The sequence below is a fragment of the Oryctolagus cuniculus genome, chromosome 11 (genome assembly GCF_051225735.1).
Source record: "Oryctolagus cuniculus isolate XC-2025 breed Fujian yellow rabbit chromosome 11, ASM5122573v1, whole genome shotgun sequence".
In the NCBI taxonomy this organism is placed as follows: domain Eukaryota; kingdom Metazoa; phylum Chordata; class Mammalia; order Lagomorpha; family Leporidae; genus Oryctolagus; species Oryctolagus cuniculus.
In genome coordinates, this window is record NC_142877.1 from 26,254,806 (window position 1) to 26,313,443 (window position 58,638).

Genomic DNA, 58,638 nt, shown 5'->3' on the forward strand with positions numbered 1-58,638 from the left:
GCGGCCATGAAGCCCTATTTAGTGGTCATCACCACCCTTCTGATCCTTGTTCAAAATGCTCCAGGTAACTCAGGCCTGTCTCAAAGGTTCTGGGGACTTGCATGGGGTCGTGGAATCTTGGTGTTCTCCGAGGAGAATCTTACACACAGTAGGCAACACCTTAAACCATTTCTTACCTCAAGTAAGTTGAGGATGTAACTGTCACGGTTCAGCTCATGTTAAAATATTCCCTGATCATACTTAAGAGTCCGCCGTTCCTGGCCCAGTGCAGATTCAACAAAGCATGAAACTGCTTGATTCATGGGTCAGGTATGAGAGGTCAGATGCAAATTAGGGAGCTGTGAGAGAAATAAAAGACAACTTGATGTGAATCGTGCGTTGTAGTAGGGAAGCTATAAGAGCTTAGAGAGAGAGAAATGCTGTAAAAATGAGCGGGTCGGCACAGGACGGTGAGTCTGTTTACAGAGTGGACTTGCCTGGCGTTTGCTGTCTCCGGAGAGGGAAGGAGCCTTTTCATCGGATGCAGCTGGGGATGGAGTGGGTCGAGCTGAAAGGTGGGGTAGAGGGAAGTCTTTATTTGGACTGTGTTTTTGTATTCATGCTGTGAATCGGGGTTGTGCGTCTTGGTTAGTATTGCGTTTGTATTGTGCTTTATTACTGGGCCTGAGTGGTCATCAGCAGATACAGGGCTGAGCCGGAGTCAGGTGTTAGACACCGTGAGTGTCTTATTCCAGTAGAGCGGATGCGGGATTCATCTGGGCGGGGGTTCGCGTAGCCCACGTTGGGGGTCGTCAAGCCTGAATAAGACAGTTGAGTTCATTACAGCAGGGCTGTGGCTGTTGGGGGGGGGGAGCATTTACTGTATCCGGCATGTGATTTGCAGATATGAGCTCCCCTTCTGTGGGTTGCTTTCTCATTTTGTTTGTTCTTGCCTTTGCTGTACAGTAGCTTTTTAGTTGGATGGAATCCTACGTATCTGCCTTCATTTCTGTTGCTTGTGCTTTGTTGTCATAGCCAAGAAATCCTTTCAAGTTCAACATGAAGAAACTTTGCCCCTCTGCTTCTCCTGAGAGCTTTCGTGTGTGTCCGTTGGGAGGTGGGCGATGCACGCACGCCTCCAGTTTTCCCTGCATTGCTGTGGAGGGGCCTTCCCTCTCCTGCGGAAGCTCCAAACACCTGCCGTTCAGCCCAGCCTCTAGCACTAACAGTGCTGTCCTGAGCATTTCACTTATTGAGAACCGCCTCTCCTAAGGGGAGGTTTTAAACATGAGGAACAGTCGGCAAGGGCGTGGCAGAAAGCTTTTGGAAGCGACAGATGCGTTGATGGCATAGATCGTGTGACAGCTTACCTCCAGGCTCATCGAGACGCATACGTTAAATGTATCATCTCAGGAAATGGGGATAAACACTGGATGAGCAATATCCAGTGTTGTTTTCAAATTTTGCAAGAAAAGTCTCTCCAGTCTGATTTTCACTGAAGAGCAGTAGGTGATGAGGGAAAATAAAATCGGGATGGGGGAATGATCCTCAGGGTCTCCCAGGAGACCTCGGTGGGGCAGAGGCTGTGGGGGACAGCCCCCAGCCGCCCTCCTTCCCTGAGAGTCACTCACTCTCCTCCTCCCTCCTCCTCTTCCCTCCCCTCTTCCTTCCAGCCTGGGCTTCCTTCGACTTCTCATTCACTCACCTCTTTGTGTCTCACCTCCTTGACTTGTGGAAAATCTGTTGCTTTGCTCCGTCAAGCTCCCAGGTAGGAACAGTGAGGGGAGCCCAGGTCGGGGTTAGAAAAAGCATGAGAACACAGTGACGGTTCACCGTGGTCAGACCTGGCACAGTGCTGGGTGACGGCTCACCGTGGTCAGAGCTGGCCCAGGGTGCTGGGTGACGGCTCGCCGTGGTCAGAGCTGGCCCAGGGTGCTGGGTGACGGCTCGCCGTGGTCAGAGCTGGCCCAGGGTGCTGGGTGACGGCTCACCGTGGTCAGAGCTGGCCCAGGGTGCTGGGTGACGGCTCACCGTGGTCAGAGCTGGCCCAGGGTGCTGGGTGACGGCTCACCGTGGTCAGAGCTGGCCCAGGGTGCTGGGTGACGGCTCACCGTGGTCAGAGCTGGCCCAGGGTGCTGGGTGACGGCTCACCGTGGTCAGAGCTGGCCCAGGGTGCTGGGTGATGGCTCACCGTGGTCAGAGCTGGCCCAGGGTGCTGGGTGACGGCTCACCGTGGTCAGAGCTGGCCCAGGGTGCTGGGTGATGGCTCACCGTGGTCAGAGCTGGCCCAGGGTGCTGGGTGATGGTTCACCATGGTCAGACCTGGCACAGTGCTGGGTGACGGCTCACCATGGTCAGACCTGGCACAGTGCTGGGTGACGGTTCACCATGGTCGGACCTGGCACAGAGTGCTGGGTGACGGCTCACCATGGTCAGACCTGGCACAGTGCTGGGTGACGGCTCACCATGGTCAGACCTGGCACAGTGCTGGGTGACAGTTCACCATGGTCGGACCTGGCACAGTGCTGGGTGACGGCTCACCATGGTCAGACCTGGCCCAGGGTGCTGGGTGACAGCTCACCTTGGTCAGAGCTGGCCCAGGGTACTGGGTGATGGCTCACTGTGGTCAGACCTGGCACAGTGCTGGGTGACAGCTCACCTTGGTCAGAGCTGGCCCAGGGTACTGGGTGATGGCTCACTGTGGTCAGACCTGGCACAGAGTGCTGGGTGACGGCTCACTGTGGTCAGACCTGGCACAGAGTGCTGGGTGACGGCTCACTGTGGTCAGACCTGGCACAGAGTGCTGGGTGACGGCTCACTGTGGTCAGACCTGGCACAGAGTGCTGGGTGACGGCTCACCGTGGTCAGACCTGGCACAGAGTGCTGGGTGACGGTTCACCATGGTCGGACCTGGCACAGTGCTGGGTGACGGCTCACTATGGTCAGAGCTGGCCCTGGGTGCTGGGTGACGGCTCACTGTGGTCAGAGCTGGCCCAGGGTGCTGGGTGACGGCTCACCGTGGTCAGAGCTGGCACAGTGCTGGGTGACGGCTCACCATGGTCAGAGCTGGCCCAGGGTGCTGGGTGACGGCTCACTGTGGTCAGAGCTGGCCCAGGGTGCTGGGTGATGGCTCACCGTGGTCGGACCTGGCACAGTGCTGGGTGACGGCTCACCATGGTCAGAGCTGGCCCAGGGTGCTGGGTGACAGCTCACTGTGGTCAGAGCTGGCCCAGGGTGCTGGGTGACGGCTCACCGTGGTCAGACCTGGCACAGTGCTGCTGCCCCAACAACCATTGCACACTTTGCCATGGCAGGCGCTGTTCCCAATGCCCTTTTCTACTCGGGCAATCAAAGTGTTTTGCCCTTTCATCACCTCAAACATATGAGTATTTTCTGCGATCACATTTTTGAGCAGTTTGAGATTCTGTCTTTAAGTCTATGTATTCCTAGGGTTGAGCTGCATACTTGTCTAGAGCAGGTTTTAGCAAATGTCTGTGGAATGAATGACTATGTAAATTGCTTATAGTTAATACATGTATAAGGGTAAAGAAGCACCTTAGAAGTTGGATGGGGGGTGGAGTGGCTGGCGCTGTGGCATGGCAGGTAAAGCCTCCACCTGCCGTGCTGGCATCCCATATGGGCACAGGTTCGAGTCCCGGCTGTTCCACTTCTGATCCAGCTCCCTGCTGATGGCCTGAGAGCAGTGGAGGATAATGGCCCAAGTCCTCAGGCCCCTGCACCCATGTGGGAGACCCGGAAGAAGCTCCTGGCTCCTGGCTTTCGATGGGCCCAGCTCTGGTTGTTGCAGCCATTTGGGGAGTGAAGCAGCAGATGGAAGACTTCTCTCCCTGTGTGTCTCTCCCTCTCTGTGTCTGTAATTCTGCTTGGTAAATAAATCTTTAAAAAAAAAAGTTGGATGGGGGAGATGACGTTTGGATGCACAAGGAAATAATATGTCGCATTGCTTTTGGTTCCACATGAAGTTGTTATAAGGGATCCAGAGCGTATCTTTGGTCTTGAAATTTCCGATCTTTGAATTTTCCCTTGGAGCACTGCTGATGTGGGGTATGAGGCGGGCAGAGTCCACAGCTGAGTGTGAGAAGGCCAGGCAGAGCAGTGGCTCTCACTTCAAGAAGGCGCCCTGCGTATCTTCCAGGGGACCCCTGTACAGCGCACGTGCTCTGGCTTCTTCCAGGCTTCCTGAATCAGGATTCTAGAGGCCGGGTAGAGTCTGCTTAAACAGGGGAGAGGATGCTTGCAAGGCGCACCGTCTTCTTAACCTCCTCCTTCACAAACGCTGATCTGATGTCGGCTCCACCATCACCATGTCTCACGTGAGGAGACTGAGTCCAGAGAGAGAAAACAGAACACTGTCCAGAGGCTCAGCAACGCTGGGACCCAAGGCAGGCGTCCTCTGACTTCAGTTGGAAGGTGGAGGGATCATCAAAGGTCATATTAATATGATGTGGTGATCCAGGGCCATGCGGGGTTAGAAGACTGTGGAAGTGAGAAGCCTTCAGTATCTCTGATGAAACATTCGATTAAAAAAAATGGTGTAAGTGTGCACTGAGCCACGACAGGCCGAGTCCTCCCGAGGCTGTGGACAGAGCCGGGAAAAGCCTCCTCGCCAGATCTCCTGCCTCGGTACTGGTGTTCCCAGCAACCCCCGGTGACTACAGAGAGGAGACCTTGGCTGCCCCCGCTCCCACCCACTGTGTTCGGGAGAAAGGGAAAGTCCTGCAGGTCAGGTATTGGCAGGAGACTGTGGCTCTGAGCAAGGCCCCTGAGGATCCTCCTTCTCTAAGTGGGAAAAAGGAGACGGGGGAGGGGGTGGGGGGAAGGGGAGGAGGGGAGGAGAGAGAGAGAGAAGGGGAGAGAGAGAGAAGGAGAGAGAGAGATGGGTCATCTTCAGGCAGAGTTTATATACACATGCATGCACCTGGATGACTAATACAAGGCTCTCATGATGGGCTTTGGCCACAGGTGGAAAGAGTGAGCGTGTGTGTGTATTCAGACTGTGTGAGTGTCGATCTGGGAGTTAATGAGCTGCACGTACGTGCCCATGTGCGTTCGGGACCTGTTTCTGTGGCGCCGGTTTGCAGAGTGAGCCACGTGCAGCACATGTCACAGCCCACAGTGTGCGTGCTCGGGGGCTCAGATACGTGTGTCCTGGACGTCTCTGGGGGGCCCGTGAAGGAGGGTGAGGGGCACACGTCACTGTGTGCACCTGCGGGTGTGTCCTGAGCGCTCACAGATGCGGCTCTTGTAGCCCGGGGCCCTGAGGAATGGGCATTTATAGCAACAACACCATCTAAAACCCAGTTACCTCCCTCTGAGGCCCAGGCGCTGTGTGAGCACACGGATTTAGCCACCACAAAGCCTTGAGGACGACCATGGTGGAGATGATGAGTGGAGGGCCCAGGCTGGGTAGAGGGGTAGAGGGGCAGCGTGTCACAGAGCCCAGCCTGGGATCCAGGGAGCTTGGACTCCAGGCCTACGCTCTTATATTTTCAGGGCTTTGCTCTCTGTAACTCAAGCTTCCTTACTCCTCGGTGCCACACAGAAACTAAACGTGGCTGTGTCTTTCCCAGGTGGCCTCTTCAGATCCCACAGTGACAAGAGCGAGGAGCCTTGGATTCCGTGTGAGCTTTACCAAGGCAGGTGCAGGAATGCCTGCAGGGAAGATGAACTTCAGCACTTTACCTGCCCCCATGCTTACAAGTGCTGCCTGAAGTTCACCACGAAGAGGGAGCACCACGCCACCGCCCGTGGGTCAGTCACACCCGCTCCCAGCTTCCCCCAGAGCTGAACGTAGCCGCCATCGCCCCTTCTCGCAGGCCTCTCCCCCCCGCCCCATTCTGGAGTTCTCTCCCCATAAAGATGCATTTCTTCTCCTGCGTGTGTCTTTCATCTGGGAGCAGCCATCACTGGCCAGGAGAGCTGACGCTGGGAGCTGGGAGCTGGGAGCTGGGAGCTGGGAGCTGGGAAGCCGTGGCGTGTGGGGCAGGATGCTGCGGAAGTCGGAAGAAGGGCGGGGCGCTGAGGAGGGAGGAGACTGCCTGTTGCTCTGCTTGGGGCCGGCTCTGGAGCCTGCAGAGGGAACGTGACCCCTGGCTGAGTGTCTGGGTGACCCTGCGGAATGCAGGGGCGATCAGTAAGTCCTTGACGGTAGAGGCAGGACAGGGACAACTGGGCTCTGTTTGATAACCAGGAGACTAACCTACCTGGTATGGTGGGATTCCACAGGAAGAACCGACACCAGATGGACAGATGGAATTGAGTACCGGGATTTACTGGGCGAAGTCGGGTAGACCCTCGCGAGGGCGGAGCTGCAGGGAAGCGGGCTGAGCAGCGTTGTCCCTGCGTGCTCCTCTAGTCTGGGCTGAAGCTCCGTTTCTGGGGGCAGTGGTGGTTATGGTGCTAGGGCACGGTCCTCCACGGAAGCCGGACACCACCTGATGCCTTGGAGTCCAGGGCTCTTTTGGGGCGAATCTTATTTGCCAGACTCAGACTTAGTTCACAACTAACATTTGATCCACTATGAAATTTTCATTGTGTTATGTACATTTTTTTTTTCCTAAGGCAAACAGCCCATTTCCCTCTCCTCTTGGGATCCAGATATCTAATTTGTGTTTCCAGGGAAGTTCTCTGAGTTCCAGGTTCTCAGTTTCATCTCAGCTAAGAGTGATCTGGCTTTTGTGTTTATCATTCCACTGATACGGCTTTGGAATTTGCCATCCATGCCTTCCTCATTGAAAAACATAAGCTTTCTTTACATTTACCATTCAGTCTGCTTCAGGTTAGCATTTCACAGCTTTTTAAAAAAATATGTATTTACTTATTTGGAATTCAGAGTTATATAGAGAAGGAGAGGCAGAGAGAGAGAGAGAGAGAGAGAGAGAGAGAGAGAGGTCTTCCATCTGCTAGTTCACTCCCCAGTTGGCCACAATGGCCGGAGCTGTGCTGATCCAAAGCCAGGAGCCAAGAGCTTCTTCCAGGTCTCCCACACAGGTGCAGGGGCCCAAGGACTTGGGCCATCTTCTACTGCTTTCCCAGGCCATAGCAGAGAGCTGGATAGGAAGTGGAGCAGCCGGGACTCGAATCAGCGCCCATATGGGATGCTGGCACTGCAGGTGACGGCTTTACCTGCTAGACCACAGCACCGGCCCCATTTCACAGCTTTTATCAGTCCTTCCCTGAAACCCTTCCGTGCCTTGGTTCGTGGTTTCTGAGTGTTCTTTCTTCAGTTTGGGAGTCTCGGCTTCCACCATCTGCCATGACAGTTGTTGGCCAGTTTCTCTCTCTCTTTCCTCTCCCCCGCCCCCGCTTTCTCAGTCCACCTCCCTGTCTGCCTCCCTTCCTCCCTCATTAACAGACAGATGATAATCCCAGTCCAAAGCAGCGGACGGACGGAAGGCCATGCACTAAAAGATCGATTTATACAGTCGGTGTTCAGTGGGCTTAGAAAGCCCTGACGTTCAGATACGTTTGTCACACGGTGCAAGGACTTGGCAGAAGCCAGCTCTCAAGGAGGGACACAGACATTTGCTGGCATCAGTAGCACAATAAAGAAAAACGTTCGAAGACTTGAAGGAAAGTCTTGGTCCTGCGACCAGCACCGTGGTTGAGGCTACGATTACTAGGTTTTCTACTTTAGCGCTATTTGGAGAGCAAAGGATTGAGAGCATAGTTTCCCTTTTCTTTGGTTTCAAATGCACGGCTGCGCTCCCAGCTGAGCGGCGTCCTCCTGCTGTCCTGCTGCCTGGCTGAGCCCAGCTGGGTCTCCCCCTCCTCAGTCCGCTGCCCGCAGCCCTGGCCCGTGGGTGAGGCTGATAAAGGCAGAGCACCGGCCCGCTGCGAGCATCAGTGTAGCGCTCTGTGTGCTCTCAGGACTCGTCCGTCACGAAGCCCTGTCTGATGGCCATTGCTGTCCTTCTGATCTCCTCTCACAAGACCTCAGGTAGCTTGAAGCTTCCCAAGGACTCTGGGGCCGTGTATGGTGTTACGGTTTTGGTGATGTGGGTCCAGGCAGTTGGGAATTTTGCCCTAAGGCTCAGATCGTGTCTGGATCTCTTACTGGCCTTGTACCTGTAAGATCAAACTAAGAACGTGGTGCTCCTGGGTGGAGTGGTGGAGAGGGTTGGTGTAGAGCCATTTGGAGTGCCCATCCTCGAGGTCAGAGCTTGGGCTGCGGGTTAGGTGTGAGGGAGGGAGCACAAGGCGAGGATTTTTCGGCTGAACCAAGGAGTTCCTTTGGAGACTGAATATGGATGGTGGTGCCGAAAGGGTAGGATCTTTGCCCTGGGGTAGCAGTAGACAGATAACCTGTGGTAGGCTGGAAGTGAGGCACTTAGGGCATGAGGCTGACCCAGTGTTTTGAGATAGATTTGGCTGAGGGATGGATTTCCGGTTAATTGGATCTGAACGTGAAATCCGTGGACTGTTGGAACTGGAGTGGGAGGCTGGTTGTTGGGTTGAAGCTGGGCGTTGGTGTTGGGGAGCCTGACGAGTGTTGTGGTTGTCTTGAGACTGGAGCTTGCGTGGGCGTAGGATTGAGTGGGTTCGGAGAGGGACCAGGTTTTGACAGGTGTTTTGTTCAAGGAGGGTGAGTGTGGGCCGATACGGACAGAGTTGAAGTTATTCTGAGGTAAAAACAGCTTAGACTTGAATACGACACCTGAGTACTGTTGGGCTGGCAGCCGACCAGCTTTGGGTGAAGTGTGGAAGGCGTCCCTTTCCATTCTTCAAAAACTCCCGAGTGGGACTCCTGATCATAAATAGCTCTGGGTGTAGGATGTAGTGCAAGTAAATGACGACAGGTGGGTACAGTGTTTCCAGACGCACCCCTTCAAGTTGCCATTTCTAATAAATACACACAGACAAGCACAGCACCCCCACATACACAGGTATATGCACACAGAGACAGACACACGCGCATACAAACACACGGCACACACACGCAGACAAAGGCACATGCAGACACACGCACACACACACAGGCACACGCACACACACACAGGCACACGCACATACACAGGTACATGCACACTCAGACAGGCACACGTGCACACATACACAAAGGCACACACATGCAGACACAGGCACACACAAACACAGGCACACACACAGACACAGGGTACACACAGGCACACACACACACAAGCACACACACAGAGACAAGCACACACAGACACAGGTACACACAGGCACACACACAGGCACACACAGACACATGCACATGGCACACACAGGCACACGCACACACAGACATAGGCACACACACAGGCACACACAGACACAGGCACGCACACACACACAGGCACACACAGGCACACAGGCACATGTACACACATGCAGACACAGGCACACACAAACACAGGCACACACACAGACACAGGTACACACAGACACAGGCACACACACAGACACAGGTACACACAGACACAGGCACACACACACAAGCACACACACAGAGACACATGCACACACAGACACAGGTACACACAGGCACACACAGGCACACGCCCACACAGACACAGGCACGCACACACAGGCACACACAGGCACACAGGCGCTAGAATACAACAGAGAAATGCGGAGGAGCCTCCCCCGTCCCTGCAGACAGGCAGCTGCTCCTCTTTCCGGTGAGTGAGCTCAGCTCCTCTCTGTCAGCCTTCTCCTTCACTCCCTTCTGCTTCATCAGCCTCCAGACTCCTCCCTCTTACTTGTCATCCCCCAAGTCCCCTCTTTGTTGGCATCGTTCACCTTTGTTCTTGAGTTACTTGTTTTCCTTTTCAGTGTGGACTAGTGATATCACTGCAAGTGAGTTTACAATAAAATGAAAAGAAAATTTTAAAATTTTTTCCTTTTTTTGAATTTTCTTCTTAATCTTTTAAATGGACAGATAACACTGTACTTTTTATCAAGTGTGTGACTGGGCAATGGTTAGATCTCGCTAACTGGTGAGTGCTTTACCTCCCGTGGTAGCTTCTTTGTGATGAGAGCACCCTTCACCTGATGTCACTGCACAGCACACCGCTGGGAACTTGCTTCTCCTGTCTGGCTGTGGTTATGCGCCTTTGACGAGCATCTCTCCATTAACGACCCCCTCCCAGCCTCGGGTAACCGGTACTCTCTGCTTCTATGGCATCAACTTCTTTAGAGTCCATGGATGAGCAAGGTCATGCAGTCTCTATCTCTGTGCGCCGGGATTACGTCACCCAGCACGACTTCCTTCAGGGTCACTGGTGTTGTCACAAGGACAAGATTTTATCGCTGCTGTGGAGGAAGAGACCGCTGTGTGTAGATACGAGTTCATCAGGTTCTTTATTCACTCGTCTGTTGATGGGCGCTTCGGCTGATTCTGTATCTTGGCTCATGTGAATGGTGCTTCAATCCACATAGGACTGCAAATATTTTTTGATGTACAGACTTTACTTCCTTTGCATGTATACCGATAGTGGAACTGCTGGATCATATGATAGTTCTATTTGCATTTTTTGGTAAATCTTCATACTGTTTTCCATTACAACTATATTAATTTACATTTCCACCAAGGCACCCTACCCAGGCTGATGGAACAAGAAGATTTAATGTGACAATTTTAAAAAATCTTCCCAGATTATTCCAGTGCCTCTCTAAGTTTCCCCTGCTACTCTCTTGATTGCTAATGCAAACTCTTATAACCTTATTTCTGGGCTAGAAAAATAAGTTTCACAAAGTTAAGACATAAAATCCTTGTGAGAGGCCACGCTGGGCTTTGAAAGCAGATCCCCTGTCTTGCGGTCAGCAGATGGCGAGAGCAGGCGTGGCGGTGCAGCCGGGTGAGCTGCCGCCACAGTGGGCATCGCGGCTGCTGTTTTCCATCTGATTATAGAATTCTGGTTGATTTTCATTTTGTCAATGGCTTTGTGTGTGAATTGTATTAGAACAAGTTTATAACACAACCCCCAGCTTCTGGAGAAGACCTTGCATGTCAAGCAAGGTTTGAGGGTCCCTTTGCAATAACTGGCGAGGAGTTCTGGGGTCTCCGGTTTGATGAAGACATTAATTCAGCAGGCTCGGGAGAGACAGGGGCACCAATGGAGTGAGGTGTGTGGGTGGAGCCTTGTTTTAAAAGTTATTGTTTTGAGAATGAATAATCTGTTAGGTTGACTTTCTAACCCCTTAGAGGAGCTGGGTGGTCTGGTTTGTAAGAAGAACCTTCCAGGGCCGGCCCCGTGGCTCACTTGGTTAATCTTCCGGCTATGGCGCCAGCATCCCATGTAGGCGCCAGGTTCTAGTCCCGGTTGCTCCTCTTCCAGGCCAGCTCTCTGCTGTGGCCCGGGAGTTCAGTGGAGGATGGCCCAAGTGCTTGGGCGCTGCACCCCATGGGAGACCAGGAAAAGCACCTGGCTCCTGGCTTCGGATCAGCGTGGTACGCCGGCCGCAGCGGCCATTGGGGGGTGAACCAATGGAAAAGGAAGACCTTTCTCTCTGTCTCTCTCTCTCACTGTCCACTCTGCCTGTCAAAAAAATAAAAAATAAAAAATAAAAGAAGAAGAAGAAGAACCTTCCAGACAGAAGAGGCAGCCTATAAAAACAAGGGCAAGAAAATGGATGACTTGTTGTTTGTGAGGTCGACGGAGGGAAGTGGAGGGAGCAGGGCCTGTGTGTGAGACAGCTGGGGCTGGGGGGAGCTGAGACCTCGTTTCTGTAAGGACTACACAGCTCTTTCAAAATATTTATTTGGGAGGGAGGGGGAGAGCGTGAGTGGGCAAGAGCACTCTCCCACTCACTGGTTCATTTCCCAAATCCCAATGGCCAAATCGCCCATGTGGGTGGCAGGGACCTGATGCCTCCCTGGGTGTGCCTTAGCAGGGATCTGGAGCCAGGGGCCCTCCACAGGGGGACACAGACGTCTAAACTGGCATCTTAACTACCAGGCTAGACTCTTGCCCAGAGATTGTATAGCCTTTGAAGGGCTTCAGACGAAAGACAAACCTGCAGCTCTGGATGTTGGAGATGTCCGTCTGCCAACTGTGTGGGAAGGCGTGGAGGCGAGGACACCCCCAGGATGCACCTTCCAGAGTGCTTGCACCCGTGTGCTGGGGCTGCCATCACGGAGGACCCCAGGCTGCATGATTTCAACAACAGAAATTTATTGTCTCACAATTCTGGTGGCTGGAAATCCAAGAACCAGGTGTTGGGAGGGTTGATTTCTTCTGAGACCTGTCCATGGCTTCTGGTCGACCACCCTCTCCTGGGTCTTAGCATATTCTTCTTTCTGTGTGTCATAATCATTAGCAAAATAATTATGTCCTAATATCTTACAAGGAAACTGATCACGGGGTTAGGGACCACCCAAATGACCTTATTTTATTTTAATTACTTCTTTAAAGACTCTATCTCTGAACGCAGCAGTCACATTCCGACCTTGACTGGACTTTTGAACTTCAGCACGTACATTGGGAGAGTGGCGAAATGTGCTCCAAAGCCATGGGCAAGGAGAGGTGATGGCTGAACTAGGAAAGCAGAGGCGGGGCTGGAAGGCAGGTGCATGGAGGCAGACTTGGAAGGCCTCTGTGGCTGATGTGGGGGGGGGGGGGTAGGGGGGTGGGGGGGTAACAAATAGGCATCTTTGGTGGATTTTAGGGTTGTAATTGGAGTAATTGGAGTTCTTAGATTGAGGGTCACTTGCCTATTTCCCAGTCTCTCTCCTCATCCTCCCTGCCTTTGCTCTGTAAGATGGCGAGTGGGTTTTCTGGGATTTTGATCATAAAGAATAGGGAAGGCCTTCGGGGCTTTTCAAAGCCCATGGAGCTCTAATAATCCTGTCCAGCACTCCCATTATAGAGATGGCTAGACTGAGGCCCAGAATGTTGGAGGGTGACTCAAACTCAGCCTGTTAGTGCATCTGAATTTCCCAGCACCTTCTCACTTCCTGGGGGCTATGGACCGGACTCTAAGACCACCAGGTCCAACTCTGGGCATAACTTCTCTTGCCAAAAATGCATACAAACTCTTGGTATAGGCACAGCTTCTACGGGCTCCCTGCAGCTGGTGATGTGGTCTGGGCTGAGTGCTGATTGGAACCACTGAGCCTAAGCAATCCAAGTCCCCATCTCTGATTTACTCTCCAGACAGCCAAGGACATCCCCCAAGGTGCTCCAGTGGGAAAAGGCATGACGATGGCTGTACCTTGCTCTAGATTGTCTTTTACAGATAATTGTGTCAGCAGAGGCTGGGGATGCTTGTCTTTCACTGGACTCTGGACTGAGACTATCTTCCAAGTGGGAACCAGGATAGCCTGTGTGTCGCGTAGTATCAACTAGGACTGGCGTCAATGCACGTTGCAACCACAAGGGGGTGCACAAGGACACGGGCACCATAACTTCCACTTAGATTGTTTTTGTTTTTGTTTTTGTTTTTTTGACAGGCAGAGTTAGACAGTGAGAGAGAGAGAGAGACAGAGAGACAGAGAGAAAGGTCTTCCTTTTCCGTTAGTTCACCCCCCAAATGGCCACTATGGCTGGCGCTTTGCGCCAATCCGAAGCCAAGAGCCAAGTGCTTCCTCCTGGTCTCCCATGCAGTTGCAGGGCCTAAGCACTAGAACCATCCTCCACTGCCCTCCCGGGCCACAGCAGAGAGCTGGCCTGGAAGAGGAGCAACTGGGACAGAATCCAGCGCCCCAACCGGGACTGGAACCCAGGGTGCCAGCACCGCAGGCTTAGGATTAGCCTAGTGAGCCGAGGCGCCGGCCTTCGCTGAGTTTTTTGTTTGTTTGTTTGTTTGACAGGCAGAGTGGACAGTGAGAGAGACAGAGAGAAAGGTCTTCCTTTGACGTTGGTTCACCCTCCAATGGCCGCCGCAGCCAGTGCACGGCCCTGATCCGATGGCAGGAGCCAGGTACTTATCCTGGTCTCCCATGGGGTGCAGGGCCCAAGCACTTGGGCCATCCTCCACTGCCTTCCCGGGCCACAGCAGAGAGCTGGCCTGGAAGAGGGGCAACCGGGACAGAATCCGGCGCCCCGAGCGGGACTAGAACCGGGTATGCCGGCGCTGCAAGGCGGAGGATTAGCCTAGTGAGCCACGACGCTGGCCCGCTGAGCTTTTGAAATCATTTCCCTCTCCCTCTGGTTGATGCAGGAGAGGTTGCCTCCTGATCAGAGGGCATGCCAATCTTTGGTCGGTCAGGTGTGATTAGGGACTCGAGGTAAGAGACAGATTAGAAGAGGGAGACCAACAGACAGAGCCTTGAGCTAAACCTTGAGCTGAAGAACTAAAAGAACACCCTCTGGACCACACTGCATACACAGACTCTGCAGGATGAGACATGAGATGAGAATCTGTGGCCGAGGTACCACTGACAGCAACCCAGAAAAGTTTTACATTCGGGCTTCCAGCAGCATCCACTCGGGAATCCAAGGTCCAGACCTGCACAATTTCTTCCCATGAGAACCAATATTGTCAGTGACCTACTGGGACAACCTAGCGAGCTGCTGGGCTGCGGCAGGCCAGAGGGGTCTGCTGACAGCTGGGATGGACTTGAATTCAATGGACCCCGTGAAGACCCCACCGGGAATCTCCAAACTGTGCAGGTGCCTCAGATAAATGTGTCACTGACTTACTACAGTGACTATCAACCACTGAAGTCAAAAGTCTTAACTAGACACACAGGCTCACTTGTCGTGTCTTTGTTCTTGGAAAAGTGTGACAGCTGAGAATTTTTGTTCAGGCAGCAGTCCCGTTTTCCTATGCAGAGCCCTTTCTTCTTCTCTTCTTGCCTGCATGATCTCCGGCATCTGCCAAGTCCGTAAGAGCACCTTCTGAGCCATCCATCTAGCAAAACAGAGACATGACAGAGAGGCGACATGGGAGAGCATCAGTGCTCGTACCCAAGGGATGCTGGCAATCATAGCAGTCCCGGTGAGTGAGAGCATTGACCTTGACACCTAATAGCATTCCCGGAACCCTGTCCATCTGTGCACCTCGAGTGCCTGCTGCCAGTCTGGACATGCTGTGGACGTGACCGATTATCCCCCTCCCCACTCAGCGCAGACTGACGTTGACTGCTGTGCCCCTGAGGTTCCATTTCCATCGTTTTCCCTGTCTCACAGTTCTACCTCCTCGCTAAACCTAGAGTCTGCCTGGGAGCGGGCCTCAGCCTTGGATGACGCGTGTCTTCCTTCTGCGTCCGTCATCCATTCACAGGCATCGGTCCAGGACCCGTGGAGTGCCAGGCACCGTTCTGGGTGCTTGTCCCGGAGGGGGTCCGGAGCGGGACTCTGCAGGCTGTTGTTTGGGGGGGATGCAGCCCTTTGTGTCTGTGGTCAGCAACTCAGCCCCACCCCCTGCTGACCCACCTCCCTTAGCGCACAGCGTTCGGGCGAGCGTTTCCTTCCACACGTCTTCTCCCCAAACTGCCCTCCAGGGAACCAGTTTCACATCTTCTGTTTCTCACCAGTGTGTCACACTGCAAACATCAGAGTCCTACTGACTCTTACTTTTCCTCCCTTTTTTAAAAAGATTTATTTATCTGAGAGGCAGAGCTACAGATGGAGAGAGACAGGGAGACAGGGAGAAGGTGATCTTCCATCTGCTGGTTCGCTTCCCAAACGGCCACAAAGGCCAGAGCTGCGCTGATCTGAAGCCAGGAGCCAGGAGTTTCTTCCTGGTCTCCCACATAGGTGCTAAGGACCCAAGCACTTGGGCCATCTTCACTGCTTTCCCAGGCCATCAGCAGGGAGCTGGGTTGGAAGTGGAACAGCCAGGACAGGAACCGGCTCCCATATGGGATCCCGGGGTCACAGGTGGAAGCTTAGTCCACTACGCCACAGCCACGGCCCCTTAATTTTCCTTTCTAATATTCTATAAGTAATATGCTGATTCTGTCTCCAAAATGCCTCTTCCATCTGCAGCTCCCATTTATTCCAGCTGCCCTCACTAGAGTTGAATCCAGGCTAAAACTAACCCAAGGTTTTCCCAGAAGAGGCTCTTTTTACTCTTAGAACAATTGCCTTATTGGCAAAGATGTTCGTCTTGCAATGCTGAAGCAAGAAAGGGGAGTGAACGGGGACGATCCAGGGGGAGCTCCCAGTATGAGCCACCGCCTGGCTGGGAAGCCAGTCGAATGGTCAGCGAGCTTTGACCACAGTCCCTCTGTAATCCAGAATCTTCTGCCCCAACCCCGGCTCCGCACTTGGAAGCTGTTCTTGCAAATCTGTAGGTATCTGTAGCCACCACACAGCCCAGGGCAGGAGCACGACGCTCCCCTGCATGCCCCCCAGCGAGGCCGGCTCCTGCCAGAGGTGGCAGCAACCGGAAGTGGGGTAGGTGTGTGCCTCTGCTGGCATTTGAGGATGCCAGGGACGCGGGGGCTGCTTGTGTGTGTGGGAGAGCCCACACGCACGACACCCTGGCCTCCGCGGGCCGTCTCCAGCTGCCTGGGAAGACGTCCCCTTGTGGTGAGGCATCTTCGTTTTCAGGCTGTTCACCAGCTCTGAGCCGTCGCTGTGCCCCACTCCCACATGCATCGAGTTTCCCCATGACTCTGCGAGTGAATGAGACTCCGTCCCCACTCCCTCTGCCCTCCTCTCCACAGCTCTGTTACCTGGGGAAGTCTGGGCCACGGCCACGAGGACGGCTAAGACCAGGAGCAAGAGTTTAAGGTGTCCGGAGCGGTGTGGAGCGCGGTCCGGCGGCATCCTGAGTGTACTGGGGAGGCTGGGCCTGCACCCAGCGTTTTATTGATCCGGGAAGAGATGAGTCACGGGCAATAAATCAGAGACAGGCAGAGGGGTGCGGCACCCAGAACAGAACGCCAGCCGGGAGGTGAGCCCTGCACGTGCGTCACCCGGTGCTCAGGAGCCTGCACTAGGTTCCTCTGGGAAGGGGCCACACAAGGCTCTGGTGTGGTGGAAGAACCGAGCCATTCTCGAAGCAGCCGTTCCTGCCCCTCTCCCCGGGGAATTTGGTTCCTGGTCTGTGTCCTCCCAAACTCGCCGCTGCTTTCTTTCTTTCCTGCATAATGTGTAGCACGCTGTACGGGAGCTAAGTGCTCTTCTAGCTCATTCTTCCTGCCAGGCAATGGTCAACAAGCAGCGCAGGCCCTGGGGGCAGGGCGCAGGCTGGCGCTTCGGTATGTGTGGAGAGCACCTGCCGGGAAACTGAATGAACGAACACATCCATGCCATCGCTGTGTTCTGACAGGTCGTACCATCAGCATTTCTTCTTAAAAACGTCCTATTGATTTATTTTCACTTTATTTGAAAGGCAGAGAGACTCAGAGAGACAGACAGACATCTTCCATCCCCCGCTCACTCCCCAAATGCCTGCGACAGCCAAGGTGGGCCAAGCTACAGCCTGGCACCCAGAATTCAAGGCAGGTCTGCCCCCCCACCCACCCACCGGGTGGGCGGGAGGGCCCGAGGACTCGCGTCACCCCTGCTGCCTCTCAGCGTGCGTCTCAGCGGGCAGAGTCTGGCTCCGATCAGGCAGCCTGAGCTGAATGCTGGCCGCCCTCGTGGGGACTTCACTGCTGTGCTAAGTGCCCACCTGCCCCCAGAAGTGGCCTTTGTCCTCTAAGAAAATGCAGGGCCGTGCAATGGAGGAGAACCGCTAGGGTTACCTTGAGTGAGACAGAAGCAGACAGCAGCGGGAGCCTGCACAGCCAGGCTTGCAGTTGGCTTCTTCACCCCAATTTCCTACTCCGAATCCTTAACATCAGCCCTTCTGGGGTCTTTCTTAAACTACGGCCTCTGACAACACGGCGGAGACTTCCCACGTGTTCTCCAGCCAGGAGGGCAGGGGAGAGGGCCTGGCCTGTGCTCCATCATTGCATGAGCTAAGGGGCCCTGGATTTCCTTCTGGGGGCTGTGGCCCTTTCTCCTGCTCCCTGTTAGCCCTGCGCTCTTCTGTTCTCTGCTTTTCCTGCAGGCGGACAGCAGGGAGACATGGAGGGGCTCAGGAAATGTGTGTTGTGCTCCAGATGGGAGCAGAACCTTCTTTGGAAAGCTGTAGGCTTGGATGCCATCCTCTGACCTCCATGCCCGTCAGCCACCAGCCCCAGCACCGGACATTCGTGATGCCCCGGGATCCTCTCGAGACCACGAGAGCCGCACAGGATCAGGCTCGGGTGATGTTTACGGAGGGCGGTGTGGATGCGGCCCTGGTTCACCTGTCCCCAGAGCACATGCTCTCTCTGCAGCCTGAGTGATGAGGCAAGGGGAGACCTCTGGAAGCTGGAAAGCAGCACCAAGGTGAAGAGGGTCATGGCTGCTACCTCCAGGAACCTGACAGGTATGTTCTGTACAGGGCCAGAGAGCAGAACGAAAAGCCCTGTCTGGCAGCTGCAGGGGGCAGGTGTCCCCGCTCATTGGAAGGACCTCTGAGCATTGGAACCTTCTGGAAAAAAATGGGTGGACTTGCTGGGGAAGGTGGGGGCTCCTGTGGTCCTCATGCTACACAGTGGATGTGCACAGCCACGCCCCTTACGGAGCCTGCAGGAGGGCTGCTGCATTGGCTGGAATGTGGGTCTGTGTGTGAGGCACGGTTCTAGGGCCCATGCCTGTGAGAAGAAAGACAAGAGCTGCCATTTTTTTTTTTTTGACAGGCAGAGTGGACAGTGAGAGAGAGAGACTGAGAGAAAGGTCTTCCTTTGCCGTTCGTTCACCCTCCAATGGCCGCCGCAGCTGGCACACTGCGCTGATCCGATGGCAGGGGCCAGGTGCTCCTCCTGGTCTCCCATGGGGTGCAGGGCCCAAGCACTTGGGCCATCCTCCACTGCACTCCCGGGCCACAGCAGAGAGCTGGCCTGGAAGAGGGGCAACCGGGAAAGAATCTGGTGCCCCGACCGGGACTAGAACCCGGTGTGCCATTGCCGCAAGGCAGAGGATTAGCCTAGTGAGCCGCGGCGCCAGCCGAGAGCTGCCATTCTAATCAGGGAGACAGCAAATATATAACATGAGGTGGCAACAGGTGCCACAAAGAAAAACAGAGCAGGGGGTGAAGGGGTAGAGAATAATACGGTGTAGGGGGTGTGTGCGTGTGTGTGCACTTGTCCACATGTGTGTGTGCAGCTGCCTTGAGCTGGGAGGTCAGGGAGAGGCCGACCCTGGGGAGGAGACATGAAGTTGAACTGAATGTACCGAGGAACTGAGCACCCAGGTGCCCAGGGTCCCGGATCGTTCATGCTGAAAGAACAGCAAGAGCAAAGCCCGAGGTGTTGACACGGCTGGCGTAGAGGGAGTGTGACGTCATGCCCACCGTGCAGGGCCTCGCTAGGACCTGGCGAGCCTTTGGAAACGTGGTGAAGAAGTGCGATTTACGTTTCAAGTGATCTTTCAGACTGGAAACTTCAGAGTCTGTCTCTGGGAGGAACAGCTCCTTCTCCCTCTGAAAAGTGAAGTCTTTGGGCTCCTCGTCTTCCCTGAAATCACACGCTCGTGTCACTGCTCGCATGTGCGCTTATTTAGATGACACAGCAGAGTCTGTGTTTTCTAAAACCATCACTTGAGATTTGCAATGAAGTGGACTTGAATAAACAAACTTAATTGGTCTCTATCAAAATATTAAGTACATAATCTGGTACATGTCTTGGCAAAAAAAGGTAATACATACATGGCTAAAATATGTGCTAGAAAACTGACGAGGGGGCCGGCATGGCGGCTCACTAGGCTAATCCTCCGCCTGTGGCGCCGGCACCCCAGGTTCTAGTCCCGGTCAGGGCGCCGGATTCTGTCCCGGTTGCCCCTCTTCCAGGCCAGCTCTCTGCTGTGGCCAGGGAGTGCAGTGGAGGATGGCCCAAGTGCTTGGGCCCTGCACCCACATGGGAGACCAGGAGGAGCACCTGGCTCCTGGCTTCGGATCGGCGCAGCGCGCCAGCTGTAGTGGCCATTCCGGGGTGAACTAACGGAAGGAAGACCTTTCTCTCTGTCTCTCTCTCTCTCTCACTGTCTAACTCTGCCTGTCAAAAAAAGAAAAAAGAAAACTGACAAGGGGAGTCTGTGGGAGAGGTCAGCTGGCTTTCTTGTCGCAGAGGCAGGAGCCAGCCGCCCACCGCACTCGTCCACTGCTTCTTGTACCAGGGAACTAACACAGAAGTCCTCTGTGTTTTGCTTTACTCTTTTGTTAACTCTTTAGCTTGAAACAATTTCAGATTAACAGGAAGTTACAACGGTAGGTAGAAATCCTGTGTACTCTTTGCCCAGTGTCCCTGTATACGACTTTTGCATAACTGTATTACATTATCCAAGCCGGGGCCACAGTGTGTGTAATTCCACACCCCTCGATCCAGGTGTGGGTCAGCACTGGCAATCAACGTGCGGGACGATTTGATCTCGGCACAGAGCTCTCTTATGCGACCCCTTTATACTCCGCACCCTCTTTCGCCTCCGTCCCTAACCTCCGGTCACCGCTCACTGGCTCCGCATCTCTAAAGTCCTGTCATTTTGAGGATATTATGGAAATGGAATCTTACAGGATGCACTGTGTTAACCCGCTTTCCGTCACCATAACAAAATACCTGAAGCTGGGGGCTGCTGGGGAGATGGGGTATTCAGTGCAGGGGTCTGTCTGCAGACCGAGAGTGCAAATCCCATGGCCCTGGCTCAGATCTCACCGTGCCGGGTCCCGGGGTGAGACAGGAAGGCAGGGCGTGGGCACAGGCCAGGCCCGCTCCTCCACGACAACCCTCTCGTGAGAACTAACCACGGTTCTGCAGTGGCCTCCCGAGGCTCCACCTCTTAAAGGTACCATAGCAACTCCCAGAGCCACCACCCTGGGGACCAAGTACCCAATAAGTGGACGCTTAGGGAACACACTCAAACAGCACCCAAACCATGGTGGTGAGATTGTCGCCTCCTTCAAGAGTTTGTTCCTCTAACCGCTGAGAACCGTTCCTTGCTGTAGATGCACCACAGTTTGTTCAACCACCCACCCCCGGTTGGAACACTCTGGCGTTCATCTTGGTTGCTACAGACAAACCTGCCACAGACAGTAGTGTGCTGTTTTTCCATGAACGCAGATGCTCATTTCTTTGCATCAATGCGTGGAAGTCTGATTGCTGTGTCGCTCAGCGAGGGTCACTTCTAAGGAGCTGCCCAGCGCTGAGCGTCTGTGCCAGGAGGGACTCGGCGTCCCGGTTGTCACTGCTCTTAATTTGAGTGTGCTCATGGATGACGTCTTCATTTGAACTTCCCAGACTGCTGCTGATGCTGAACAGCTTTTACCTGCCTTTGCTTTTAAGAACGTCTATCTGGGTTATATATATATATATATATATATATATATATATATATATAATTTTGTTTGCATTCCGTGAGAGTTTGTACATTTTGTGGTTAACATATAACAGTTGTATGCATTGATGTGGTCTAACGTGACATTTTAAGACACGTATATAGTGTGTACTTACCAAATCGTGGAAATTGACATTTCCATCTCCTTATCGCATCTTTATATTTTACTCTTCAAGTGTCTTTCTGTGTTGTTTTTTTTTTTTTTTTAAAGATTTGTTTATTTATTTGAAAGGAGAGTTAGAGAGAGAGAGAGAGAGAGAGTCCTCCATCTGCTGGTTCACTCCCCAAATAGCCGCAATGGCTGAGGCTGGGCCGATCTGAAGCCAGGAGCCAGGAGCTTCTTCCTGGTCTCCCGTGTGGGTGCAGCGGCCCAAGGACTTGGGCCATTTTCCACTGCTTTCCCAGGTGCATTAGCAGAGAGCTGGATCGGAAGTAGAGCAGCCGAGACTTGAACCAGCGCCCATATGGGAGGCCGGCACCATATGCCACATCGGGGTGGCGACTTTACCGTCTACATCACAGTGCCGGCCCCAGTCTTTCAGTTCTTTATAAAATATGCAGGAGGTTGTTGTAAACCACAGTCTCCCCACTGTCTTCCCTTCTGTCTAACTGTGTTTCGGCAGCCGTCATCCAAACTCCCTCCACCGCTCCCCCTCTCCAGCGTGTCAACTTCGAGTCACCACCACTCCACGCCCAGATAACGCTACTTCTTTTAAAGCTTCCACATGCAAATGAGAACATGCGCTATTTGTCCTTCTGTGCCTGGCTTACTTAATATAAAGTCCTCCTGTTCCATCCACTTGGCTGCAAAGGACAGGATTTCATTTTTCTTTATGATCGAATGACATTTCATCGTGTGCACGGACGTGTTTTCTTTGTCCACTCAGCCGTCCTCGGGCACCAGGCTGTATCCATAGCTTGGCTTTTGCGGTGAGCGCCGCAGTCTACCTGGTGCCATTTCCTGCAGCCGTACACCCAGAAGTGGGGCGGCTGAACAGAGAGGCAGATGATTTCTAGTACTGTTTTCCATAAAGGCTCCGGTAATGTGTGTTCACGTCAACAGCGTTTAAAAGTTCCCCTTCCTCTACATTCTTGCCAGCGTTTGTTCTTCTTCGTCTTTTCAATAATGGACGTTGGACCCGGGGTGAGATGGCTCCTCATTGCTGTTGGCTTTCCATTGCCATGAGTGTATCTCACATGTTGATTGGGTATTTGTATTTCTTCTCTTGAAAAATGGCCATTTAGATCACGTTCCCATTTGAAATTTGGATTATTTTTTCTTGTTGAGTGTTTCGTGTTCTCTGTGTATTCTGGATGTTTATCCTTTGTCAGATGAGTAGTTTGCACACAGTTCCCCATTCTCAGGTCGTCTCTTCGCCCTGCTGTTTCCTTTGCCGTGCAGAAGTTTCTGAGGCTGATATAATCCCATTTTTTCTATTTTTGCTTCTGTTAGCTGTGATTTGGGGTCTTATTCATGTGATCGTTGGCTGTACCCACGTCGGGAAGTGTTCCTCCTAGCTGGTGTTCTGGTCATCTCAGAGTTTCAGCTCTTACATTTAGGTCTTCGGTCCATTTTAAGTTGATTTTCTATTTGGTAAGAGACAGGGGTCAGTTTTCTATCTTTTGACCACGGAGACACCCGTTCTCCCCCAGTCATTTATTGAAAGCTGCCCCTTCTTCCCTGGATGTTTCTGGCAGCCTTGTCAAGAATCAGTTGGGGCCACGGCTCACTAGGCTAATCCTCCGCCTGCAGCGCCAGCACCCCAGGTTCTAGTCCTGGTCGGGGGGCCGGATTCTGTCCTGGTTGCTCCTCTTCCAGTCCAGCTCTCTGCTGTGGCTCAGAAGTGCAGTGGAGGATGGCCCAAGTGCTTGGGCCCTGCACCCACATGGGAGACCAGGAGGAGCACCTGGCTCCTGGCTTCAGATCGGCGCAGCGTGCCGGCCGCAGCGGCCATTGTGGGGTGAACCAATGGAAAAAGGAAGACCTTTCTCTCTGTCTCTCTCTCTCACTGTGCACCCTGCCTGTCAAAAAAAAAAAAAAAAAAAAAAAAAAAAGAATCAGTTGGATATACGTGTGTGGGTTTGTTTCTTAGGGGGTGGCATCTATTCTGTTCCATTGGTCTCTGTTTCTATGCTGGTACCATGCTCTTTGGGTTACTGTAACTGCGTAGTGTGATAGAAATCAGGTAGTGTAATGCCTCCAGGTTCGTCTTTGTGTCAAAGATTGCTTTAGCTATGCAGGGTCTTTTGTGTTTCCCTATGAAATGTAGGATTACTTTTCCTAGTTCTGTGAAGAATGTTGTTGATATTTTGAATGGAGATTGCATTAAATTTATAAATTGCTAATAATATTAATTCTCCCAGTCCATGAATGTGGAAGGTCTTTCCATCTTTTTGTGTCTTCAGTTTTTTCACCAGTGTTTGGTAATTTTTCTTTATGGATGTTTTTAACTTTCTTGGTCAAACTTATTCCTAGACTATTTTCATCTTTTCGTATTGTGAATGGGATTGCTTTCATGTTTTCCTTCTCATCAAATTCATTTTTGGTGTATAAACATGCTACTGGTCTTGTATCCTGCAACTCTACTGCATTTGTCACTTCTAATAATCTTTTCCAGAAGTCTTCAGGTTTAACTCCATGTAGAATCATATAATCTGCAAGAGGTATAATTTGATTTCCTCCATTCCTACTTGTGTGATTTCTTTTTCTTGACAAATTGCTCTGGCTAAAACTTCAGCAATATATTGAATGCGGGTAGTGAGAGGACATCCCTGTCTTGTTACGGATCTTAGAGGAAATGTTTACAGCGGTTTCCCTTTAGAACGGTGTTGGCTGTGGGTTTGTCACACATAACCTTAGTTACGGTAAGGTGCAATCCTTCTCTACCTCATTTGGTCAGGGTTTTACCATGAAGCAGTGTTGAATCTTATTAAATGCCACATTGTTCTCATTAAATAGTCTTGACACCATTGTCAAAAATCATTTGACCATGTATGTGCAGATTTATTTCTGGTTCTGGTCTATTTTCTCTGTACTGTAGGATTCATTTCGGTAGTAGTTTATCAAGAGTTTTACTTCTATGTTCTATGCTCATAGGAGATCTTGGTCTGTAGTTTGTTTTCTTGTTATGACCTGTTTGGCTCGATTATTAGAGTGACGCTAGTTTCATACAGTGAAATGGGAAGGGTTCTGTCTTCTACCTCCGGATAGAATTGTGTAGAATTGGTTTTATTACTTACATAAACATCTGGTAGGATTCAAAAGTGAAATTACCTGGGCCTGTTATGAAGGTTACAAAATATTAGTTAACTATGTATAATTACGTGTAGAATTATTCAAGTTATACATTCCATTTTCATTCTGTTTGGGCATCTTTCAAGGAATTGGACCATTTCCTCCTACAATAAATATTGTTGGCATACAGTTTGTTGCATTCAGTGATTTGAATGTCCATGGGATTGGCAGTGACAACTTGGCTTTGAATCCTGAGAGTGGTCATCTGAGTCTCCTTTCTTTGATTACTACTTAGCATTGCTAGCGGTGTATCGATTGTGTTTTTGTTTTCAACAAATCTGTCCTTGGTTTGGTTGGAATTTCTCTGTGGTTTTCCCATTTCCAGTATCGTGATCTCTGCTCTAACTTTCAACACTGCATTTCTTCTGCCTGCTTCAATTTCTTTAATTTCCTAGTGTGGAGATTTATAGGGTTTATTTTTTACACCTTCCTTCGACTTTACTATAGCTGTTTAATTAAAATAAGCATCCCTAAGTACTGCTTTATTTGCACCTCACAAATATTACTAAGCTGTGCTTTCATTTTGATTTAGTTCAGAGTATTTATTTTATTTTATTTTAAAAATTTATTTTATTTATTTGAAAGAGTTACAGAGAGAAGTAGAGATGAAGAGAGATGTTTTCCATCCATTGGTTCACTCCCCAGATGGCCGCAATAGCCGGAGCTGCACCGATCTGAAGCTAGGAGCCAGGAGCTTCTTCTGGGTCTCCCACGTGTGTGCAGGGGCCCAAGGACTTGGGCCATCTTCTACTGCTTTCCCAGGCCATAGCAGAGAGCTGGATGGGAAGAGGAGCAGCCGGGACTAGAACTGGCGCCCATATGGGATGCCGGTGCTTCAGGCCAGGGTGTTAACCCGCTGCGTCACAGCGCCGGCCCCTAGTTCTGAGTATTTAAACAATTTTCCGTGGAATGCTTTCCTAGACATATGAGTTATTTAGTAGTGTGTTATTTAATTTCAACAAACTGTGAAATTTCCATGACCTTTTAAAATCAATTTCCAGTTTTATTTCATTGTGTTCTAAAATCAAACTTTCTGGTTTTTTTTTTTTTTTTTTTTAAGATTTATTTTATTTATTATTTGAAAGCAGAGAGCTGGATTGGAAGAGGAGCAGCCAGGACTAGATCCGGTGCCCATATGGGATGCCGGCACTTTAGGCCAGGGTTTTAACCTGCTGCGCCACAGCGCTGGCCCCATAAAAATCAAACCTTGTATGATTCTGCTTTCACATTTGCAAAGGTTTTACGGCCCGTATTGTGGTTTATCTGGCGAATGTTCCACGAGCAACTGAGGAGGATGTGCACTCAGCTGTTTTTGAATAGGAGTCTTACAACAATATAATTATAACAGTATCAGCCAGATCGTCTGGATTGGTTATGCTGTTCCAGTCATCCACGCCCATTCTGAATCTGAGTGTCCTGTTTGATTAACTGCTGACAGAGGGCTGTTGAATCTCCTGCTAACACAAGGCATTTATCCATTTCTCCTTTTGTTGCTTTCACTTATTCTTTATGAAGTCCACCTCACTGATGTCCTGTGCATGCCTGTTTTGGATGCATGGCTTCTTGGAGAATTAGCCTTCTCGGGATTACGCAGTGTGACTTTTTATCCCTGATAGTCTTCCTTATTCTAAAATTTTCTTTGCCTTAAATTAATTTTTGCTTTTTGTTGATTAGTGATGGTGTGGTGTATCTTTTTCTATTCCTTTACTTTTACCCTGTCAGTTTCCTTATATTTAAGGTACATATCTTAAGGACACCATAGGTGTCCATTTTGTCCATTTTTCCCCTCTCTGACAATCTCTGTCTCTTAGCATGTATGTTTAGATCCTCACATTTAAATGACTAATGATATATTTTAGTGCAAGTATACTATCTGTATGGACAGAGAAAATGGATCCCAAATATTTCATGTCCTCATTCCCAGAACCTGTGAATATGTTATATCAACCAGAAAAAAACAATCAGGGTCGCCTGTGGAATTATGATTGCTAAGAAGTTAATCTTAATGGTAAGATTTAAAATAAAGTTACAGGGGCTGGTGCTGTGGTGTAGCAGGTAAAGCTGCCACCTGCAGTGCCGGCATCCCACATGGGCACTGGCTTGAGTCCTGGCTGCTCCACTTCTAGTCCAGCTAGCTGCTATGGCCTGGGTAAGCAGTGGAAGATGGCCCATGTGCCTGGGCCCCTGCACCCACGTGGGAGACCCCAAAGAACCTCCTGGCTTCAGATCGGTGCAGCTCCAGCCGTTGCGGCCATCCGGGGTGTGAACCAGTAGATGGAGAACCTCTCTCTCTCTCTCTCTTACTCTCTGCCTTTGCCTCTCTGTAACTTTGCCTTTCAAATAAATAAATAAATCTTTAAAATAAAATAAAAAGAAAATTGGAGAACTGACACTACCAAATTTTGAGAGAAACTATAAAGCTACAATAATCAACACAGTTTGGTATTGATGAAAGAATAGATAAATAGACAGACTTATAGATATAGATAGGTGAATGAAAAAAGCCAGTAATAAACTGGCATAATTTAGTCAATTGATATTTGACAAGGGAGCAAAGTTAATACAAAGGAGAAGAGAACTTTTCTTTTCTTTCTTTTTTTTTTTTGACAGGCAGAGTGGACAGTGAGAGAGACAGACAGAGAGAAAGGTCTTCCTTTGCCGTTGGTTCACCCTCCAATGGCCGCCGCGGCCGGCGCGCTGCGGCCGGCGCACCGCGCTGATCCGATGGCAGGAGCCAGGAGCCAGGTGCTTTTCCTGGTCTCCCATGGGGTGCAGGGCCCAAGCACCTGGGCCATCCTCCACTGCACTCCCTGGCCACAGCAGAGAGCTGGCCTGGAAGAGGGGCAACCGGGACAGAATCCGGCGCCCCGACCGGGACTAGAACCCGGTGTGCCGGCGCCGCTAGGCGGAGGATTAGCCTAGTGAGCCGCGGCGCCGGCCGGAGAAGAGAACTTTTCAACCAATGGTGCCAAAACAACAAGCCATCCATGTGCCTAAAAGGGAGAGAGTCGATAGTCTAGACACAGACTTTAAAATCTTCCCAAAATTTACTCACAAATGGATCACAGGCCTAAATATAAAGTGCAAAAACTGTAAAACACCTAAAGCTAATCTGGGCAAAAATTTAGATTACCTTGGGTTTGACAATGACATTTTAGATGTTAACACAAAAAGCACAATCAACGTATGAAATAAACTATGAGCTGGACTTCACTAACATTAAGTTTTTACTCTGTGCAAGCCGCTGTTAAGAAAATGAAAGACAAACCACAGATTGGGAGAAAACATTTGCCAAATAGAATTCAGATAAAAGTCCTATTAAAAAATACAAAGAATTCTTAAAAACCCACTTATTTTTTAATGTAGGCATTTACCAATATGAATTCCTCTCTCAGTACGGATTTTGCCAATCTCATAAGTTATGGAATTGTGTGATTTCAGTTTTGTTTGTCTTGAGATATTTTCTAATAACTCCTTTGATTTCTTCTTTGATTCATTTGTTGTTCCAGAGTGTGTTAGTTTACACAGATACAGGAATTTTCCATGTTTCCTACTATTTTAATTTTTGCCCCATTGTGGTCAGAGAAGATACTTGGTTTGATTTCAGTCTCCTGAAATCTATGAACATGAGCTTTGTGACCTCTGTGTGATTTACTTTGAAGAGTATCCCGTGTGTGCTTGAGAAGAGTGTGTGTTCCGCCGTGGGGTGGGAAGTTCTATATTGAGGGTACTTCAAAAACTTTGTAGAAAAATGGAATTAAAAGATACCTTTATTTTGGTTCAAAAATTTTGAAATCCATGTATAAAATGGAGTCCTCAAAAAGTTTGTGGAAAATGTGTATTATAAAAAAAAAACTATGCATGGATTGTTTTTTGTACCAAAATAAAGTTATCTTTTAATTCCAAATTCCCTCAAACTCTTTAAAGTCTCCTCATATGTTGCTCACCTCTACTCAGCCTATATTATTGTTCCTGTCTCTTGTTTCCTTGTAGGTCTCCTCTCTGGATGTTTTACCTTGTGTTGAAAATTGGGTTGAATTCTCTCACTACTGTTGTATTGCTGTCCATGTCTGCCTTCATGTCTATCAATATTTATGTTGCGGATTTAGGTGCTCTGATGTTTGACATATAAATATCACAATTCTTATATCTTCCTGATGAATTGCCATCTTATCCTTCTATTTTTTAATATTTATTTTATTTATTTGAAAGTCAGAGTTACACAGAGAGAGAGGAGGGGCAGAGAGAGAGAGAGAGAGAGAGAGGTCTTCCATCCGATGGTTCACTCCCCAATTGGCCGCAATGGCCGGAGCTGTGCCGATCCAATGCCAGGAGCCGGGAGCTTCCTCTGGGTCTCCCACGTGGGCACAGGGGCCCAAGGCCTTGGGCCCTCTTCTACTGCTTTCCCAGGCCACAGCAGAGAGCTGGATTGGGAGTGGAGCAGCCAGGACTCGAACCGGCTCCCATACAGGATGCCAGCGCTGCAGGCGGCCACTTCACCCGCTCTGCCACAGTGCTGGCCCCATCTCATCCTTCTAATAATGACTTTCTTTGTCTCTTGTGGCAATTCTGGATGGAAGGCTATTTTGTCTAATATAAGTGTAGCCTATACATCTCTCTTTTTATCATTTGCTTAGAATATCTTTCAATGTCCCTTCACTTTCAGCCTATGTATGCCATTGATTCTAAATTAGTCTCTTACAGACTGCATATAGTTGGATATTGGCTTCTTAAAAAATCCATTCAGTTACTCATGTCTTTTGGTGGTAGATTTCATTCATTTACATCTATCAAAGTAATAACTGTTAGTGCTACACTTTGATTCCTCTCTCTGGTGTGTGTGTGAGCACATGTGTATTGCTATGGTTATTTTCTTGTAGTTATTTACACAAAACACCCCCTAAGTCTTTTTAAGCTGGTAATTTCAATGTCGTCTGAAAACTACACTTCTACTCACCCTACCATACTTTATGTTGTTGATGTCACACTTTACATCTTTTTATATGTGTATCCATTAGCGACTTTCTATATTGGTAGTTATTTTAATTCTTTTTTTAAAGATTATTTATTTGAAAGGCAGGGTTACAGAGAGGAAGGGATAGAGGGAGAGATCTTCCATCTGCTGTCTCCCTAAGGGGCTGATTTCTATTCTAAAGAAACTGCCTAGTTGCTTGGGCCTGTTCTGTGGTGTAGTGGGTAAAGCTGCTGCCTGCAGTGCCGGCTTCCCGTATGGGCACTGGTTCAAGTCCTGGCTGCTTTACTTCTGATCAAACTCTCTGCTATGGCCTGGGAAAGCAGTAGAAGATGGCCCAGGTCCTTGGGCCCCTGCATTCACACGGTAGACCCAGAGGAGGCTCCTGGCTTCTGGCTTCAGATCGGCGCAGCTCCAGCTGCTGTGGCCATCTGGGGAGTGAACCAGCAGATGGAAGACCTCTCTCTCTCTGCCTCTGCCTCTCTGTAATTCTTTCAAACAAATAAAGAAATCTCTAAAAAGAAAAAAAAACTGCATAACACAAATGCTCAATTGCAGTTCCATCAGACGCAGGCCTGCAAGACTAGGGAAATCCACATGAGTGAGACTGGTGAGGCGGGAAGAAGGGGTAGGACCCCCAACATCATTAGGACCCTTGGGGGGCCGACTTCTTTAAAGCTATTTTGTTTTGAGAGAAATAGAGTGAGCTCATTTCCTCTCTCTCCTGGAGAGCTTCGGCCATGACTTCTGGAAAGTCTGCGCGGGCTGCACGAAGGCACCGAGCCTCCTGGCTACTCCGGATGTCCTGGCTCTGCTGGTGCCTTCAGTGTTCTTTGTTAAATGAGGCAGAAGAATGCCCCCTTGGGGAGCACGCTGACATCTGAGAATTTGCTCTACTCTCCCTCCCCCGTTTCTCCTAGGGAGCAGCAACAAGCTCTTCCGGCCTTGAGCTTGGGAGTAGGGCCACCAGGCAACGTGAAACTGCTCGTTTTACCTGTGCCCTGTGGGTGATCTGTTTGTGCTCATCTGGACACTGCAAGTTCACTTGCTGACTGTGTGTAAGGTGTATGAAGCCCATGTATTTCCTATAAACAGATTCAGGAGCACAGTGATTCTTCCCACCCTCCCACCCTTCCTCCTCCTCCCTCGCCTAGACCCACTGTTCATTTTTACAAAGATGTACTTTCAGTTTACTTTATACTCATAAGATTAACCCTACACGAAGTAAGGAGTTCAACAAACAGTATGATGGAAAAAAACACTCTTCCTCAACAGTCAAGACAAGGGCTGTGAACAATCATGGAATCTCAAAATGTCAGTTTCACTCTGCTATATTACACTTTAGGCACTCTATTAGTGACACTGCAAATTCCTAATTGGATCATTGACTTCTTTTAAATAGACTTGTATGTCTTTGCTATGTTCAGCGTTTTATCATTGTTCAATCTGTTTCTGTGGAGGAATGCCTTACTGTCCGACCTCGATGTCCCTTCAGGGACATCACATTCAGTTGTTAAACTCTGTGTCAATTATTTGCTAAATCAAAGGCAAGCAAACTAAATGAACCAAGTAAATAACGGGCTGAGGCAATGAATGGGGCAAGAGGCATCTTGCATGAAAATATCCGACTCCAAATGCCATCTCTGCGGCACTAACAGCCATGGGTCGTGTCCTGGGATGGCAGAGTTGTTGACAAAGCCCTGTCTGTCCCAGGGGCTCTATATTGATATCACCTGTCAAATTTCTTCAGCTGGCTGAAACCCGCCACAACAGCCCGGGTCACCTGTGGACAGAGGCTCTCCTGTCTGCTGCACATCTGACCTGCTGCTCTGACGCACGGGGCACGAACACGAACACGCAGTTCCTTTCTCGACTCTGTGTAATACCACACAAAGCTGAGGCTAGATGATTGATTAGATGCAGGATTAGATCACGATGTTCCAAGCAAGCAGCCGTGAACTTGGCCCTGCAGCGAGGGCCGCCGTTCTTAGAGGACTCGGTGTGTTATTCGAGATCCGCTGAGGCATGAAGATGGTCTTGGCATTTCCATTTTGGTCATCTTCTTACCTTCCGTTCTCACAGTGGTAGTTTGGGTGCGGCAACTCCCACCTGGGCAATTTCTCCAAACCTTGAAAACTCACAGTGGTGAAATGTGATGCAGTTGAGGTCAAAGATTTTAAGTATAGTATGGAAGGGAGGGGAGGTCATTTGGTAATACCCTTAAAAAGGAGAGAAAAGATTCGAAAGGCGTGTACCCATGATCCTTTGGCATCCCACTTCCTTCTGCATGAAACAGGGTGAGGATGGAGGCAATGGGACCATGTGATGACCACTGGGCAAAAGGACGTGCTCGGCATCTGTTAAAAGAAGTCGCCCGGTACCTGATGTTGTTATGAAGTTATTATAGCCTCCCTTGAGCTTATGGCGTAGGAGAGAATAAAACATTGTAAAAGACAAGGGTTTTCGTACTTCTCAACATAGACTATTTGCCTCCTAATTAGTAGGTATCAGTGGTCACGTGATTTAGGGATGTGGCCTTGTTCAAGTTCTAAAGATGCAGTTTTCTTCCTTATTTTTAATTTTCTTTGCCTCCACAGCTGAGGATGAGGGAAAGTTACCATATAATGTTGGTTGGGAAAACATAGTTTTCGTAAAAATTATTTACTATGTGATTTGAAAAACGGGAGACAGGGTGACTGCAGTAGCTTGCAAGCATCCCCTCCCTGTGTCCGATGTCTCCTTGTTACCTTCATTGTTTCTTCTGAGTTTGATTTGCTCCCGTTCTCTGGTTCTGCATTTGTTGCTCATGCTTTTGTGCTGTTAGCCAAAAAATTCTTGCTTACAGCTGTTTCTTAAGTGTCCTCCCTGTGTTTTCTTCTAGAAGTTTCATAGTTTCAGATTTAGGTCTTTGATCTACGTTGTGATTTTTTAATGGTGCGATCCAATTTCTTTTTTCTACATAACTATACCTTTTTGCCAGCACCATTTATTGAAAAGAATATCCTTTCTCCCGTGTAAGTTCTTGGCATCTTTATCAAAATCAGTTGGCTGTTTGTACACAGATTAATTTCTGGGTTCTCCATTCTGTTTCATGGATCTGTGTGTCAACGTTTATACCGGTACCATGCTGTTTTAATTATGATAACTTTATAGCATATTTGGAGTCAGGTATTGTGATACCTCCTTTACTTATTTTTTTGTTTTTGCTCAGGATCACTTTGGCTGTTTTGGTCTTCTGTGGTTCCTGATGAATTTTTTTTTTATTTGTTGACAGGCAGAGTGGACAGTGAGAGAGAGAGAGACAGAGAGAAAGGTCTTCCTTTGCCGTTGGTTCACCCTCCAATGGCCGCCGTGGCCTGTGCGCTGTGGCCGGCGCACCACACTGATCCGATGGCATTAGCCAGGTACTTATCCTGGTCTCGCATGGGGTGCAGGGCCCAAGCACTTGGGTCATCCTCCACTGTACTCCCCCTGGCCACAGCAGAGAGCTGGCCTGGAAGAGGGGCAACCGGGACAGAATCCGGCGCCCCGACCGGGACTAGAACCCGATGTGCCAGCGCCGCAAGGTGGAGGATTAGCCTAGTGAGCCGCGATGCTGGCCCGTTCCTGATGAATTTGAGGATTGATTTTTCTGATTCTGTAAAGAATGCCATTGGTAGTTTAATGGGAACTTCATGAATCTGTATATTGCTTTGGGTAGTATGCACATTGCTGGCCTGCACTGTGGCTCAATAGGCTAATCCTCCGCCCAGCGGCGCCAGCACACTGGGTTCTAGTTCCGGTCGGGGCACCGGATTCTGTCCCAGTTGCTCCTCTTCCAGTCCAGCTCTCTGCTGTGGCCAGGGAGTGCAGTGGAGGATGGCCCAAGTGCTTGGGCCCTGCACCCCATAGGAGACCAGGAGAAGCACCTGGCTCCTGGCTTTGGATCAATGCAGCGTGCCAGCTGCAGCAGCCACTGGAGGGTGAACCAACAGCAAAGGAATACCTTTCTCTCTGTCTCTCTCTCACTGTCCACTCTGCCTGTCAATATATATATATATATATGGACATTGTTAACTACATTGATTTTTTTCAATCCATGAACTTGGAATATGTTTCCTTTTTTCATTTCCTTTCTGATTTTTTTCATCAGCATTCTGTAAGTATCATCATAGAAATCTTTCACTTCTCTGGATAAATTTACTCCTAAACATTTTAAATTTTTTTAAGTTGCTGTGAACAGGACTGCATTTCAGGACAGCGGGGAGGCCGCTGTTTGTGATGCCAGCACCCTGTGTCAGAGGGCCAGGTCTGGCCCCAGCAGCTCTGCCTCCAATTCAGCCCCCTGCTAGTTTGCCAGGGAAAGCAGAGGAAGATGACCCAAGTGCCCAGGCCCCTGCCCCTCATAAGGGAGACCTGGATGGAGCTCCTGGCTCCTGGCTTTGGCCTGACCCAGATCTGGCTTTTGCTGCCATTTGGGGAAGTGAACCACTGAACCAGTGGATGTACAATCTCTTTTTCCTTCTCTGTTGCTCTGCCTTTTAAATAAATAAATAAATCTCTTTTAAAAATTAAATTATATAATATATGCTGCCTACAGTATACGTGCCTCGCCACAGCCCACACTCGAAGCTCGAGTGCGACCCAGGAAAGACAGCAACACAAGGTGTCTCCAGAATTCCCATTTGAAAAATACCAAGATGAAGTTGCTGCCTAGCTACAACATGAGGCCGAAAGCCGGACGGCGTCCCTGTCGTGCACCTTTGTGGAACTGTCCAGCAGAGACGATCAGTGCTTCGTCTCCTCCAACAGTTTGGGGATAATCAAGTTCCTGTTTTCCCTTATAAGCCTTTTTTTTTTTTTTTTTTTGGACAGGCAGAGTTAGATAGTGAGAGAGACAGAGAGAAAGGTCTTCCTTTTGCCGTTGGTTCACCCCTCAAGTGGCTGCTACGGCCGGTGCGTTGCGGCCAGTGTGCTGCACTGATCCGAAGTCAGGAACCAGGTGCTTCCTCCTGGGCTCCCATGGGGTGCAGGGCCCAAGCACTTCGGCCATCCTCCACTGCACTCCCTGGCCACAGCAGAGAGCTGGCCTGGAAGAGGAGCAACCGGGACAGAATCTGGCACCCCAACCGGGACTAGAACCTGGGGTGCTGGTGCCGCAGGCAGAGGATTAGCCAAGTGAGCCGCGGCGCCAGCCCATTAATGTCTTTTTTTAAAAGATTTATTTATTTGAAAGAGTTACAGAGAGGTAGGAACAGAGTTCTTCCATCTGCTGGTTCACTCCCCAAATGGCTGCAACAGCTGGAACTGAGCTGATTGGAAGCCAGGAGCCAGGAACTTCTGGGTCTCTCACGTAGGTGCAGGGGCTCAAGCACTTGGGCCATCCTCCACTGCCTTCCCGGGCCACAGCAGAGAGCTGGACTGGAAGAGGGGCAACCGGGACAGAATCCAGTGCCCCAACTGGGACTAGAACCCGGTGTGCCGGCGCCGCAAGGTGGAGGATTAGCCTAGTGAGCCTTCTATTTCTCCCGTCCCTTTCTCCAACTTTACCAACTATATCTCCAACAGATAGAGACAGTAGCGAGTCCTTGTACTTCAACACAGCAACTCAGCAGCACCACAAATGTGCAAGGATGCAAGTCCCTGCTCTCTCCTCCCAAGGTATTCCACCCTGTGTTTAAAAAATATCTGTTTGGCTTGCTTTGGTATCCAGTGGTGTGAAACACGTCTTGGAGCTCAGCAGACTGCACCGGGAGAGGAAGTACTGCTCACCTCTGCAGGGCGGTTCCGCAGAGATCGGTCTCACGTTAGACGGCTCTCTCCGCTCCCTCCCCTTCCCTACTAAAACACTTCCTCACTCCACAGTTCGTTTCCTCCTTCGGTCTCTAAAGGGGAGGGAGAATTGGTGGGAAAGTGGAACAGGAGGAGGAAGAGCGTCAGTCAAATCTGTTTTCCCATTTTCTTCCCGCATTCCAAATCCTCTGTGTCATAATCGGTGGGGTCACATGAACTCAGCATGAAACTCTGTCTTCTCCACGGGGCTTCATGTGGGCGCGATGACCCCAGATGCTCTGGGGGATGTCGTAAGCTTCGGCTCTGCCACAGTGGTATCTTCACGTGTCATCCTGCTTCCGTGGGGCGTGGCCCAGGCGCCACCCACGGCCAGAAGAGAAGCCGTGGGCTCCACCCAGGCTTACTAAGAACCATTTCCTTTCGGGCATCTTTTCCCTGAGACCCTGGGGTCCTCTAGGATTACAGCCGGCTCATCTCACTAGGTCTCAGTTTCCTTGAATAATTTCCAGAACCAGCGATTACTGCGCTACGCACACTCAGTGATGCAGTGAGTGGTCTGGAGAGCTGAGAGGCATAGCATTCTCGCCCTCTCTGGTTCACCACCCATGCTAGGCCAGTCAAGGCCACGACTTAGAGCCCTGCCTCGCACAGCGGCCTGGATTTCTCAGCACACAGAGCGTCCTCTCCCAGAAGCGATGGGTCGTCTAATGCTGACTCTCGTGCTCTGTGCATTGCTTGCACAGGTGACCGAAGGTAACGGAACTCCATGAAGTAGGTGACGGCACGAGGAGGAGCTGCTGTCGCTGGGCTCCACAGATAGCCTGAGGGAAAAAGACAGTCTATAAGGAGAGCATCTGGGGCCAATTAAGGGCAGATCCAGGCCGGCGCCGAGGCTCAATAGGCTAATCTTCCACCTTGCGGCGCCGGCACACCGGGTTCTAGTCCCGGTCGGGGCACCAGATTCTGTCCCGGTTGCCCCTCTTCCAGGCCAGCTCTCTGCTGTGGCCAGGGAGTGCAGTGGAGGATGGCCGAAGTGCTTGGGCCCTGCACCCCATGGGAGACCAGGATAGTACCTGGCTCCTGGCTTCAGATCAGCGCAGTGCGCTGGCCGCGGCGGCCATTGGAGGGTGAACCAACGGCAAAAGGAAGACCTTTCTCTCTCTCAGTCCACTCTGCCTGTAAAAAAAAAAAAAAAAAAAAAAAAAAAAAAGGCCAGCGCCGCGGCTCACTAGGCTAATCCTCCGCCTAGCGGCGCCGGCACACCAGGTTCTAGTCCCGGTTGGGGCGCCGGATTCTGTCCCGGTTGCCCCTCTTCCAGGCCAGCTCTCTGCTGTGGCCAGGGAGTGCAGTGGAGGATGGCCCAAGTGCTTGGGCCCTGCACCCCATGGGAGACCAGGAGAAGCACCTGGCTCCTGGCTCCTGCCACCGGATCAGCGCGGTGTTTGGGAGCACGAACGAGTGAATCCCTCACTCTAGGATCCCGTCACTCCACCTGGAAGCCCAGCAACTCCGCCTCCTTCCTAAATGCTGCCAGGGCACAATTTCCTTACCACTGTCTCACCTCTGATGCCCCGACAACAACAAACGCTCACTGTGCTTTTAAAGTTGAGTCAAACCACGTCCTTGGGTTCCTACCTATTTTACCCTAATCGAGAATGACCTTCTCGGAGTGGGCGTTTGGCATGATGGTTAAGACGTTGCTGGGGGCCGGCGCCGCGGCTCACTAGGCTAATCCTTCGCCTTGCGGCGCCGGCACACCGGGTTCTAGTCCCGGTCGGGGCGCCGGATTCTGTCCCGGTTGCCCCTCTTCCAGGCCAGCTCTCTGCTGTGGCCAGGGAGTGCAGTGGAGGATGGCCCAGGTGCTTGGGCCCTGCACCCCACGGGAGACCAGGAAAAGCACCTGGCTCCTGGCTCCTGCCACCGGATCAGCACGGTGCGCCAGCCGCAGCGCGCCGGCCGCGGCGGCCATTGGAGAGTGAACCAACGGCAAAGGAAGACCTTTCTCTCTGTCTCTCTCTCTCACTGTCCACTCTGCCTGTCAAAAAAAAAAAAAAAAAAAGGGCAGATCCAGGCTCCTCCTCTCTAAGAAGCTCCCTCTGGAGGGGGCGTTAGCAAATTGGGGGGGGGGGGGGTGTCCTCTGAGACATTTCTCCAAAAGGCAAGAATTTCCGGAGTGCTCCGAGCTGCCCTGTCGGTCTCTCTCTATCACAGCCCAGCGCTGGCTTGGCCTCACCTCACTGCTGTTTTCACTATTCCATCGCTGTGTCCTGTTGGTTGAACTCTTCCTAGCATCGTGAATTCTTTGTCCTGGCTGTACCTTTCTAGAAACGGCCTCATTTTCGCGTCCTTAGGTACGGTGAGCAAGGCTGTCGGCACTACAGATTCTGCGGCGATGTTGAGCGGAGGGCACAACACAGAAGGCTGAGGTGGAGGAGGGGAGAAGTGGAATGAGGACAGGGGAGAAACCAGTGATCGGTGGGGGGCTTCTGAGTCTGGATCAGTGTGAAGAGCTTCTTCCTTCTTTTCCATTATACCGCTTTGGGAAACTATTCACCTTTTATTGAAAAAAAAAAAAAAACTTGTAACTGATTTGGGTATCATGCAATTGATAGGTTTGCATGGGTTTAGGGAAGAGAAACGTGCTCTGATACCCAATAATACCAATTCTTCAATATTTCTTTAAAAAAAAAAAGATGTATTCATTTGAAAGTCAGAGTTACACAGAAAGAGGGGGAGACAGAGAGAGAGAGAGAGAGAGAAACAGAGAGGGCTTCCATCCTCGGGTTCACCCCCCCAGATGGCCTCAATGGCCAGTGTTGGACAGGCCGAAACCAGGAGCCAGCAGCTTCCTCTGGGCCTCCCATGTGGGTAGCAGGGGCCCAAGGACTTGGGCCATCTTCTGCTGCTTTCTCAGGCCATAGCAGAGAGCTGGATCAGAAGTGGAGCAGCCAGGACTTGAGCACCCATATGGAATGTCGGCTACGCCACAGCACTGGCCCCTCCTCACTTTTCCCCTGCAGGATCAATGTCATCAACTTCTTGCATATTCTAGCAGATGAGAACATACATATTTTTACATGTAAATTTAGATCTTTAAAAATTCAGTTGTAAATTAGCCATATAGATCATGAAGTAATGCACTAACAATATGTCTCAGAGCCTTCGTATCAACACATAAACCTAGTTCACCTTTTCAAATTGATATATGAGGATTTGAGTGACAGCTGTCAATCTCCTCTCTTTATTTCATTGTTTCACTGCTGCTGGGAAATGGGTTTTAGTTATCATAAACAGTTCAGTGAGGGAATTTTGTCCGCGAATGTGTGTCTTTCAAGTTATGACCGACATAATGCACACTAACACACACATACAGACACAGAGGAGAGAGAGAGAGAGAGAGAGAGAGAGAGAGAGATTGTCAAAATGCCTGCACAAAAGGCTACACAACTCTGCTCACAGCGTCAGTTGTGCGAGAGTCAGTTTCATGCACTCACACTTCTTTTCCTGTTATATTCTTCCAAGCTTTGCAGTCTGAGACAGGAAAATGCTGTTTTCTTGCTTGAAGGAATTCCTGGCTCTTTAACTGTGAGCTTGAATGTCTATTTTACTAGATGTCTGAACTACTCCTTACTGATTTTTATGTACCAAAATAAATTGATAAATTCTGAGATACTGTATTTTGTTTAGAAAGATTTTTTCACTTCCACTAAGTAGATATAATTACTTCTATATTCTTATATCTTAACTCACATGTTGATGCAGTAAGTGAATCAAAGAATTAATATCTACATCCATTTCTGATTATGAACTAATTGTTGGAAATACACAAAGTTTAAAAAATTTTTATTTTATTCATTTAAAAAGCAGAGGGGGTGAGAGACAGAAAGAGAGAGAGAGAGAGAGAATGAGAGTGACCTCATCTACTGGTTCATTCTTCAAATACCTCTGAACACAGGGCTGGTCCAGGCCAAAGCCAGGAGCTGGGAACTCAGTCTGAGTCTCCCACAGGGGTGGCAGGGACCCAGCCACTTGAGCCATCACCACTGCCTCCCAGGGGCTGCATCAGCAGGGAGCTGGGATCAGAGGCAGAGTGAGACACAAGCCCAGGTACTCCAATATGGCATGTGGGTGTCCCCAGTGGTGCTTAAGCAGTGCGCCTAATGCCCTCCCCATGTGCTTTTATTTTATTTACTTTATATTTAATCATTTTTTAACATTTTGCCAAGTTTGTTTTATTGGAAAGTTTGGGATTATTTATAAACGAGTTAAAAAATGTTTTTCTGTTGCTTTCTCTCAGTTTCCTTTTTAATCATTTGAATAAAAATATGTAGCCTGTTTATAAATTTTCTACTACACCATTAGCATTTTCTCACTTGCTAAATATTTTTCAAAAATTGTATTTTCAAAGATTGCATACAATTTCATAGAATGGATGTGTAAATTACTTATCGAATTGTTTTTGCCTAAGTACGTCTTTGTTTTGCATACAAAGATGGTCAATATGAGCTTTCTCTTTCTTTAAAGGCTTATTTTATCTATTTGAAAGGCAGAGCTATAGAGAGGATTTTAGGATTTTCAGATCTGGAGGAGGGGTGACCTACACTGGGGTCTCTGCTCAGAGCTCTGTAGCGGCCCCGTCAGCACGCACAGCAACAGCCAGCAGACTGGCAGCGGCCTGTCTGCTCCTCCGTGATCCTGGCCTCCTGACCTCATCCATGTGCGACTGTCCCGGTGCTCCTTCCCCCACTACAGTCACACTGTCCTGCACGTCTTCCTCAAACAGGCCAGACTAACCTGGACAGCTCTCGCCTCTGCACGGGAGGTACTTGCCCCGATACCACCGTGGCTGATTCCTCACTGCCTTCGAGGTGTTTGTCACCTTGTCACACAGACCTGTGTTAACTCCTGTTTAATAAGCCATAATCCACCCCCATGACCTTCCAATTACCCTTAGATCTATTGTCCCTTCGTTGTGCAAACCATGTCTTACCTTCTTGAATACAAAACAATATACTTACTTTTTATTGTCTGCTCCCTGTGTTAGAAAGTAAGTTCTGTGTGATTCTTTTTTTTAAAGATTTATTTATTTATTTGAAAGTCAGAGGTACACAGAAAGAGGAGAGGCAATAGAGAGAGCACGGTCTTCCATCCACTGGTTCACTCCCCAATTGGCCGCAATAGCTGGAGCTGTGCCTATCCAAAGCCAGGAGCCAGGAGCTCCTTCTGGGTCTCCCACGTGGGTGCAGGGGCCTAAGGACTTGGGCCATCTTCCACTGCTTTTCCAGGCCATAAACAGAGAGCTGGATTGGAAGTGGAGCAGCCAGGATTCGAACCGGCACCCTTATGGGATGCGGTACTGCATGTGGTGGCTTTACCCACTATGCCACAGCACCGGCCCCTCTGTGTGATTCTTGACTGTTTGGTTCACCAGCATACCGTGAGGGCCTAGAAAGGTGTCATCACCATTGGAAGCATGCAATGGGACTATAGTCTAAATTTTAAGCCTGCAAGGAGTAATTTTTAAAAAGTGGGATCAATGCAATTTTGAAGAAGAACTGACGAAGCTTGAGAAGGGAAGGGAAGGCTAGAGATGACGTAGATTTTCAGTGTGGAGTCGCTGGCAGGAAAGACTAAGAAACAGCCTTTGTAGATGCGAGAAATGAAGAAAGGTTAGCATTTGTCTAGACTTGAAACTTGCAGAAAATTCCTCAAAATGCAAAGTGAAATAGAGGCAATAAGATAGCAAAGGTAGAGTTAGTACGGGGCCGGAGTTGTGCAGCAGGGTGAGCTGCTGCTGGGAGGCCCCCTACCTATGGGGGCACCGGCCCCAGCTCCAGCTCCAGCTCCCTGCTCGTGCTCCTGGGAAGGCAGCAGAGGACGACTCAAGTCCTCTGCCTTCCACATGGGAGACCCAAACGGAGTTCCTGGTCCTGGCTTCATCCTGGCCCAGCACTGGCTGTTGTGGCCATTTTGGGAGTGAACCAGCAGGTGGAAGATCTCTCTGTGTGTCTCCCTCTCTGTGTGTCACTCTGCTTTACAAATAAGTAAATAAATCTTTTAGAAAGGAACAAGTAACCAGAGAAGAAGGACTAGAAGTAGCATTTCCCAGGGGATGAAATTTCCTAGGAACCAAATTAGCGGGATCTGAATACACGACAGCGGGTGCAATGCTTTGTATAGATGATCACGCTCAGCCCAAACAGGCTTTGCGTTTTGAGGGTTACTTGCCCCTCTGCACATACACCAGGTTTCCTCAACCAGCAGACTTGCTCCCGCGGCTGCCTCTGCCTAGAACACACGTACCTCGGTACTTCTCGGCCAGCTGGAAGGAGAACAATGATTGTGGAATCGGCTTGATGGGAGCAGGCTCGCTTGTTCTCACCACTCAGCGGGATAATCACCTGCCCAGAAATGCTGCCAGGCTTCTCTTGGGAGCTAAGCTTCCCTAGACAGCCTTTCCTGATCCTTATTCTTGCTCGCCTCGTCTGTTAATGACCTAACCTGGTGGACCCAAGGACTTGGACCCTCTTCTATTGTTTTCCCAGGCCGTAGCAGAGAGCTGGATCGGAAGTGGAGCAGCCAGGACTCAAACCGGTGCCCATATGGGATGCCGGCACTACAGGGGGGCAGTTTCACTCACTACGCCACAACGCCAGCCCTGACACTATTTTCAATACATACTTTTGCTTTCTTGGTTGTCTCTCTCAATAGCTTGTAGTCCCTGTCATTCAGGTATGAGTCTAGATAGCAATGGCAATAGTTGTAAATTTTGGAGTGAATGAATGATGGTAGAGTTAAAATTCTGATCAACTCTTTATGCCATGCAGGTAGCTGGGGAATCAAAAGATGCTGGAAGAACGACGTAGGACATTGCCGAAGACGATGCTTGGATGACGAAAGGTACATACGTCTCTGCAGGAACAAGCTGTCGTGCTGCATCTCCTTAACACTTTCATATGACATCACTCGAAGGCCACCGCCGCCCGTGATCAACATAGAGGGTTTCACAGATTCTTTTGATGAGGATCAATTTTCTGCTTCGCCGGTATCAAGGCTGAGTGATGAGGTGACGTTTTTTGGAACTCCAGAGACCAGGGCTCCCACTTCTCAGACAGTTACTACTGAGCACACGACACCAGGTGTACTGGCAAATAGTGCTGGGAGTGGAAGTAGTCTTCAGGGAGCTAACGCTACCAGCGCGATTCCGCGGGGAAGGCTCCACTGGAGACAGGATAACCACGGGGATGGATAGTCCCGCCGCCGCCGAGACAAGAGCCACGGCAGTAACCAGATTTCTGGAAATACCTAAGGAGAAACATACGTAAGATACGTAAATACTCTGTACTGGGCCTGGAGTCTGTTCTGGTGGATTAAAATGTAGAGCCAACTTTGGTCTCAAGTGAACATATGTGTGTCTATTTTTCTGTGTCAAAAAAAGAAATTGAGGACCACTGTTTGGAGCTGCCTGTGATGACGGAGACAAGGATTTTGACTCTGGTAATCCCTGACCTGCTGTTCTCATGCAGAGAAAGGCACAGAGAGCAAGCTCCAGACAGCGCGGCCTCCTCACATACCCCACACGCTGTGTTATTTTAAAGATTTATTTATTTATGTGAAAGTCAGAGTTACACAGAGAGAGAAGGAGAGGCTGAGAGACAGAGAGAGAGAGAGAGAGAGAGAGAGAGAGAGAGAGAGAAGTCTTCCATCCGCTGGTTCACTCCCCAGTTGGTTGCAACAGCTGAGGCTGCACTGATCTGAAGCCAGGAGCCAGGAGCTTCCTCCAGGTCTCCCATGTGGTTGCAGGGGCCCAAGCACCTAGGCCATCTTCTACTGCTTTCCCAGGCCATAGCAGAGCTGGCTCGGAAGTGGAGCAGCCAGGACTAGAACCAGTGCCCATATGGGATGCCAGTGCTGCAGGCAGAGGATTAACCTATTGTACTACGGCGCCGGCCCCTTTCCTTCTGAATCAATTGCATATTAATAGCCCGTCACCCCCTCTATGCTGTGCGTGTGGAGCGTGACTCGGTCTTGCTTGTTGCTGCATCTCAAGCCATTAGACCAGTATCTTCCACATGATAAGTGCACAGTAAAATACGGGAGCCAGGTTTTCACACGGTTATCCCATCAGGTATGAGAAGGTGACACAGCATAAAGCAGTAGCCTGCAAATGTGCTACTGGCTACAAAAACACTTCCCAAGTCACTCACACTGGTAGTTTAAAGGAATCAGCTTGCAGACCTTCAACTTCCAAATTTCTCACGACGCTCTGAGTGTTCCTTAACATTTTTTAAGAATTATTTTGGTATAGTTATATCATATGCTAATGCGATGCATGTATACGCTGTGGAATGATCAGCCCATGGTGATTAGCACTCCCGTGTCCTCAAACGTTTGTTGTTTATATATTAGGAAACTTCAGGCTCTTCCAGTGGTTTTGGAATATTTTTCTACCATCGACTTTAGAACTCTTCTTCTCCCACTCTGGAAAGTGCATCTGCCTCTAACTCATCCTTTGTCGGATCAACACTCATTGTCCTGAGCGTATCCAGAGGCCAAGTCAGTAGGCGCTTGAAATACGGGGACTGATGCTGAGGAAGTGAACGGTCATAAAAATTCTTCAGGAATTAAAGAGCTCTAATTTTTGTGTTTGTGAAGGCAGTGATGGAAGTGCGGATCAAACTGAAGGTGGACAGATCCATGAAAACAGACTTTCATTCCCCCTCATGTGGGATTTGGGGCACAGAACTCGGGAGGCCTTACCAGACCTGGGTGACTGAACTATTGCTGTCTTATATCCAGCTTCTGTTGATCCGTATCGTGGGTGCCCAGTCCTCCAGCTTGTCCCCTACTTACTTATGTGAATAAGATTCTAGTACTTACATTTTCAAAAGTTAAAACTGGGAAGCAAGTGGGTGCTGATCTTCATTCTGTAAGAGATGCGATTCTTCCACATGTACATAAACTAATAGGAAGCACTACCTACTTACTGAAAGAATTATAAACGTCGGGAAGGAGCTAGCCCATCCGTGTAAATCGTATGCTAAAACAACGCAACCTTTTTAAGAAGCCTCGTTGGAACAGAGGCCAGAGGAATGCACCAGACAGTAAGCAGCCGGTAGCTTGTGTGAAAACACGGCAACTCCAAATGCCTTCTCACCGCACTGGCGGACGTCCTGGTCATATGCAGAGCACGGCAGTTTTTCGGGGGTCCCCACATGTTCTAGAAAGTGTAGGTTGCTATCACTGTCAGAACGTAAAGCAGCCGTGCTGGCCTCTCCCACCTGTCAGCGAAGCTCCTGTGTCCTCCTCATCTTTAGTCTGCTCCCTTCCTGGACGGTGGCGCCCACGCACACTGCCCCTCCTGGAGCTCGGTGACGCCAGCCCTCGGCATGCACCTGCAGGCTGCCAGCACAGTCGGCTCTGGACGTTCCACGACGAAGGGTCGGTAGCTTCGCCCTGCGTAGGTGCCGCCTCTCTGGGAGGACTCCGTGTGCTCTCTGAGATCTCCTGAGACATAAATGCACTCTTGGAATCCTTGTTTCTCTGGTCCTTATTACATTGCACTCCGGCAGGATGATAGTTTGAGGGCAGCAATATGCTCATATGAACTTCTCCAAACCTCCCAGACACACGGATGTGAAACGTGACACAATATTAAGAATGATATGGGGCTGGCGCTGTGGTGTAGCAGGTAAAGCCGCCGCCTACTGTGCCAGCATCCCATACGGGCACTGGTTCAAGCCCCCAGAGCTGCTATGGCCTGGGAAAGCAGCAGAAGACGGCCTAAGTCCTTGGGCCCCTGCACCCATGTGGAGGACCCGGAAGAAGCTCTTGGCTCCTGGCTTCAGATTGGCTCAGCTCCAGCCGTTGTGGTCATTTGGGAAGTGAACCAGTAGATAGATGGAAGACCTCTCTCTGTGTCTCTACCTCTCTCTTCCTCTCTCTCTCTCTCTCTCTCTCTCTCCCTCTCCTTCTGCCTGTGTGTAACTCTTCCTTTTAAATAAATAAATAGATCTTTCAAAAAAAGAATATTTCAGCTGTGTTTTGGGTGGGGGCTTCTGGTAGGGATCCTTAGAAGGAGAGATGAGGAGACCCAAAGATTCAAGTGGTGGGCACCCACCTGTCTTGGCTTTCTGCTTCCTTCTGCCTGGGACGTGGTTATAGTGCTGCAGGCAGTGCTGCATCTGTAGCAGTCAGGCAACAGGAGCGTGAAGAGCATGTGAGCCCAGGCCCGAGCTGAGGGCCTGAGATGCCAGCGTCCCCTATGGGTGCCGGTTCCTGTCCCGGCTCCTCCACTTCCAATCCAGCTCCCTGCTAAGGTGTCTGGGAAAAGCAGAAGCTGGCCCGAGTGTTTGGCCCCCTGCCATCATGTTGGAGACCCAGATGAGGCTCCTGGCTCCTGGCTTCAGCCTGGTTTGGCCCTGGCCAATACAGCCACTTGCAGAGTGGACCAGCAGTTGGAAAAGCTCTCTCTGTGTCTCTCCCCCTCTCTCTGTAACTCTTTCATATAAATAAATCTTAATTTTTAAAAAAATCAGTGTATGAACAGAAGGTGATGCCGTTATAGAATGCCAAGTTTCATTCAAGAAAAATGAAACCTGCATTTGTAAACTTTTTCATGTCTCATACATGTTACAGCCTATGGGATTCCTAACTGCTACATCAAGAGTGGTAGATAGAAGGTGAGTTAGGTGTAGTTTTGTCTCCCGTGTCCTCGTTTGCCTCTAGTTCATTTCAGAGGCTATGAAGACAAACAAGACACCTTCACTGGAAATTTGCAGTATGTTACTGAGTGAGTTGTTTGCTGAGGATTTATGTTTTTCTCACTGCTCTATTTCTGGCTGCTTGATCACAACAGGCAGAGAGAAGGTTTACAATACACATCTGTGGAAGGAGTAAAATGTGAGTGTGCCCTTTGTCACCCACACACACGCACAAACACACACACACACATACACACGCATGCACACACGCACACATGTGTGCGCAAGGCACACAGGCACACACGTGCACACACACGTGCACACATATGCACACGTGCACACACGTGCACACACACACACATGCACACACGTGCCCAGCCCATCAGCAGGTTTTACATTTGGTGGAGGAAGTCACTGATACCCCCTCAGCTTGTTCATCTGCTTTTTCCTTCTTTACTGAGCAAGTCTTCTTGTGTTGTAACGCAGTCCATCAAGGGGGCCTCGTGTACAAAGTGGCATCTGAAAAACAACAAGTGGACACATCTTCACCCCATGTATGATCAGCCCTGTGAAACAGAAAATCGAAGGCGTGGCCCAATCTCAGTGTGAACATTTTCCCTCCAAAAGAGCATCCAACATCTTTAATCAAATTTATTTCTAGATGGATTAAAAGTTAAAGATAAAACATAAGCCAATTTAAAAATCAAGAGAACTAACAAGAGAGAAAGCTTGGGTAAGGTGCTCGGGTTCTAGGCTCTGCTAAAGAATCCCCAGTCTCACCTTACATACCTGAAGCAGGAGCAAAGGTGGCGTTAGCCAACCTTGCAGCACAGTCCAGGAACATCTCAAGTACAAACCAGACTGGCTCACTGATCTGGAAACCTGACAGAAGAAAAGATGGGTCCCTTTTGGAGATAATTGTTACTTATTGAAAACTCCACTAATGTTTATATGTTTGACATAATGTAAAATTATAAGGCTTTTTTAAAAAAAATCCCATTTTCCTGAGAGGAAGTGATGAATAGAAGCACAAGTGGGGATCATTTAGCTGATGAAATTATTACCAGAGACATAAGACAATTCTGATTTAAAATACCTTAGGACTGCTGGTTTGAGTCCTGCCTGTTCCCCTTCCAACTCAGCTCCCTCCTAATGCACCTGGGAAAAGCAGTGGAAGATGGCCTAAGTCCTTGGACCTCTGTACACACGTGGGAGACCTGGATGAAGCCCCTGGCTCCTGGCTTTGGCCTGGCCCAGCCCTGACCATTGTGGCCATTTGGAGAGTGAACCAGTGGCTGGAAGATTTCTGCCTCTGTTTCTCCTTCTTTCTCTCTGTAACTCTGCCTTTCAAATAAATAAATACATATTTAAAAAAAAACACCCTAGAGATTCTAGTAGGGAAAAGAGCAGTGTTGAGACAAGGAAATTTAATCCATGAACCAAGAAAAATTAATGCAAATGAAAAGCTCAGTATTAAAATGAAGACTTAGTTCAAAAGGTTTAACGATAGACTGGGGAAAACATAGAAAACAGTAACTTAACTTGAAGCTCTCTTGAACATTCAAGTAGAAATTTCCCAAATGAAACACAGAGAGAGAGAGTGAAGAAAAAATAAACACAACACCAGAGATTTGTGAAAAATCACAATTCAATATCAATTTAGTTAGATCCCAAGAACCAAAGGACAGAATGAAGCAGAATAAATGTTGAAGAGTTAATGATGTAGGACCTGGCAAAAGTGATCCGAAACTTCAGCAAACTCTAACCAGTAGATGTCAAACTGCCGGAAACCAAAAGCCAAGAGTAGATCTTAAAAACACCCAGAGGAAAAGGCTGCTGTCTAGGAAAGAATGGTGACATAAATGATGCTGAGCCAATCAAGGTGGGAATAGAGGGTGATGTCAACAAGACACAGGGCAGGCAGTCCCAGTCCTTGCTCCCACGGGGAAACAAAATGTAATGTTACTTGGTCCAAAATGCCTGTATGAGAATTCCAGAATCCATGTGAGAAGCTGCAGGACCCCAAGCAAGCACAAAGCCACGGGAAGTGGCATTGAAATAAGAAGAGAAATATCACCTGTCTCCATCGACCCCTTCCCCAGACGGGCACGACTCAGCACCATGAGACAGTGCCGCGGAGCACGGGGGACCGGGAGGTAGCTCTCGTCTCCTCGCTCTTGAACCACTGATAGCACCGGCAAGGTGAGGGCGTCTGGGTGCTACTAGGAACGGAGAGTGGGGATCAGCTCTCTGTGGCCCGCACAGCTCAGCATAACTTGGAGGAACACACGGTCTGAGAGTGTCCCTGGAGAGGGGGGAGAGGAGGGGACACGCACCCGGTATCCGGGCATCTCAGAAGCTGCCGGAAGCACCGGTGTCTCTCTCACTGGACTCAGGGAGCTGACAGGAGGCCAGCACACTTTCCGTGCTGAGTGTGTGCGATACAGGGGAGAGTACCAGCTCCGGAAAGCCCGATCAGCGGATTGCCTTGCCTTGGTCATTACACATTGGGTGCATGGATCCAATCCCTCACTCCACCCCACACATGGGTACAATTATGATGCGTCAATTAAAAGCAAGAACAAAGGGCTGGCCTTGTGGCACAGTGGGCTGAGCCACCATTTACAGCACGAGCATCCCATATTGAAAGGCCAGTTTGAGTCCTGACTGCTCCACTTCCAATCCAGTTCCCTACTAATGCACCTGGGAAAGCAGCAAAAGATGGCCCAAGTGTTTGGGCCCCTGCACCCATGTAGGAGACCCAGATGGAGTTCCAGGCTCCTGGCTTCAGCCTGGCCAGCCTTGGCTCTTGCAACCGTTTGGGGAGTGAACCAGCAGATTGTAGAATACTCTCCCTGCCCCTGCTCTACCCCCCATCACTCTGCCTTTCAAATTAATTAATTACTCTTTTAAAATCTTTTAAAATTTTAAATTTCAAATTAATCTTTTAAAAACAAAAACCAAAGGCTAGCACTGTGGTACAGACTAAGCCTCTGCCTGTGGCACCAGCATCCCATTATGGGCACGAACTCATGTCCCAGCTGCTTCTCTTCAATCCAGCTCTTGGCTCCTGGCTTTGGATCGGCGCAGCTCCGGCCGTCACAGCCAACTGGGGAGTGAACCAGCGGATGGAAGACCTCTGTCTCCATCTCTCTATCTGTAACTCTGCCTCTCAAATGAATAAGTAAATCTTATAAATATTACATTAAAAAAGAAAGCCAAAAACCCAAAACAAAAATACTTGACAGTGCTCTTTAAAAAATGAAAACTTCCGGCCGGTGCTGCAGCTCAATAGGCTAATCCTCTGCCTGCGGCGCCGGCACACCGGGTTCTAGCCCCGGTCGGGGCACCGGATTCTGTCCCGGTTGCCCCTCTTCCAGGCCAGCTCTCTGCTATGGCCCGGGAGTGCAGTGGAGGACGGCCCAAGTGCTTGGGCCCTGCACCCCATGGGAGAGACCAGGAGAAGCACCTGGCTCTTGCCTTCAGATCAGCGCAGTACGCCGGCCGCAGCGCACTGGATATGGCAGCCATTGGAGGGTGAACCAATGGCAAAGGAAGACCTTTCTGTCTCTCTCTCTCACTGTCCACTCAGCCTGTCAAAAAAATTAAAAAATAAAATAAAATAAAAAATAAAAAAATTTTAAAAAATTAAAAAAAAAGAAAATAAATACTGCAGGGGTTCGTGCTGTGGCATAGGGGGTAAAGCTGCCACCTGCAGTGCCAGCATCCCATCTGGGTACCAGCTCAAGTCCTGGCTGCTCCACTTCTGATCCAGCTCTCTATGGCCTGGGAAAGCAGTGGAAGATGGCTGGGCCCCTGCACCTGCGTGGGAGACCTGGAAGAAGCTCCTGGCTCCTGGCTTCAGAACAGTGCAGCTCTGGCCATTGCAACCATCTGGGGAATGAACCAGTGGATGGAAGACCTCTCTCTCTCTCTCTCTCTCTCTCTGCCTCTCTAATAAATAGATAAATCTTAGAAAGAAAGAAAGAAAGAAAGAAAGAAAGAAAGAAAGAAAGAAAGAAAATAAATACTGCAGCTCAATGTACATCAATTATATCTCAATCATTTTCTTTTTCGAGTCCCAGCTGCTCCACTTCTTTTTTTTTTAATATTAATTTATTTTTTACACAGAGAGAGGAGATGCAAAGAGAGAGAGGTTTTCCACGCACTGGTTCGTTCCCTAGATGACCGCAACAGCCGGAGCTGCGCCGATCCGAAACCAGGAGCAAGGAGCTTCTTCTGGGTCTCCCATATGGGTGCAGGGGTCCAAGGACTTGGGCCATCTTTTACTGCTGCCCCAGGCCATAGCAGAGAGCTGCAGCAGAAGCGTAGTAGCTGGGTCTTGAACCGGCGCCCATATGGGATGCCGGCACTGCAGGCGGCAGCTTTACCCGCTACACCACAGCGCCGGCCCCATCTCGATCATTTTTTAAAGAAAGAAAAAACTACTTCCCAGGAACAAAGCCTTTAGAACCCCACAGCTTCTAGGGGTGATTCAGTCACTCAAAAAAATGTATCATGAATAAAATTGTCTTCGCCAACCTCAAACTCAGTGCCATTCAAAGAAAACAATTGTTGTTAGAGTAACATGAGCCCTGCACTCTTACAGTTAGTGCCTTTACATTCATACACTCACATATATAACTTCACATAAATTAGGATGATCACTAGGATTGCTACAAAATATTGCTTTCTCACTCAAAAAATGGTTAGGAAAACAGCAGCTGCAACCTTTTAATAATGCTCAATAATGCTAAATCATGGCTGATGCGTGATGATGCACCCGTGACTCAAACGTAGATTTAAAGACATCTTTGGGCCCATATTTTTGAACACCAACTTCCTTCTTTTTTGTCAAAAAGACTTTCTAAATGCCCAGCTTATCAACAAAGTATTAACTTGTTCAATTCACAATTGTTTAAAGGCGTCTCTGAAAAGGATATCAAGGGGCCCATGCTGTAGCGAAGCAGGTTAACGCCCTGGCCTGAAGCGCCAGCATCCCACATGGTCTCTCGATTCGAGACCCAGCTACTCCACTTCTGATCCAGCTCTCTGCTGTGGCCTGGGAAAACAGTGGAAGATGGCCCAAGTCCTTGGGCCCCTATACCCACATGGGAGACCCAGAAGAAGCTCCTGGCTTCGGATCGGCACAGCTCCGGCCGTTGCTGCCAACTGGGGAGTGAACCAGCGGATGGAAGACCTCTCTCTCTCTCTCTCTCTCTCTCTCTCTCTCTCTGCCTCTCCTTCTCTCTCTGTGTGACTCTGACTTTCAAATAAATAAATCTTTAAAAAAAGAAAAGAAAAGGATATTAACAGGCACGTATGTTATACATGCAAAATAGAAGGATATGTATGAAGTGTTCAGAAAAACGTTGATTTTAGAGGGACACACAGATAACTCGACAGGAAGATGCAAGCTCTCGTAGGACTAACTTAGGGGACCCAGCCTTAGGGGATCAGCAGAAATTCTTCCTGTGATTCCTCTTCCTGTCCCAGTCGCCACCCGATTCGACAAGGCACCTCTCCTCCGAGTCTCCCTCCTCTCCCAGGCATGCTAACTGCGGGGCTCCCCGACAGCGGCGTCTGTACGCGAGCTGCTGGCCAATAGACTGCAGTTATGCTTGGCACAGGATGCCATATCCTCCGGGTCGGCTGGCTGGGCTCACCCTGCCTAAGAAGTACTAAAAAGATCTTTTGCTCAGGGTGATACTGACTAGAGAGTTGCAGACTCCATAGACCCCACTGTTGAGCGCCTCTCGGGAGCCATGAAGTCTCTGTGGGTCACCCTTGCGGTCTTTCTGCTGCTGGTCCCCTTGGTCTCAGGTAAACAGACCCCCGGGGAGGAAGGAGCACGTGGACTCCCTGTTCCCAGACTCTGGAAGCAGGGACAGAGCTCCCTGGGAGGGCGGTGGGCCGCTCCACTTCTTCAGGACAGCTCTGCTCCGAGAGAGGCCAGGTTTCTCCCCGCAGAGGTGCCCGGCACTGCCCCGGGGCTGGGGAGGGGGTTCGGGCGAATGCTGTAGAGCAGCGTCCAGGGGCCGGCCCCAGCCACCCGCTACCCCTCGCTGGCCTGGCCCAGGACCGCGTGGCCTCCTTCTCTGTGGGTGCCCGCGGGGTGGCCCCCGAGCCAACAAGCCTCCTTCCCTTTGCTCCGTTTCGCAGAGAAACTCTGGTTTTTCTGTTCTTCGGTGTGGCTGACAAGACAGGGGAGACTTCCCACAGGACTATACAATGAGAAGAGGAGAAACCTGTCCTGGGTGGACACGGGGGCCTACTGACCGCCCGGCAGGCTTCAGCTCTATGTGGAGTAGGCATTGCTTGCTTAGTTTTTCTAATTTTTAATTTTTGTGATATAAAGAGGACAGATTCCCTGAGTTTCATAGCTACAATTCTAAGCAGATAATCATATCTCCCACTCTGCCTCTTTCCCTCAATCCCCCTCCTTCCTTCCTTTTTTTAAAAAATTTTTGCAAAAACATAATTTCAATCCATTCTACAATCATAGCTTCATACTCCATTAGCCATAATATTCAACAACTAAAAAGTAGAAAGACCACAGCTCCACAGGAGTCGAAACAAGAGCTAAAAACAGCCGTCAAATCACAGGGTGTCCTTCTCATTCCTCTACTTTTTTTTGTTTTTACTTATTTTTAATTTTTATTCTTGATTGACCAGTAACAAGTGTATGTATTTATGGAGTATCACCTACTGTTCTGTTACATGCATACACTGTCAGTATAACATTTATTTATGGTGGAAACATTGAAAATCCTCTCTTCTGGCTATGCTGAAATACACATATACTATGGCGAACGGTCGTCACTCCACTGCAAGAGAAAACCGATTGTTTCTCCTTACTGTAACCCTATAGCTTGTATTTGCAAAGCCTAAACAGGAACCCTGGAAGTGTGACAGGAATAAAGCAACTAAGTAGCCACAATTTCATTAGTGTTCATACTTTTCATACTGCATCCAACTGATATATGAGTTCATAACCTGCTTTTTTGAATTTTAAGATTGTATCAGGAAAAATTTTACAAATCTTTAAATAGTCTTTGAAAACATAATTTGCAAAATTATTATTCTATTGTATTATTGTACCAACATGAACTTGAAGAGTCCCTTGTTGTGTCATTTGGATTATTTTTGCTGTTGCGTGTCTATTGTAAATATCATGGAACAATCTTGTTATTGTAGCACTGTGAGATTCCTTGATTCTATGGGTAAATTGTAGAAATTCCCTTGTTCAGTCCAATGGCATTTCTTTCAAGTTACCTGGTACATATAGCCAATTGTCACTCTTACAGTATTTGTATTTTTAACCTTTCTATTTCATATTTCTTGAAAATATTTCCAAGTATTCTGATTGCTTCAAAACTTTTTATTTTGGTTACAAATTTTTCATCCGCACATCAAATTTATTGGTATTTCCTTTCTATCTTCCTTTAACCTAGAGTTCATCTATCTCCATGCTGAGAACAATGATTCACCTACGCCTACTGTTTTTCATGATTCTGTTTTTTACTATGGACTCAATCCCATCTTGTATGTAAGGAGAAAAATGAGAAACTGTTTTTAGTAGAATTTCCCAAAAGGTAGAGCCTGCAACCTGCCTCTAAAGAGAGGAGTTATATTCTTTTTAATTTGCAGGACTCTTCAAACTGAGGGTGAATAAATTAAATTAGTAATTCCATGACGGTTACCCCAAAAGATGCTCAGACCTATTGCATCCTTGAAATTGTGTAAGTTTAGATTCCATGCATCCTGCCTCTGTCTCTGCAGTATTGATGACTTATGTCACAAACTCGCATGGCCTTGTTTCCTTCACTAAAGTGCCCCAGAAAACCTCCAACGTGCCTTTCTATTTATCTATTTAAGAGAAAGAGAGAGAGAGAGAGTCTCCCACTCACGGGTTCATTCCCTAAACGCCTGCAACAGCTACACCTGGGCCAGGCTGAAGCCAGGAGCTAGAAACTCGATCCAGCTCTCCCCTGGTGGGTGGCAGGGACCAAGTACTTAAGCCATCACCACTGCCCTCCAGGGTGTGCATAGGCAGGAAACCAGAGTGAGGGGCAGAGCCAGGAGTTGAACCGAGGCGCTTCAATACAGGATGTGGGCACTGGGCCAAACTAATGACAAACGCAAGCAATTCAAGGTCGCTCTGTGAGACCACACACAGCCTACCTCAAGATGTGGAGGCATGAGAACCGCAAAACTCACAAAAGGCGTCTAGGAGGGAGACACAACCAAACACCAGGTCAAAGGCAGAAGGAAGGTAGGAGCAGGACCCAGAGTCTCCAGCCACACGCGCCAGCTGCAGAGAGCTGGAAAGAAACGTTTGAATGTTGTCTCCTAGAGATGTTTGGGCAGTGAGAGGTGAGGGCGGAGATCCTGGAGGGAATGACTGGAGAGGAAGTTCAAGTCCAAGAACCATGAAGAAGAACCTCTGCCCATAAAAACAGTAAGACGACACAGAGCAAGCGAAAGCAGCAGCAGGTGAAAACCTACCATACACAACCCACACGGGTGTGCACCTCTGAAATGCCGGGGTTCCTCTCCTGCCGCCCCCCCACCCAGCCCACACCTTGCTCTCTCTTCCAGAGCTGAATTCTTCTCGTCCTTTGTGTCTAGGTTTGAATGGCGCTTCCTCGGGGGTAATTTCTTCAATGATCCCCCGCATAATTCTGACTTGGAGAATGAGAGTGTGCAAATACTCATGTACTCTTCAGGGAAGATTGAAGAGCCGCTGAGAGAGAACAGGACTGGCGATAGCCGGCACTGAACGCGGCTGCCCGCACCCTCTCCATTTGCACTGGCCACACTCTGTAGCCACTTTGTTGACTGAGTTACTGGCTCATTTATTTGTTTTTCTCCTGCTTTCCAATGTGAGGTTCCCAGACCCTGGTCCCTTGTCCTGGTTTTATTCCTGGCATCGTACAGAGCTCCTGACACAGACCGCATTCGGTATTCAGTGTGTTGCTAGAACAGAAGAAAGGAATTCAGCACGTAGAGCAAGACGAAGAGTTCCAACCTCTCTTGAGGGCTTCATGTGTTGGACTGTAGGACGAGATATTTTACGTTTGCATATAACCATACACATACCTGGCACATCCTGAAGAATGTCTCCCTAATTAATGTCATCCCTAATAGAATGGCTCTTGTTACTTTGTTTCCCAAAAAAATTTTTTTAAAGATTTATTTATTTTGTACTTGAGAGTCTGAGTTACACAGAGAGAGGAGAGGCAGAGAGAGAGAGAGAGAGAGAGAGAGAGAGAGGTCCTCCATCCATTGGTTTACTCCGCAATTGGCCGCAATGGCTGGAACTGTGCCCATCCAAAGCCAGGAGCCAGGAGCTTCTTCCATGTTTCCCACGCGGGTGCAGGGGCCCAAGGACTTGGGCCATCTTCTACTGCTATCCCAGGCCATAGTAGAGAGCTGGATCGGAAGTGGAGCAGCCGGGACTAGAACCAGCACCTATATGGGGTGCCAGTGCTTCAGGCCAGGGCGTTAACCCGCTATACCACAGTGCCAGCCCCCCAAATTTTTTTTGAATACTTACATGTCAATGTCAAATAGATACCAATAGATACAAATAGACACATGGACCATTTATACTTATATTTCCATAACTTAATATATTTTTATTTTTATTAAGACTTACTTTTGATTGGAAAGGCAGAGAGTTACAGAGAAGGAGGAGAGACAGAGAAGAGAGATCTTCCGTCTACTGATTCACTCCCGGGATGGCTGCAATGGCGAGTGTTGGGCCAGGTGGAATCCAGGGGCTTCTTCTGGGTGTCATGTGGGTGGCAGGGGCAAGCACTTTGGCAGTCTCCCTCTGATTTTCCCAGGCCATTAGCAGGGAGCTGTTCAGAAGTGAGGCAGCCGGGGCACAAACCGGTGCCCAGATGGGATGCTGGTGTCGCAGGCGGCAGCTTAACCCACTATGCCACAACGCTGGCCCCATAACTTGATACATTTTAACAAGACAGTATATAAGACAAATCTAGAATTATGTTCTAAATACAATTTTAAAAGACATATTGAAAATCTCACCAATTTTCAACCAAAGTCAATGTGCACTTCAGTAGTGGTGAGCATGAGAGCAATGATTTGAGCATTTGCTACTTTTATATTGTAGTTTTTGGTTCTGTTTAGATGTTTGTATGGGTACAGTTGCATTTTAGAAAATCGGCTGGAGATCTTGTGTTCATGTATGATCACGTATTTGTCTCATGTAAAATAATGGGAGCTAGACACCTGGAGAGTGCGTGCAGAATTCTGGTTTCAACAATGAGGGACTCATTCACATATACAAAAGTGTAGGTGAGTGTGTATTTGTAAAACTTCATTAAATCTTCAGAGCAGTTTTCCTGATTAGCAACAATGTAACAAAGCAACTAGTAAGAGACTTAAGAATCAATGTTCCACAAAAAGATTATTTTTCTCTTTTTGTGCTAAGTAGCTCGCCTTGAATACTTAGTGACTCGGTCGGTTTTGCAGGTAACTGGTATGCGCCAAGGTGTGCCAACAAAAAGGGACGGTGCCGGACCAAGTGCAGGACCAGAGAGATGGCGGCAAGCCCCACGGTGGGGTCCTGCGGACAGAAAAAAACGTGCTGCATTAAGAGAGACGGTAGTGCTCCCACGTTCTGCAGCGAGACCACAAAAGCTACCAACAGTCTGAATACGGTCTCGCAGGCCGCCGGCGGCACCCCGGGGGCAGTGGCCAGTCCCTCTGCTGCTGCTACCACCACCACGGCGACCTCGGCTGCGGCTGCTGCTGTTGCTGTGGCTTCCACGACGACCACTCCTGCTTCTGCTGGCCTTGCTACTCCTACGACGACCAGTGCCGCTGGTGCTCCTCTTAGGGTTGCTTCTTCTACAGCGTCGTCCGCTGCTGCTGCTTCTGCTGCGGCGAGCGTGCCTGCTGCTGCTTCTGCTGCGGCGAGCGCGGCTGCTGCTGCTTCTGCCTCGTCCGCTGGCGCTGCTGCTTAGACGACTTCTGCTACTTCTGATCTCTGACCGTCTCAGCGTCCGGCTTCTGACCCCGGTGCATTAAAGCGAAGACGCTGACACTGGTGTCTGTTACTGTAGCCTCTTTCCCGTTCTCCCTCTGCTCCACATCGCTTGCCAGGGCAACACGTCTCCACCGCACAAGTAGTTCCAGGCTAGGAATGCAAATAAGGCATAAGCCAGGGCCCCCGTAGCGCATGGTCCAAACCACCCAATTCAGGACCGATAGATAGAAGCAGCGCCATTGAAACCAGCCACAGCCCCACACTCTACCTACAGCAATGCCCGCCAAACCTCGATGCCCCCAGATACAAGAAGGACTGCTGGAACACAATGCTGAGTCTGCATTGCTCCCAAGTGGCCAGGGGGTGCCAGTGTTGGCGGTGCGGGCACCACACCTTGAGAACTGGCCTATACCACCGACGGCCTCCTGTGGCTGTGCTTTTGCTACAGAATGAAGGCTACATTTTCCATGCAATTCTGAAGTGGTTAGTGATGCAAAATCACCCCCACAAGATGCCTCGGCAGTCGTTGTTTTATTAGGCTTCCAGGAAGAGCTTAGAATGAAGTATTCTGATCTTACTGCACAGAAGGAACTGGGTTTCTAAGCGTTAAAAAGCTGGGACTGGTTAAATGGAATGCTGGGACATAGGCCTACAGCCGGTCATGGTGTTGTCCGGTTTTCCCCTCCGCGGACATCCTCAGTCCTAGCTTTTTTTTTTTTTGACAGGCAGAGTGGACAGTGAGAGAGAGAGACAGAGAGAAAGGTCTTCCTTTTGCCGTTGGTTCACCCCCCAAATGGCCACTATGGCTGGCGTGCTGCGGCCAGCGCAACATGCCCATCTGAAGCCAGGAGCCAGGTGCTTCTCCTGGTCTCCCATGCAGGTGCAGGGCCCAAGCACTTGGGCCATCCTCCACTGCACTCCCTGGCCACAGCAGAGAGCTGGCCTGGAAGAGGGGCAACCAGGACAGAATCCGGCGCCCCAACCGGGACTAGAACCCGGTGTGCCGGCGCCGCAAGGTGGAGGATTAGCCTAGTGAGCCGTAGTGCTGGCCAGTCCTAGCTTCTAAGGTAGGTAGGATGAAAGCAGGGCCGAGGGCCCTGCGGTGTGCCCTGAGCCCTGGGACAAGCGCACGCCTGCAGCAACAGCATGTTTTCCCATACCAGTAAGAGAACATGGCTGGGTGCACCCACCCCTCATCCAGGCCTCAGGCCACCTTCCCTGAGGTTGGAAAAGAATACAAGATGCAGTTTTCTTCACTTTCTGGACACCTGTCTTTGTCAGTCTTAGCAGCGCTTGTCTTTGTCGTGTCACCTGTCAACCACGTCTGTCTTTGCCATGTCACCTGTCTTAGCCATGTCTGTGTTTGTCGTGTCACCTGTCTTAACCACGTCTTTGTCATGTCACCTGTTTTAGCCACATCTATCTTTGTCATGTCACCTGTCTTAACCACGTCTTTGTCATGTCACCTGTCTTAGCCATGTCTGTATTTGTCATGTCACCTGTCTTAACCACGTCTTTGTCATGTCACCTGTCTTAGCCATGTCTGTCTTTTTGCCATGTCACCTGTCTTAGCCATGTCTGTCTTTTCGCCATGTCACCTGTCTTAGCCACATCTGTCT

At 49.6% G+C, this 58,638-nt stretch overlaps 1 non-coding gene across 1 annotated transcript; it reads left to right on the forward strand.

Moving 5' to 3' along the window:
• Positions 1-16,654: 16,654 nt before the first annotated feature.
• Positions 16,655-42,250, forward strand: LOC103348211 (uncharacterized). The gene is made up of 3 exons (XR_016216630.1): positions 16,655-16,791; positions 17,896-18,258; positions 42,124-42,250. It is a non-coding gene; the product is annotated as an uncharacterized LOC103348211 (transcript).
• Positions 42,251-58,638: the final 16,388 nt, after the last annotated feature.